This window comes from Spermophilus citellus, assembly GCF_964194105.1.
Source record: "Spermophilus citellus genome assembly, chromosome: 12".
NCBI lineage: Eukaryota > Metazoa > Chordata > Mammalia > Rodentia > Sciuridae > Spermophilus > Spermophilus citellus.
The window spans coordinates 6,678,438-6,739,385 of NC_138198.1; the positions used below are offsets into that span (position 1 = coordinate 6,678,438).

Here is a 60,948-nt window from a genome sequence, read left to right on the forward strand (position 1 = left end):
CAAAAAAGTCCCCCAATGAGCAGCTCCGTGGTCTGAAAGGGCGGGGAAACAGCCCAATGAGCATCACTGCAGAGGAGCCAATCAGTTGGCAGCTGGAAGTTTGCTGGGGCCCCTGTGAGCCAATCATCAGCTGGCAGCTGGAAGTTTGCTGGCAGCTGGAAGGTTGCTGGGGCCCCTTTGGCTGTGACTCTCTACAGTTATGGGATAATGGTAGAAAAAAACATAAATTTGGATTAGGCTGAATTTATTGATAGCAATTCACTAGAGATTCTACATTTAATGATGTAGCTTGGGAGTCAAAAAGGCTTCTAACAGCTTATTCATTTTGTTGACTGAAACATGGCCCAAAAGGTAGCCCACAACGAACAAGATGGAAATGTCAGATCTGCTTTCTTTTAATGTAGAAGAAAGAATTCAGTGTTTTGGAGATTGGAGCATAAGAACGAGTTTGTCATATAAGACCTAATCACCCATACAGGGAGGGTACAGAAAACATGCCTTTTACCACTACTTTGGGAAAAATATTTGTGGTGGGGGGTTCTGTGATTATTCTCCTTTGTAAGCCAGGCCTTACATTGGAGATTGCAGGGACTATATCGGGAAACCTAAGCAAGGGAAGTAACTGGATCCCAGGATGTCAGATGCCAAGTGGCAGCCCCAAGGTCAAAGTGCACATGTGCCGCAGTCTGGCTGGGCACAAATCACGAGCCACTGAAGCAGGAACAAACTTTATTTTTGAACTGCAAGAAAAAACCTCACACACGCTCCTGGGGGATTCTCCCAAATGCCACACGGCTAGTCCAGGAACCCCCAGCCAGAAATATCTCTCCCGGAAATCCCTCCTCCTGCATTTCCCCAACCAATGGGAACTCTCGGGGAATCCCCGGAAATCCCCACGAGAACTCCAAAATAGTTTGAGAACTCAAAAGTAGCGGCAGAGGCGGATAGTAATGCCTCGCCTGTCAATCAATACTGTTGGCAAAATGCCAGGGGCCATACAGACTTGGCCATGACTTCAGCATCTCCCCCCTTCTGTTTAATTAAACAACAAGCAATGTGGCTTAGGGACCGTGCCTGTTAGGTAGTCCAATTCAACATATGGTCCTTACCCATCATCAGATGAACTGATCTCTAGGCGTCAGCCTCCTGTCTTAGGTTGGTACCACTGCAATTGGATCATACCCGTCACTGACTACCGGTCCAGCATACAGCCATACTTGTGGATAGGCCTTTGCACCAGTGAGGGGTGAGGTTCTTTGCCTCACCTCTGTTGGCCCCCAAATTTGGCCTTGGTGGCAGTGGGGGGTGAGATTCTTTGCCTCACATCTGTTGGCCCCCAAATTTTAGACCATCACTAGTAGAAGGGAGGAGGATGCAAAATGCCACGACACTAAGCCAATTGAGGGCTCCTTTGAAAAATTGTACCACCAATGACACCATCAGCAAAGATACTCCAGCACTACCACAATTCGCTGCACCAACAGATAGTTCACAATGCATACAAGTGATACATAGTCCAGGCAAGTTCTGCAAGCAGTTCAAAGCAGAGGAATCTGTCAATATGTCCATTTCCTCCCAAAGTAAATCGACTCCTTGATTGAGCATTACTTGTTGAGTTATTATTCATTGATGCATCAGTTTATACAGTTTGTTGGGATAACTATCGAAGAAGCTGTAGTTTGGTTTTATCTTTGTCTTCACCGGCACTGGGATGAAGATAGGAATTCTGGCAATGATGCTAAGAAAAAAACTATGTAACATTCCAACAGTATTAAGAAAACAATTTTTGAACAATTTACATTATCCTGAACAGAATTATTAAATAAAATGAGAAGGAAAGGTGAAAGTAAACAAACAGATCTGTTAACCTCCTTATTTGTTCACATATTAAAACAATTTTCAACAGCTGTTTACCCAATCTAAATTGAACCATTAAAATCACGTGAATAAAAAAATTTGGATCCATTTATTCATGAGCGCTCCTCATATATGATATATGGACATACGCACATACAGACATACAACACAAAACAGAAGTGTGCACACATAACATACAACACATAAGACAATAGTAAAGGCCTTGTAGCTTTACCTAGGTGAAATCTCCATTGCAATGTTTAAAAACTCCACTGTCAAAAAATAAAACTGATCAGAAAAACATTAACCTAGGTCTGTATGAGCTCAAAAATAAAATAGAACTTTATGATGTGGGAAAAGGCAATAATAAAATAAATATTGAAAAAAGCATCCTGGTTAATCACTGTCGCAGATGTAAGAATAGCCAAACTGGAGCTCTGGATATCAGCTGTTATGGATTTGAGTCAAATCACCTTTTTTTTTTTTTTTAGTCCGTAGAATTCGCTTTGGTTAGTTTCTCTGGAATCCAAATCGGCTGTTGTTCTCCCTGTGGAAACACACAAACAGAACCCCGACTCCAGACAATCACTGGGTCAGAACCTTAGTTAATCTCTCTGGAATCCAAATCAGCTGCTGTTCTCCCTGTGGAAATACACAAACAGAACCCCGACTCCAGACAATCACTGGGTCAGAACCTTAGTTAATCTCTCTGGAATCCAAATCGGCTGCTGTTCTCCCTGTGGAAATACACAAACAGACCACCGATTCCAGGCAATCACTGGGTCAGGACCTTTCCATTGTCCTGTTAGAATATCCTTCCAACGTACCTTAGGCTTATGTACATTTTTTGGACACATGTGCCTTTCCGCAGCACTAAGCCCTGATGAATCCAAATTTAAAAAGTTTAGAGTAAACAGGGTTATTTTAAGTTTATCTTTGGGGGATATATACCCGTTTCCAATTCCCTCTTTTTGCTTTAATAAGTACATCTTAATAGTTTGATGAGCTCTTTCAACTATGCCTTGTCCCTGAGGATCGTATGGGATTCCTGTTATATGAGTAATGCCAAATGATGAGCAAAAATGTTTAAAAGAGGTAGAAGTATAAACAGGACCATTATCTGTTTTTAACTGTTTTGGAATGCCCACAGTGGCAAAATTTTGTAAGCAATGAGCTATAACATCTTTAGTTTTTTCTCCGGCGTGAAGGGAGCCCATCAAAAATCTGGAAGAAGTATCAACTGTAACATGCAAATATTTTAATTTTCCAAATTCTGGCAAGTGTGTGACATCCATCTGCCAAATATGGTTAGGTATCAGTCCTCTAGGATTGACTCCAAGATAAACTTGTGGTAAAAAGGTCACACAATTTTGACATTGTTTTATCATTTGTCTAGCTTGTTCCTTAGTTATTTTTAAACGCTTTTGTAAAGTATTAGCATTGACATGGAACCTTTAATGAAAATGTGTAGCTTCTTCTAGTGTAGAGAAAATATGTATGTCATGTGTAGTTTTATCTGCTAAAACGTTGCCCAAACTAAGGGCTCCAGGCAATCCTGTATGTGCTCTGATATGTCCTATAAAGAATGGATCTTTTCTGTCCAAGATTAGACTTTGTATAGTGGAAAACAAAGAGAAAACAGTAGAGGAAGGGGAAATCCTACCGGCATCTTCAAGGGATACTATAGCATTAACTATATACTGATTATCAGAAAATAAATTAAATACAGAATCTTTAAACATCACAAAAGCTTGTAAAACTGCATTAAGCTCTACCTTTTGAGCTGACTGTTTGGGTACTAAAAATGTAAAAGTTTGATCAGGGGTAACTACTGCTGCTGTACCATTATTAGACCCATCAGTGAATATATTTGGAGCATTCATAATAGGTGTTTTTCTTGTCATTTTTGGAAAAATTACAGGATGCAATGACCAAAAAGACAACAAAGGATTAGATGGTAAGTGATTATCAAATGAAACATTAGATTTACACATAATTATTGCCCAAGTATTTAACTCATTAGCTAACTCATCAATTTGATCCATAGTATATGGAGTAATAATTTTATTGGGAGAAATTCCAAACACTCCCTTTGCTGCTTTTATTCCTTTGAGTATTAATTGTCCTACAGCCTCAGGATACCTAATAAGAATAGTGTTAGGAGAATAAGATAAATGTATCCACAATAATGGACCTTCTTGACAAAATACTCCTGTAGGAATATTTTTTGTTGGTACTACAATAAATAATAAAGGCAAAGTTATATCAATTCTATCCAAATGCATATGTTCCATATATGTTTCAATGATTTTTAATGCCTTTCTTGCTTCAGGCGTTAACATGCGGGGTGAATTTGGATCTGATGGACCTTTTAGGATATCAAATAAAGGTCCCAACTCTCCTGTTGGTATGCCTAGATAAGGCCTTATCCAATTTATGTCTCCTAATAACTTTTGAAAGTCGTTTGTGATTTGAGTTGATCTACTCGTATTTGAATTTTTGGTGGACGGACCATGGTTGAGGATAATAGAACTCCTAAATAATTAATTGGAAAATTTAATTGTACTTTATCTATTGCTATCTCTAGATTATAATTTTTAAATAAGTTTGTAAGTGTGACATAACATTCTAGCAATGTGTTTTTATCTTTGTGTGCTAATAATACATCGTCCATATAGTGAAATATTTGTAGTTCAGGATTTTGATTTCTAAGTGGCTGGATTGCTTTGTTAACATAAATTTGACACATAATTGGGCTGTTAGCCATCCCTTGAGGGAGTACTTTCCATTCATATCTCTGATCAGGACCTTCATGATTCAGTGCAGGAATAGTAAATGCAAAACATGGACTATCCTCAGGATGAATTGGAATTGAAAAAAAAAACAATCTTTAATATCTATAGCTAAAACATACCAGGTTTTTGGCAAAGCAGACAATTGAGGAATCCCTGATTGGGCAGGTCCCATAATAACCATCTCATTATTAATGGCTCTTAAATCTTGCAATAATCTCCATTTACCAGATTTCTTTTTAATGACAAAAATGGGAGTATTATAGGGAGATACGGAAGTTTGTATATGTCCCTCCGCTAATTGTTGTTTGACCAGGTCATGGGCTGCTTGTATCTTTTCTTTAGTCAGGGGCCACTGAGGAACCCATACTGGTCTATCTGATTTCCAAGTAATTTTTATTGCCTCAGTGACCCCTTCTGAAAACCCAGTCCATGTCTATTTATTCCTTGATTTATTCGAATTGGTGCTGCTATACCTTGTTCTCCTAATCTTTTTTCTTTCCTGAAACCTTGTCTAGCCCTAATAGTGGGTGCATTTGGATTGATGTTATTTGTTAACATCAAACCTAGTTGATCTAGGACATCTTGTCCTCATAAATTTACAGGAAGATGATCCAATACATAGGGCTGTATAGTTCCTTCACATCCTTCAGGATCCTTCCAATCTAATACCATTGCACTTCTATGGAGATTAGTTGCCACTCCTATGCCTCGAAGCATTTGAGTGGCTTGTTGTAACTGCCAATGTTTTGGCCATTCTTGATGAGATATGATGCTAAGGTCTGCACCTGTATCCAGTAGCCCATTAAATTCATGTCCTTGAATATTTAGTTTAAGCATTGGGCAAGAATTTAAATTCAAAGACAGCATAGCCCAATCTACACCTGTGGAGCCTAATCCCCTGGAACCTCTTTCTACAGTACGACTGGAAAATTTATCATGTAGGCTGGGTATTATTAATAACTGTGCTATTCTATCTCCTGGTGAAATTACTGATATACCCTTTGGAGAACTAGCTTTAATTTTTATTTCACCTTCATAATCGGGATCAATTATCCCGGGACTTATCATAAGTGCTTTTAGTGTAGAAGAACTGCGTCCTAACAATAAGCCTACTGTTCTTGGGGAAGAGGTCCTTTTACTCCTGTGGGAATGATTTGAACTCCCATCTCTGGAGCTAGTACTGCTCTGGCAGAGGCACAGATGTACAACCCTACGCTCCCTCTGGTTCATCTGAAGAGAGATCTGATGGATGATGTGTCCTGGGCACTACCCTGATGGTGTTGCTGGGTTCCTCCATGGTGTTTCTGGGTTCCTCCAGTGCCCCGTACATTTGTGGTCATGGGCCCCGGAGCATTGGGCCCCCCTGTCCGTTTTTTGGCAATGGAGCCCGATGCCTTTCTCCACAATATTGTGGGTAAACACCTGGTCCTTGTCCATTTTTTGATAATGGAGCACCCTCTATGGTGGTTTGAGAATGGCATTCATTAGCCCAATGTCTCCCTCTACGGCATCATGGGCAAATACCCGGTATTCTATTCCTTTGATACCTAGCTTTGTTAAACCCTCCTCTTTTGGGGCAACTCCTTTTAAAATGTCCTGTTTGTTCACAATTGTAGCATGTTTTTGGCCTGGCGTCTAAAGCCTGTTGTACTGCTGCCAAGACTTGCCCTTGTTCATTAATGTCTCTACATAATTTAATATATGTGTTTAAATCTTCATGTCTCCATGGTCTAATGACCTCTCTGCAGCAACGATTTGCTTGGTCATAAGCCAGTTGTTTTATAAATGGCATTGCTTGATCTGTATCCCCAAAAATTCTGGAAGCTGCTTGAATAAGCCTATCTACAAATTCAGCGTAAGGTTCATTAGTTCCTTGTATTACCTTAGATAATTGACCTTGTAAATCTCCAAGCCACTGTAAAGTTTTCCATGCCCTAACCACATCTACAGCAATTTGTGCATATACACCAGGATCATATTCAATTTGTTGCCGTTGACCCTCATAAGGTCCTTTTCCTAACAACATATCTAGATTTCTTTGAGGGTAACTGGCTGCTGCATTTCGCCTAGCTGTCTCCGTGCAAAATTCCTCATTGGCAACCTTCCATAACAAATATTGTCCTCCATTTAGCACAGATTTACACATACTAGCCCAATCTTCTGGCATCATGTCCAAGTTGGTAATGGATTCGACCATGCTTACAGTGAAGGGTGCTTGAGGACCATAGGTTGTTACAGCCTCCTTTAACTGCTTCACTGTTTTGAAATCTAAAGAACGGTGAATTCGCTGCCCTCCTGCCTGCTCAAATACAGGGCATGCTAATCTTTGAGGTCCTGTCTCAGGATCCCATCTATCAACTACGGGGGTTGAGGGCCACTCAGCTATCTCCATAGGTGGAGCTGTTGGTTGAATTATGCCCTCTGCTGTTAGAACGGTGTTAGTAGCAGCCTCCTGTTGTATCTTTTTCCCTAATAGCTGTTTCTCCTCTAAGCTTTCTTCCTTTAAATTTTCTTCCTCTGACTAGCTTGAGAGACCTTCTCTTTTGCTTGATCTAAAATGTCTTTCTCCATGGTCTGAACCTCTAACAATTTACTTAACACTCTTTCAGTTTGTTTTTTACTAATTTCTAATCTATTATAAAGATAACGCAACCCAATAAGATAACACAAAACAAAACCGAAACAGAATGAAACAAAAACGGAACAAAAAAATCGTTGTATCAATTTTCCTATTTTCTTGACATGTGCATTTGTGGTCTATTTCTATCTCTTCCTCAGGGGCGAACAACTTCAAACCTTGAGCCAACCATTTTTTCCAGTCAGCCTGAGAAAATTCTAGGGATAGGCAGCTTGAAACAAACACAAAACAAATCAAAACAAGAACACATTGTTTTTTAAAATGGTCACCCATTCTCTCACCTTCCATTAGGGGCAAGCAATTTCACTTACCCCAAAGCTTCAGACGTTCCCCATACGGGCCACCAATCGCCGCAGTCTGGCTGGGCACAAATCACGAGCCACTGAAGCAGGAACAAACTTTATTTTTGAACTGCAAGAAAAAACCTCACACACGCTCCTGGGGAATTCTCCCAAATGCACGCGGCTGGTCCAGGAACCCCCAGCCAGAAATATCTCTCCCGGAAATCCCTCCTCCTGCATTTCCCCAACCAATTGGAACTCTCGGGGAATCCCTGGAAATCCCCATGAGAACTCCAAAATAGTTTGAGAACTCAAAAGTAGCGGCAGAGGCGGATAGTAATGCCTCGCCTGTCAATCAATACTGTTGGCAAAATGCCAGGGGCCATACAGACTCAGCCGTGGCTCTCAGCACACGTGGTTTCTGTAGTGGAGACAAAATCAACAAAGCAATCAGAACAGTCTGACCCATGGAGGCCTATGATGCTGGCTAGTTGATTATGATGTTCCCAGAAGTGAAACACACAGGAAGCTTCCTAAACTCTTCCTTTATCTGCATAAGCAAAACTCAAGTGAATAAAAGTTTCAAATGAATAGTCACAGCCCCTCAATCAATGTTCATATTTGAGCCGGTTTATAGACCCAGAACCCCTCAAATAAAGGGAAGACTAGGTCTTCTTAAGGTAGGACCACAGAATAGTAAAAAAAAAAATGTACTGTTAAACTTTCTCACAGCTTCTCCAAAGGTAGGTACCTTTAATCAGGGTAATTATGCACTAGGGAAAAAGAACTAATCAGAACTCTTAGGGACTACTAAAGACTAGCTCTGAACTGGCACTAATTCCAGGGGAACCAAAACTGTGACACACCAGTCAGAGTAAAGGCTTATGGAGGTCCAATGATCCATGGGGTTTGAGCTCATGGGGGCTCCATTGATTCCCCAAATTCACCCTATGGTGATTTCCCAGTTTCAGAATGTGTAATTGGGACCAATATGCAGAATCCCTGCATCAGTTCCCTGACTTGTTCAGGGTTTTTATGGTGAGACAGCCTAAGCTGAAATCACTAAAAGTGCTTCTAACTGGGAAAATAGTAAACCAAAATTAATTCTGCATTCCTGTAGGGATTTCAGAGACTTAGTGCCATCATCAAGGATTTGAAAGAAGCCAGGGATTCTCATCATACCCCTATTAGCTCACCTATTTGACCTGTGCAGAAAAATGATGGATTTTGGAGAATGACTGTTGATTATTGTAAGCTTAATTATATGGTGCCTCTAACCGAAGCTGCTGTATCAAATGTGGTTTCACTAAGGAAATTAATACATCATGTGTTTTCTGGTATACAGATATTTTTTCCTCCATATTTGTCCATAGGTCCAGAAGAAGTAATTTACTTTGAGCTAAGGCTAACAATTCACTCACAGATCTACTTCACAGATAACCAACCTTCCAGTTCTATGTTATAATTTATTTTTCAGAGATCTTGATCACCTGTCCCTTCTATATGATACCACTGGTCTATTAGAGTGATGCATTATGTTGACTGGACCCATGAACAAGTAGAAACTAGTCTAGATTTATGGGTAAAACATTAACATGTCAGAGGTGGGAAATAAATTCCACCAAATTTCAGGCACCTTCTACCTCAGTATAATTTCTAGGGGTTCAGCAATATCAGATATGTCTAAATAACCATTATGAGGTGATGTTGCTTCAACCTCTCCTACAACTAAAAAAATGACTCAACACTCTGGACTTCTTAGGATTTTGGAGGCATCATATACCTTTTTTTTTTTTTTTGGTGTTTTACTCTGGTCCATTTTCTGAGTGATCTGGAAGTCTTCTGATTTTAAGTGGGACCCCAGCTAAAAGAAGACTCTGCAGCAGATTTAGACTGTTGTGTAAGTTTCTCTGTTCTCTGGGCCAGTGGAGTAGACCCTGGCAGGCTCTGAAAGTACATGTTACATGAGGAAGCAGTCCAATATCCATGGTCCCCTACTCCAGCTATACCACCTTATCTCCGACAGCATGCACCCATGTCCCTATGAGGAGTTGTGTATTATCAATTGACAGAGAAACCAAAGGCTCAAACTTTTTACAGAGGTTCTGTTTTACAGAGGTTTCTGCACAATATGCAAGCACCACCTGAAAGTGGATCTGCAGCAGGACAGCCTCTTTCTGTGACACCCCTGGACAGTGGTGAAGGGAAATCTTCCCAATGGGCAGAACTTTGGTACATCATGTGTTCACTTTGCTTAGAAGCATAAATGGCCCACCGTGTGAATATATACTGACACATGGGCTAAGTCCAATGTCTTGGCTCGATGGTCAGGGGCTCAGGAAAAACATTATTGGAAGAATAATAACAAGGAGATCTGTGAAAGTTGTATGTGGAAACACCTCTTTGAGTGAACAAAAGGAGACATCTATGTGCCAAATGAATACTCAGAAGAGGGCAGAGTAGGATTTTAACATTCAAGTGGATAAGACAACCTGTTCTATGGAAACTGATCAGCCTCTTTCCTTTGACACTTCTGTTGTCACCCAATGGGCTCATGAAAGCATGGCTATGTGGCTGAGGTTATGAATGGGGTCAGCAACATGGACTTCCAAAGATAAAACCTGGCTGTATCCCTGCTGTCCAATCTGCAGCAGAGACCAACTCTGAGTTCTCAGCATGCATCATTTCCTAGGGTGATCAGTCAGCTACCTGACGACAGAACGATAACACTGGGCCACTATCACTATGGAAGAGGCAGCATTTTGCTCTTCCTGGAATAGACATTTATTCTGGGTGTGGGTTTGCCTTCTCTGTGTGAAATGCTTCTGCACAAGCTCCCACCTGTGGACTACAGAACACCATATCCACAGTCACATTTCACCCAGCAGTGCTTCTGATCAAGGAATGTGCTTCACAGCAAAAGAAGTATGGCAATAGATCCACACTGATGGAATCTGCTGATTTCACTAGGTTCCCATACCCATCCTGAAGAAGCTGATTTGATAGAGTGGTGGAAAGGCCTTTTGTAGGCTTGGTAACAGTGTCAGTTAGGTGGCAGTCCCTTGCGGAACTGAGCCAAGAGTCTCCAGAAGTCTGTGTATTGTCTGATTCCCTATCCAATATACAGTGCTGTTCCTCCCACAGCCAAGATTCATGGGTCTAGAAATCAAGAGGTGGAAATGAGAGCGGTACCACCCACTATTACCCCCAAGTAACAAGTACTAAACTCTTGCTTCCTGATCCCACAGTCTTATGGTTTGCTGGCCTAGAAGTCTTGTTCCTAAGAGAAGATTGCTTCCTCCAATAATTCCATAGGACTGAAAATGAAGATGGTTGTCAGTTACTTTGGATTCCCCATGACTCTGAATCAACAGGCAGGGAAAGGAGTTACCGTGTTGGTCGTGGTGATTGATCTTGATTATCAAGGGGAAACTGGACTGGTACTGCACAGTGGAGTCTGGAACACACACACCTTAGGACATCTCCTAGTCACACAGTGCCCAGTGATTAAGGTCAATGGATAACAGTGACCATCTAATCCAGGTAGGATGTGAATGGCACAACCCCCTCAGAAATGATGTTTTGGATTAGTCCCATAAGTAAAGAACCACAGCCAGCTAAGATGGTCAGTGGACAAGGGTAGTTATTAATACTAGCTATGCGGCCAGTTACAGAAATGAAGACTATAATCATCCTGAGTATTTCCTGCCTGTTTGTTATGAATACAGAGGCAAATATTGAGTGAATATGTTTTCCCTCTTTTTTATTTTATTGTTTGTTTATTTATGGAGGTACTGGCAACTGAACCCAGGGCTACTCTACCACAGAACTGTATCCCCAGCATTGTTTTTTTTCTTTTGGAGACAGGGTCTTCCTTAATAGCTGAGGTTAGTCCCTAATTTGCAATCCTTCTGCCTCAGCCTCCCTAATTTACTATTAGTCTAATAGGAATACTTTTATATGTAATTTGTTGCTTTTCTCTTGCAACGATTAGAAGTGTGCACTATTGAGCCTGACTCTCTTCATTTTTTATTAATATGTACTAATTGTATATATTATTAGGGTTTAGGGTGATATTTCCATACACATATACAGCATGCATTGATCAAATCCAACCCTCTTGTACACACACATGCCTTTCCAATATCTAATAATCACTATTCTATTTTCAGATCAACTATTTTTTTAGTTTCTACCTATAAGACAGAACATGTGGTTCTTGTCTGTTTCTGACTTATTTCACTCAACATAACATCCTCCAGCTCTTTCTATTTTGCTACAAATGACAAAATTTTGTTCTTCTTTATGACTGAATGGTTCTCTCTTATGTATATCTGCCATGTTTTTCCTTATCTACTCATCTGTTGATGGGCACCTAGGATAATCATTAGTAATAGTGACACATAAACATGGATATGCTGATTTGAATTTCTTTGAATATATACCCAGAAGTGGGATAGCTAGATAATATTGTAGTTTTATTTTTTAGGTTTTTGAGGAACCTCCAGACTGTTCTCCATAATGGCTCTACTAATTGACATCCCCATGAACACTAACTGAGAGTTTATTTTCCTCCACATCCTTGTCAGTATTTATTTATTTTTATAATAGCCATTCTAACTGGGGTGAAATTGTACCTCACTGCAGTTTTGATTTATACTGAGCATTCTTACATATTTTTCGCATATTTATTGGCCATTAGTATTTCTTCTTTTGAGAAGGGTCTATTCAGATCATTTCTCACTTTTTAATTGAACTGGTTATCTTTGGGTGTTTTAGTTCTTATATATTCTAGGTATTAGCCCTCTGACAGATGAATAATTGGCAGATATGTCTCCCAGTCTGTAGGTTTTTTCTACCACTGAGCCACAATCCCTCCACTTACTCTTTTTTTAATGTATTTTTTTAGAGAGAGAGAGAGAAAGAATTTTTTAAATATTTATTTTCTAGTTCTCGGCAGACACAATATCTTTGTTTGTATGTGGTGCTGAGGATCGAACCCGGGCCGCATGCATGCCAGGCAAGTGCACTACCGCTTGAGCCACATCCCCAGCCCCCTCCACTTACTCTTATGGCAACTTTCTAAATTATTCTTTTATTTGATAAAAGAAGCTTTTTTTGTCTAGTTGATGTGATACCATTTGTCACTTTTTGCTTTGGTTTTCTGTATTTTTGGAGTTCTATCCAGAAAATAGTTGCCTGCTCCAATGTCTTGAAGTGTTTCCCCAATATATTCTTCTAGTAAGTAGTTTCAGAGTTTGGGGTCTTACATTTAGAGATCTGATCCATTCTAGGCTAGTTTTTGTACAAGGATCAAGAGTTTAGGGGTCAAGTTGCAATCTTCTGAATGTGAATTCCAATTTTCCCAGCACAACTTATGGAAAAGACTATTTTTCCTCTAGTATATTTTTTGGTGCCTTTGTCAAGACTCAGTTGGCTCAGATGTGGGTTTGCTGTGGAGCTCTTTGTTATGTTGGATTGGTCTGTGTTTCTGGTTTTATGCCAGTACCATGCTATTTTGGTTAGTATAGCTCTAAATATATCTTAAATAAATAAATCTGAATATATCTGCTCAAGACTGCTTTAGCTACTGGGGTCATTTGTGCTGCCATATAAATTTTAGAATTTTTCCTAGTTCTGTTAATATTACTATTGGCATTTTGATATGAATTACATTGAAATCTGTAGATCACTTTGAATTGTAGGACATTTTAACAATATTAAAATTAACAAAGGAGGTTTTCCAATTTGTGTATCTTCAATTTCTTTCATGGATGTTTCATAATTTTCATTGTAAAGATCTTTCACTTCTTTAATTTATTCTTAGGGCTTTTTGGAGGGAGGTAGCTGTTGTGACTAAAATTGCTTTCATGATATCTTTCTCAAGAATTCATTATTAATGTATATAAAAAGTTGCCAATTTCTTTATGTTGATTATGTGCTACTTTACTGAATTCATTTATCAGTTCTAACAGTCTTTTAGTGTGTTCTTCAGGTTTTTCTATATTATAGCATTATATAATTTGCAAACAAGGAGAATTTGAATTTCTCCCCACTGGTATGACTTTTATTTCTTCCTCTTACCTAATTGCTCTGGTTAAAATTCCTAGTTCTGAACTTGGGATGGAAACACCATTTGACCCAGTTATCCCACTTCTCATCATATACCCAGAGAACTTAAAATCAGCCTACTATAGTGACAAAGCCACATCAATGTTTATAGAAGCTCAATTCACAATAGCTAAGCTATGGAATCAACATAGGTGCCCTTCAACAGATGACCGGATAAAGCAAGCCTGATATAGATAAATATACATATACGTGTGTGTGTGTGTGTGTGTGTGTGTGTGTGTGTGTAATGTTACTCAGCCATAAAGAAATTGTGGCATTTGTCATAATTTTTTCGAACTAGAGACTATATGCTAAGTGAAATAAGCCAATCCCCAAAAATTGAAAGGCCGAATGTTCTCTGATATGTGAATACTAACCAGCAATAGATAGGTGTTGGGGAGGGAGGAAGTTCACTGGATTGGACAGGGAGGAGTCAGGGAAAGGGGAGATGGGAAAGACAGTATAATGAATCAGACATTACTTTCCTATGTTCATATATGAATACATATATTACTCCACATCATGTACAACCACAAAAATGGAAAGTTATACTCCATGAATGTATGTCAAAATACATTCTACTGTCATGTATAACTAAAAAGAACAAATTCAAAAAAATTTTAATTCCCAGTTCTACACTGAACAAGAGTCGTGAGAATAAACACCCTTATCATGTTCCTGACCTTAAAGGAATTTTTTTTCAGTTCTCCCTTATTCAGTAAGGGTTTGTCATATGTAGCCTTTATAATGTTTATGTTCCTTCTATATATAATTTGTTCAGAACTTTGATCAGGAAGGATGTAGAATTTTATCAAAAGCTTTTTCTCTGTTAAGATGATCGTGTGATTTTTATTCTTCATTCTGTTATGATGTGCTACATTTATTGATTTGTGTGTGTTGAATCATTCCTGCATTTCTGGGAAGAAACCAACTTGATAATGGTGAATCTGTTTCTATTCTCTATTCATTTTTTTCTCTGATCTTTGCTATTTCCTTCTACTAATTTCAGGTTTGATCTATTCTTGCTTTTGTAAGTCCTTGAGATGCCTTGCTAGATAGTTTATTTGAAATTTTTACCTTTTTAATCTAGGCATACATGTTATTAACTTTGCTCTTAGGACTGCTTTTGCTATATCCCATGAGTGTTGGTATGTTGGGTTTACATTTTAATTGGGTTTGATAATATTTTAAATTACACTTCTGATTTCCTCAATGACCCATGGTTCATACAAATGTGTTGGTCAATCTCTATGCATTTGTATAATTTCTAAAATTTCTTTGTGTTTAGCTTCTAGTTTCATTCATTTGCAACCAGAAGACACAGGGGTGGTATGATTTCAATTTTTAAAAATTTGTAGCCATGTGTGGTGGCTCATGCCTATAATCCCAGCAGCTCAAGAGGCTAAGGAGGGAGGATCACGAGTTCAAAGACAGCCTCAGCAAACTTAGGAAGACCCTGTCTCTAAATAAACTATAAAAAAGGGCTAGAGATGTGACTGTAGTTCATAGCCCCTGGCTTGAACCCTTGTACCCAAAAAAATGATAATAATTTAAGACTTGGGTTTTTTGGCCTAAGATATCATCTATTTTAGAGGAAATTCTATGTATTGATAAAAACAATGTGTATTCTGTGACTGGGAACTGGAATGTTCTAGGAATATCTGTTCAGTCCATTTAGTCTACAATAGAGATTAACTCTGATGTGTGTCTTTGTTGATTTTTTGAATGGACAATCAGTCCATTGCTAATAATAGGGTGTTGAAACCTTAACTATTATTGTATTGGAGGCTCTTTCTAACTTTACATCTGTATTTGTTTTATGCTTCAACATTAGGTACATTTAAATTTATAATCGTTATTCCTTCTCATTGAACTGATTCACCTTGATCATTATTATACAGTTACTGCCCTGTCTCTTCTTACAGTTTTTGTCTTATAGTCTACTTTTGTCAAATATAACCTGCTCACTTTGGTCTCCATTAGTTTGAGATACCATTTTACATCCTCTCAGCCTGTGTGTGTTTTACTGGTGAACTGAGTTTCATGTAGACAGTGTATTTTTGGGTCCTTTTTTTTAATCCAGTCAATCTGTATCTTGGAGAATTTAATTGGAGAATTTAATCCATTTGCATTCAAGATCAGTAGGTGAGGATTTATTTCTGTCATTTCATTGATTTTCTTCTAGTTGTTTTATATAGCCTTTGCTCTTTTCTTCCTCTATTATTCATCTTTATGGTTTACTATATTGACATTTGCTTTTTTTCTGTTTCTCTTTTGTATATCTACACTTCCAGTGGGATTTGTACTTGGGGAGGAGTTGGTTGTGCTAGGGATTAAACTCAGGGACACTTGACCACTAAGCCACACCCCAGCCCTATTTCGTATTTTATTTAGAGACAGGGTCTCACTGAGCTGCTTAACACCTCATTTTTGCTGAGGCAGGCTTTAAACTCTTAATTCCCCTGCCTCAGCCTCCTGAGCTGCTGGGATTACACCATGCCCAGCTTGGGATTTGTACTTTCACATGCTTTCATGATAGTAGTTATCTTTCTTTCATTTCTGTATGTAGGATTTCCTTAAGCATCTTTTGCAAGGCCTGTCTGGTCATCATGAATCCCCTCAGTTTTTGCTTCTCAGAAGAGCTTTCTTTTCCTTCATTGCTGAAGGATAGCCTTACTGAGTATAGCAATCTTGGTTGACAGTTATTTTCTTCCAAGTAATGGAATACACAATTTCATTCCCTCTTGGCCTGAAGGGATTTCTATTGAGAAATTTACTGTTAGTCTAATGGGAATACCCCTATGTGTAATTTGCTGCTTTTATCTTGCATATTTAAAAATTATTTGTCTTGTACTTTTGACAGTTCAACTATTATATAGGGGTGTGGGTCTTAATGTGGCCAGGTACATGGTAAATACTTAGTCAATTGTACCCCTGGTTCAAACAGCATTCCAGGAAGGCATGGTAGCATACATATGATCCCAGTGACTCAGGAAGCTGAGGAAGAAGGATTGCAAGTTTGAGGCCAGCCTCAGCAACTTAGCAAGCCCCTAAGCAACTTAGTGAGACCCTGTCTCAAAAATAAAATAATAAAATGAGGCTTCCCTGGATTCAATCCCTAGGTCAAATAAAAGGGGTGGGGTGAGTGTTCTGGGGGTACAGTTCAGTAAACAAAACAAACAAGTGCCGCAGTCTGGCTGGGCACAATTCATGAGCCACTTATCAAGCAGCAATGAACTTTATTTTTAGAACACACACTCCGCACCACACGAGCTCTTCAGGAATTCCCTCAGAGCCCAACTGCCACCTCAGGCACTCCCTGCCAGCACCTCCCCCAATCTCTTCCCACTCTTGAGGCCGATTGGCTGGGTCACGTGGGCGGAGCCAAAAGAGTCCCCCAAAGAGCAGCTCCGTTTTCTGAAAGGGCGGGGAAACAGCCCAATGAGCATCACCGCAGAGGAGCCAATCAGCTGGTTGCTAGGGCCGTGGTGAGCCAATCAGCTGGAAGTTTGCTGGCGCCACTTAAGCTGTGGCTCTCAACATCTCCCCCTCTCTGTTTAATTAAACAAAAAGCATGTGGCTTAGGGACCGTGCCACTCTTAGGTTGTCTAATACTACAAATGGTCCTTATCCATCATCGGATGAGCTGACCTCAAGGTGTCAGCCTCCTGTCTTAGGTTGGTACCAATGCAATTGGATCTTACCTGTCATTGACTACTGGTCCAGTATACAGCCACACCTGTGGAGAGGTCTTTGTACCAATGGGGTGTGAGGTTCTTTGCCTCACCTCTGTTGGCCCCCAAATTTTAGCTGAACGACCATCACAAGCAGAAGGGAGAATACACCAAGCCAATTGACGGCTCCTTTTGGAAAAATTGTACCACCGATGACACCCTCAGCAAAAATACCCCGGCACTAGCACAAGTCGCTGCACCAACAGATAGTTCATAATGCATACAAGTGATACATAGTTGATGCAAATTCTGCAAACAGTTCAGTGATAGCTATTGCAGAAGCTGTAGTTTTGTTTTATCTTTGTCTTCACCAGCACTAGGATGAAGATAGGAATTCTGGCAATAATGGCTAAAGAAAAAATTATGTAACATTCCAGCAGGCATTAAAAGAAAGCAATTTTCTGAACAATTTACATTATCCTGAATAGAATTATTAAATATAATGAAAAGGAAAGGTGAACTTAAACAAACAGATCTGTTAACCTCCTTTTTTGTTCCATATTAACACAATCCTCAACAGATGTTTACCCAATTTAAATTAAACCATTTAAACCATGTGAATAAGAAAAAAAAATATTTGGATCCATTTTTTCATGAGCGCTCGTCATATAAGATATATGAACATACGCACATACAAACATACAACACAAAACACAAGTGTGCACACATAATATAATACATACAACACATAACATAATAGTAAAGGCCTTGTAACTTTTTACAGGTGAAATCTCCATTGCAATGTTTAAAAACTCCATAGTCAAAAAATAGAACTGATCAGCAAAACATTAACCTAGGTCTGTATGAGCTCAAAAAACAAAATAGAACTTCATGATGTGGGAAAGGGCAATAATAAAATAGATATTGAAAAAAAAATCCTGGTTTCATTAGCCTCCAGGTGTGGGAGAACCACTGTCGCAGAATTAGGGATAGCCAAACTGGAGTTCTGGATATCAGCTGTTATGGATGTGAGCCAAATCATCTTCTTTTTGGTCTGTAGAAATCGCTTTAGTTAATCTCTCTGGAATCCAAATCGGCTGCTGTTCTCCCTGTGGAAACACACAAACAGACCACCAATTCCAGACAATCACTGGGTCAGGACCTTTCCATTGTCCTGTTAGAATATCCTTCCAAAGTACCGTGGGCTTATGTACATTTTTTGGACACATATGCCTTGCCGCAACACTAATCCCTGATGAATCCAAATTTTAAAAGTTTAGAGTAAAAAGGGTCATTTTAAGTTTATCTTTGGGGGATATATACCCCTTTCCAATACCCTCTTTTTGCTTTAATAAGCACATCTTAATAGTTTGATGAGCTCTTTCAACTATGCCTTGTCCCTGTGGATTGTATGGGATTCCTGTTATATGAGTAAGGCCAAATGATGAGCAAAATTCTTTAAAAGAGGTAGAAGTGTAACCTGGGCCATTATCTGTTTTTAACTGTTTTTGAACACCCACAGTGGCAAAATTTTGTAAGCAATGAGCTATAATATCTTTAATTTTGTCTGCGGCATGAAGGGAGCCCATCAAAAATCCGGAAGAAGTATCAACTGTAACATGCAAATATTTTAATTTTCCAAATTCTGGCAAGTGTGTGACGACCATCTGCCAAATATGGTTAGGTATCAGTCCCCTAGGATTGACTCCAAGATTAACTTGTGGTAAAAAGATCACACAATTTTGACATTGTTTTATCATTTGTCTAGCTTGTTCCTTAGTTATTTTTAAATGCTTTTGTAAAGTATTAGCATTGACATGGAACCTTTAATGAAAATGTGTAGCTTCTTCTAGTGTAGAGAAAATATGTATGTCATGTGTAGTTTTATCTGCTAAATTATTGCCCAAACTAAGGTCTCCAGGTAATCCTGTATGTGCCCTGATATGTCTATAAAGAATGGATCTTTTCTGTCCCAGATTAGACTTTGTATAGTGGAAAACAAAAAGAAAACAGTAGAGGAAGGGGAAATCCTACCGGCATCTTCAAGGGATACTATAGCATTAACTATATACTGACTATTGGAAAATAAATTAAATACAGAATCTTTAAACATCACAAAAGCTTGTAATACTGCATTCAGCTCCACCTTTTGAGCTGAAAGTTTGGGTACTAAAAATGTAAAAGTTTGATCAGGGGTAACTACTGCTGCTGTACCATTATTTGATCCATCAGTAAATATATTTGGAGCATCCATGATAGGTGTTTTACTTGTATTTTTGGAAAAATTCCAGGATGCGATGACCAAAAAGACAATAAAGGATTAGATGGTTAGTGGTTATCAAATGAAACATTAGATTTGCACATGATTATTGCCCAAGTATTTAACTCATTAGGTAACTCATCAATTTGATCCATAGTATATGGAGTAATAATTTTATTGGGAGAAATTCCAAATACTCCCTTTGCTGCTTTTATTCCTTTGAGTATTAATTGTCCTACAGCCTCAGGATACCTAGTAAGAATAGTGTTAAGAGAATAAGATAAATGTATCCATAATAATGGACCTTCTTACCAAAATACTACTGTAGGAATATTTTCTGTTGGTACTACAATAAATAATAAAGGCAAAGTTATATCAATTCTATCCAAATGCATATGTTCCATATATGTTTCAATAATTTTTAATGTCTTTCTTGCTTCAGGCATTAACTTTCGGGTGAATTTGGATCTGATGGACCTTTTAGGATATCAAATAAAGGTCCCAACTCTCCTGTTGGTATGCCTAGATAAGGCCTTATCCAATTTATGTCTCCTAATAACTTTTGAAAGTCGTTAAGTGATTTGAGTTGATCTATTCGTATTTGAATTTTTGGTGGACGGACAATGGTTGAGGATAATAGAACTCCTAAATAATTAATTGGAAAATTTAATTGTACTTTGTCTATTGCTATCTCTAGATTATAATTTTTTAATAAGTTTGTAAGTGTGACATAACATTCTAGCAATGTGTTTTTATCTTTTTGTGCTAATAATATATCATCCATATAGTAAAATATTTGTATTTCTGGATTTTGATTTCTAAGTGGCTAGATTGCTTTGTTAACATAAATTTGACACATAATTGGGCTGTTAGCCATCCCTTCAGGGAGTACTTTCCATTCATACCTCTGATCAGGACCTTCATGATTCAGAGCAGGAATAGTAAATGCAAAATGTGGACTATCCTCAGAATGAATTGGAATTGAAAAAAAGAACAATCTTTAATATCTATAACTAAAACATACCAGGTTTTTGGCAAAGCAGACAATTGAGGAATCCCCGCTTGAGCAGGTCCCATAATAACCATCTCATTATTAACGGCTCTTAAATCCTGGAATAATCTCCATTTACCAGATTTCTTTTTAATGACAAAAATGGGAATATTATGGAGAGATACAGAAGGTTGTATATGTCCTTCTGCTAATTGTTGTTTGACCAGGTCATGGGCTGCCTGTATCTTTTCTTTAGTCAGGGGCCACTGAGGAACCCATACTTGTCTTTCTGATTTCCAAGTAATTTTTATTGTCTCAGTGACCCCTCCTGAAAATCCAATCCATGTCTTCCTGTTCCTTGATCTATTTGTATTGGTGCTGCTATACCTTGTTCTTGTTCTCCTAATCTTTATCCTTTCCTAAAACCTTGTCTAGCCATAATAGTGGACACATTTGAATTGATGTTATTTGTTAATGTTAGTCCTAATTGATCTAGGACATCTCGTCCCCATAAATTTACAGGAAGATGATCCAATACATATGGTTGTATAGTTCCCTTACATCCTTCAGAATCTTTCCAATCTAATACCATTGCACTTCAATGGGGATTAGTTGCCACTCCTAGGCCTCGAAGCGTTTGAGTGGCTTGTTGTAATGGCCAACGTTTTGGCCATTCTTGATGACAGATGATGCTAAGGTCTGCACCTGTATCCAGTAGCCCATTAAACTCATGTCCTTGAATATTTAGTTTTAGCATGGGGCGAGAATCTAAATTTAAAGAAAGCATAGCCCAATCTACACCTGTGGAGCCTAATCCCCTGGAACCTCTTTCTACAGTACGACTGGAAAATTTATCATATAGGCTGGGTATTATTAATAACTGTGCTATTCTCTCTCCTGGTGAAATTACTGATATACCCTTTGGAGAACTAGCTTTAATTTTTATTTCACCTTCATAATCGGGGTCAATTACCGAAGGACTTATCATAAGTCCTTTTAGAGTAGAAAAACTGCATCCCAATAATAAGCCTACTGTTCCTTGGGGAAGAGGCCCTTTTACAAAACGCTGTGGGAATGATTTGAACTCCCATCTCTGGAGTTAGTACTGTTCTGGCAGAGGCGGAGATGTTCAACCCTGCGCTCCCTCTGGTTTGTAGATGAGAGATCTGATGGATAATGTGTCCTGGGCACTACCCTGATGGTGTTGCTGGGTTCCTCCAGTGCCCCGTATATTCGTGGTTGTGGGCCCCGGAGCATTGGGCCCCCCCGTCCGTTTTTTGGCAATGGAGCCTGATGCCTTTCTCCATGATACTGTGGGTAAACACCTGGTCCTTGCCTGTTTTTTGATAATGGAGTACCCTCTATGGTGGTTTGAGAATGGCATTCATTAGCCCAATGTCTCCCTCTACGGCATCATGGGCAAATACCCGGTATTCTACCCCTTTGATACCTAGTATTGTTAAATCCTCCTTCTATGGGGTAATTCCTTTTAAAATGTCCTGTTTGTTCACAATTGCAGCATGTTTTTGGCCTGGCATCTAAAGTCTATTGTACTGCAGCTGCCAAGACTTGCCCTTGTTTATTAATGTCTCTACATAATTTAATATGTGTTTAAATCTTCATGTTTCCATGGTCTAATGACCTCTCTGCACCAACGATTTGCTTGGTCATAAGCCAGTTGTTTTATTAATGACATTGCTTGTTCTGTATCCCCAAAAACTCTGGTAGCTGTTTGAATAAGCCCATCTACAAATTCAGCATAAGGTTCATTAGCTCCTTGTATTACCTTAGATAATTGACCTTGTAAACCTCCATGTCCTTGTAAAGTCTTCCATGCCCTAACCACATCTACAGCAATTTGTGAGTATATGGCAGGATCATATGCAATTTGTTGCCGTTGACCCTCATAAGGTCCTTTTCCTAACAACATATCTAGATTTCTCTGAGGATAACCAGCTGCTGCATTTTGCCTAGCCGTCTCCGTGCAAAATTCCTCATTGGCAACCTTCCATAACAGGTATTGTCCTCCATTTAGCACAGCTTTACACATACTAGTCCAATCTGCTGGCGTCATGCTCAAATTGGTAATGGATTCGACCATGTTTACAGTGAAGGGTGCTTGAGGACCATAGGTTGTTACAGCCTCTTTTAGCTGCTTCACTGTTTTAAAATCTAAAACATGGTGAATTCGCTGCCCTCCTGCCTGCTCAAATACAGGGCATGCTAATCTTTGAAGTCCTGTCTCAGGATCCCATCTATCAACTACGGGGGTTGGGGGCCTCCCAGCATATGGAGGCAGAGCTGTTGGTTGGACACTTACGCCCTCTGGTGATAGTACGGTGTTAGTAGCAGCTTCCTGTTGTAACTTTTTTCCTGATAGTCCTTCCTACTTCAAATTTTCTTCCTCTGACTAGCTCGAGAGACCTTCTCTTTTGCTTGATCTAACATGTTTTCTACCATAGTCTGAACCTCTAACAATTTACTTAACACTTTTGGTTTGTTTTTGACTAATTTCTAATCTACTATAAAGATAACGCAACCCAACAAAATAACACAAAACAAAACCGAAACAGAATGAAACAAAAAATCGTTGTATCAATTTTCCTATTTTCTTGAAATGTATTTTCGTGATCTATCTTTCTCTGTTCCTTAGGGTCGAACAACTTCAAACCCTGATCCAACCACTTTCCCCAGTTTGCCTGAAAAAGTTGTAGGGACAGGCAACTTGAAATAAAAACAAAATGAATCAAAACAAGAACACATTGTTTTTTAAAATGGTCACCCATTCTCTTGCTCTTCCTTAGGGGCAAGCAATTTCACTTACCACCAAGCTTCAGGCATTTCCTGTCCGGACCACCAAATGCCGCAGTCTGGCTGGGCACAATTCAGAGCCACTTATCAAGCAGGAATGAACTTTATTTTTAGAACACACACTCCGCACCACACGAGCTCTTCAGGAATTCCCTCATAGCCCAACTGCCACCTCAGGCACTCCCTGCCAGCACCTCCCCCAATCTCTTCCCGCTCTTGAGGCCGATTGGCTGGGTCACATGGGCGGAGCTGAAAGGGCGGGGAAACAGCCCAATGAGCATCACCCAGAGGAGCCAATCAGCTGGTTGCTAGGGCTGCGGTGAGCCAGTCAGCTGGAAGTTTGCTGGGGCGCTTGGGCTGTGGCTCTCAACAAACAAGACGTATACATTCTACATAGAAGAAACACTTTAAATTCAAAGACTAAAACTTAAATGGAAAAAAAATGATGTATAATGAAAACAGAACCATAAGAGCTGGATATACTGGTTGGCCATACCAATAATGGACAAAATAGACCAAAGCCAAAAAAAAAAAAAAAGGTATTAGAGGAGGAACATTTTAATTTTAAGATAAAAGGATTAATCAACCTAGACAATATAATAATTATATACATATAACTCTTACAAAAAAGCCCAACATTAAATGGGGAAGAAAAGAATAGGAATTAAGGAATACTGTGTTGGATCTTGAATATCTCTCAAGGACCCATGTGATCAAAGGTTTCGTCTGTGGTGCTGCCAGGAGGTGGTGGAACTTTAGGAGGTGGGGCCTACTAGAAGGAAGTTAGGTCACTGGGAATGTGCCATTGAAGGGATAATGGGACCTCCATCCCTTCTTCATTCTCCCTTTGTTTCCTGGTCACCATGACATCGAGAGGCCTCCTCCGCCACATGTTCCCACCATGATGTAGCAGGCCCAAGACAGCAGGGACAAGTGACCATGAAAACCATGAGCCAAAATGAAACTTTCCTCTTTATAATCTTATTATCTTGGGTATTTTGTCATAGTGATGAAAAGCTAATATAAGGAACAAGTAGTCTGACTCTTCAACAACAGTACTGGGAGTCAGTATCCCACCTTCTATAATTGTTCTGTAATGGACAGAAAAACTAAGCAAACAACTGACAAGAACATAGAATATTTGAACATTATTAAGTAGATTGACATAACAGTATGAAACATCCAACAACAGAACACACATTCTTCTCAGGTGCACATACACATGCTATAGAAAAGATCACTTGCTGAGTCTTAAATAACCTCAATAAATACAAAAGGGTTGAAGTCATACAAAGAACATCTCTGGCCATGTGGATTTTAAAATGATAGTTGTAACTGATAGTAAGTAATATGGTCCATTATTAGTATGGCCAACCAGTACATCCAGTTCATATGATTCTGTTTTCATTATACATCTTTTTTAACTCATTTAATTTCTGAAATTAAAAACACTGACTCCCAAGCAGTCTGGGGTCAAGAAATTACAAGGGAAATTAGAAAATATTTCAAGAGGAATGAAAATGCAAACACAACAAATCAAAACTAATGGGATGCAGTTGTAAAGGGGCTTAAAGAGAAGTTTAAAGCTTTGAATATTTTAAAAAGAAAAATCTAAAATCAATAAGCTTCTTTCCACCTTAAGAAACTAGATAGAAGGCTTGGAGCAATGGTGTACACCTGTAATCCCAACTCGGGAGGCTGAGGCAGGAGGATCTCATTCAAAGCCAGCCTCAGAAACTTAGTGAGGCCCTAAGTAACTTAGTGAGACCCTGTCTCAAAGTTTAGAAAAATAATAAAGGCTGGGGATGTGGCTCAGTGGTTAAGCACCCCTGGGTTCAATCCCGAGTACCAAAAGAGAATAGAAAAGAAACTAGAGAAGGGAAAACTAAACCCAAAATAAATGAAAAAAGGGAAATGAAAAGAATTAAGAACTGATGGTACAGAACTCCCCCCCTTGCTGGTATGAGACTGGAAGGCAGGAGACTGTAAGGTGTGAAAGGACCTTCCTGCCGAGCCACAATTTCCCAACCTCTGTGCCCTTCTTGCCTCTCAGCTTCCCTCCCAGACCTCACTCACCCTACTCATTCCTGCCCCCTCTGTGGACTCCTCTGTGCCTCAGGGACAGCCATGTTGCACCTGCTGGGCAGGCAAACTGCACCAACCCAAGGGCCTGGCCAGCGTTTGTCCACCTGGCTATCATGTCCGCTTGCCACCCACCAGGCCTGCTTGATCTGGGTCAGGAACTGTGCAAGGTCTATAACCAACTTGGAATCCGTAAGCCTGTTTGAAAATCATGGGTGCTGGCAGGAGATTCAAGACCCAGACACAGGCAAAGGACTATGCTGCTCACTGCCCACCATTAAACTTCAGAATAAGCAAATTCAGCCTGACCTTTTTCTAAACCCCAGGGTAACACAAGGGGTCCAAATGGAAGCTACACTTACAGTGGGCAAAGAGGTAGCAGAAGAACTAAGGAACCTGGTCCAGCACCATAAGCAGCAATACATATTACAGCAAGCAGCAAACCAGTGAATCCCCCACCTACACAAAGAAGTGGTGCCTGGGACTCCTGGGCTGCCCAGGTAACCAGGCACCAAAACTGCTCTGCATCAGGACACAGAGCAGGTTAATGTGGAAACTCAGCAAGGACATGCAGGACCTGGGTAATGACCCTCCCCACAATCTTAAGCCTGCTCAAGGGTCACATCACCCATAGCCACTTGCTTTGTTCCTCTTTAATCTTCATTTCTTGGATTTGCAGACCAATCAACAGGGGACCAGGAAGGAGGTTATACAGGTTGAGATCCCTCCCTGTGATTAGGCTCCAACTGTGCCCCCATAACTAGGGTATTTCTAAGTCCATTTATGGACTTTTATCTGCATTCATTTGTTTTTACCTCTATTTTCTATAACTCACTCCCTTTGTAAACACAATGGAGAGAGGCGATTGCTTCTCCCACTATGGCCATGCATTTACCTTAAGTTGAATATTTCCCTTTACATGCTAAGGCTGAGTTTTGAGGTGTACAGGTTTTATCACCATGACAGATCAAATCTTTCATCAGTATAGGTTTAGTGCTATCTCCAAAATAATGCCTTTTGCCTTAAAAGTCAACACTATCAGGAATAAGTGTAGTTGCCTGGGCTGTTCTGCTTCATTTTCCACAGAAAACATGTGGCCATTTATTTCCCCTAATCTGCTTTACCCTGGTATTTGAGGTCTGATTAGCTTTTGATAGACAACCAGGAGACAAAATCGGGACCAGTGAGGCTGTCCCTGGTGGTTATGGTATGGGTGGTTGGAGTGGCTCCTCACCCACAGACAATAACATACTAAATATATTGTCCTGATGTGCAAGGTGCTGGCAATTTCTCACGGAACAATAGAAATGTACTGCTTTATATAAATGTCCCCAAACGGAGCAGCTCTGGGTTGTGTATTTATTCAGTGGCCCTTCAACTCATCCTTCCCACTGGACCTTGTGTAAGGTCCTCCCACTCCTAGGCCCCACCACTCAGAGCCTCAGCATGCAAGCAGAGGCCATTTCCACAAACGTTAATTAGTAACCATCAACAGGACTCTCTTTTCCATGTCCCTCACCCCTTTGTGAAAACTTCCCTAGACATGCCACACAGTCCCAGCATGCCACTGGGCAGAACTGGTTAACCTAAAAGATCACTCAAGATCAGTCTCAAATAATCTTAAAATGCTCAATCAAGATGATCCCTGAATAACTCTGTGTATAAGTACCATGACCAAATCATGACTTTCTCAAAGTTAAAGATGGCTTATGTAGACAAAGAAACGTTATTGCCTACTACCAACTATAATAATATATCAAAATTAATAATTTTATGAATTATGATAATCCCCATTACCGCTACACTGATTACAACACTAACAGATTACATGCTGTTTATAAAGGGAGACAGGTAATATTCAAAGCACAATGCTTATCTACAGTGACCTTCAAGGCAGGTTCCATTTTTACTGTCTCTGAATATGTACAAACAGCAACTCACAGAGATCAGTGTGTTGAATCATATATAGAGATAGAACCAGGGATTACCATGTTGCCCTTTGTGTAGCAAGAAACGCAGCACTCCATCACTGGAAGTACACATGAAGAGATTCCCCAGATACACAGCACTAGACACGCATGCATACCTATGCTGCTGCTCCATCTAAAACTAGGAAAATAAAGAAATTTTCCTTCCATAGACTACTTTCCACTGAGTTGATGAAATTACTACTATTACTCACTCACAGCTGTTCAAATTAATCAGTCAGAAGCTGTTAAAAATTATGTTCCTGATTATGCAGAAATGCATAAGTCAGGTTTCTATTGAACCCAGTGGCTAGCTTTGTATTAACAGCAAACTAGGGAAAAACAATTATTTTCTTAAGGGGCAGTTTGGTAATAACAGTCATACAAATTTACATATACTAGGAGAATAGGAAAAAAAGTTATGCAGTACAACACCTATGTTTAATATAAAAAGTGATAATATAATGCTAAGTGTATATATTCTCTATCCACAGTTATGCTGGGTTCCATAAAGGAAATTTTTTGTTAATAGAGAATGTTCCTAAGTATAACCCCATATTTGAAGGGGCAATTCTGTGCACTATGGGATGTTCAATAACACTCCTGGCCTCCACTCACTAGATGCCAGCAGGAATCCCAACATGTGGTTATAACAATCAAAAATGTTCCCAGACACATACTCAAATGTCACCTGGAAGATATTACTAGTCATGTTTAAAAAAAAAAAAAAGCATCATTATAATACACTTGACACTCCTCAGGAAACATTACTGAATAGCTTCTATTCTTTATGATCAGTTTCAAAATATGAAATAGTACAGAAGTTCTGAGCAAAACGCTAAAGGAACTACATAGATTCTTTTAACCGCATATAGCAAAGTGCAACAATGAAATGACTTACAGGCAGAATTTCATATTAACAGGAAATCAGAACATATAAATTTGGAAAGTTTACAGCCTAGTCATGTAAAGAACAGAAAAACATGCAGCCAAGTACAGCCAAGAACTAACTCTTATATTTAGATATATTTTATGAATATGCAATTGAATATATATGAAAATATATGGATAGGATTTTGTTTAGAATTAGGGTACATACATGTTTATAAACATATAAAGGAACATATATGTAAATATATATATAAGTATTCAAAGTAATGATTATAATTTTTGTATAGAAGATTGATGGTTATCTGTAAGGATAAATTTAGTTCCGAGTTAGGGACTAGGTTGACAGTGTTACCACTGGAATGCATATATCAATATAGAATTAAAATTATATGAAAGTTTATAAATATATATACTTTTATCTATGGCTATTTTAAAGTTATGTGATATTTTGGTTATATGTTAAATTTGGGGCTTGCCAATGGAAATGAAAATATATATATATAAAATATCTGGATTTTTATGTGAATTTAAAAATTTATATCCCCAACTATATAGGTACATTCATGTAAAGTGATCTGGTCTATATGTGTAGAGGTTTCTGTTGAGCCATAGTTGTAGTGACAGACCATGTAGTTGAAAAAGGGTTAAGGTTGGAGCTAAGGTTTAAACATTTATATCCATATGTATAAATTCAATATGGATATACATTAAAATATTTATATGTATCTGGATTTGTGTTGAGATGGATGCTTACAATTTGACTTAGATGTATGTTATAAATATATAAATGAATATGTATTAAAATTTATGTGTAGTATTTTGTTTACCGATAGGATATATGTATATGTATGAATGTATATAAACATACAGGAATGTATGTATTAAAAATACATGAATATTCAATATAATGATTATAATTTCTGTATAAAAGGCTCATGGATATGGGTAGTGTTAGGTTGAATTCTGAGTTATGGACTAGGCTTATGGAGAGGGTTACCTTTAAAATGTGTGTGTGTGTGTGTGTGTGTGTGTGTGTGTGTGTGTGTATCAATATATGCATATAAATCTGAATGTTGAAGTAGAATTATATATGTAAATTTATTTTAAAAATAAATAAAACCATAAAAAAAGAACCAAAACTCTTACATAGAAGCATTAGTTTCTATGATTGGCAGGTCAAGCGTTCTGAACACAGTTATAATTCCCATAATTATAAATTCTCTTCTGTACAAAAATATTGGAAGCTTTTGAAGGGCTGATGTATTAAAGATATTTATTTTTAGCTACAATGAGATGTTTCTATTGTAATGCAAACAGATCACACATGAGATAGCCCAAAAGAGTATTTACTTTTCACTCACATAAAGTATAAATCAAGGGTTCTAGGACAGAAGTGGGATAATCCCTGATCTTGTGAATCATTTCTTTTTGTCTTAAATCATAGTTACCTTCTCCCATTTAAAGTTCTGAAGGACATCTTAGTGGCCATCTTCACACGAGATCCACAGAGCATGAGGCATCTGGAAGGACTGACAGCACAGCTTTTATATTGCACCATGCTTGGAAATAAGATTCAACGCTTGTGTCCCTATTTACCTGAAGAGCTATTTACATGGTACCCCAACAATAACGGGGCACTGAGAAATGCAGGCTGTTTCCAGAAGGAAAGAAAATGGATTTTGGAGAACACTTGGCCAGTCTCTACCATAGAAAATTAAGGGTGCTGTGACCTGGCAAGAGATTTTCCCACACTCATATGTTCTTGGGGTGTTTCCTTTCATGACTTAACTGGTGCTTGCTGTAGTTTGACCTGTGGGAAAACACTTTTCCACATTCTTTACACTCATAGGGCTTCTCCCCTGTGTGAATTCTCTGATGTTCACCAAGATTTCCCTTCTGGCTAAAGGTTTTCCCACATACATTACATTCATAGGGTCTTTCTCCTGTGTGAGTTCTCTGATGGACAATGAAGGCTGATCTATTGTTGAAAGTTTTTCTACACTCTTCACATTTATAGAGATTTTCACCTGTGTGATTTCTCTGGTGTTCAGTGAGTTTTGACTTGACCCTGAAAGATTTCCTACATTCTTTACATTCATAGGGTCTCTCTCCAGTGTGAATTCTCTGATGCTTGCAGAGGTGTGGCTTCTGGCAAAAGGTTTTCCCACATTCTTTACACTCATAGGGTTTTTCACCTGTGTGAGTTCTCTGGTGTACAGTGAGGCCTACCTTGTGATTGAAAGTCTTCCCACACTCATTACATTTGTAGGGTTTATCTCCTGTGTGAGTTTTATGATGCTCCCTCAGGTGACAGTTCCGGGAAAAGGTTCTCCCACATTCATTACACTGATAGGGCCTTTCCCCTGTGTGAATTCGTTGATGGATGACAAGGTTGGACTTACGGTTGAAAGATTTCTCACAGTGATTACATGCATAAAGGTTTTTCCCTCTACATGGCCTTTGATGTATTATAGGGTCTGAACAGCTAGTGAAGGTTTCCTTATTTTTAATACATTCAGAGGGTCTCTCTCCTATGTGTATTTGCTGACTTTTAGGCTTTTTGTAGAAAGTTTTCTTCCTCACCTGAGTTGTCTCTCCATCAATAAAAAATGAATCATCACAGCCTTTCCCACAGTCCTTCTCTCCACAGGTATTTCTCATAGGAACCCTCTCATATTTCAATACATTCACCTGTGTGTTCAAGGCTTTAACTTGTCCACAACGTTCAAATTCCTCCTGCTGATTCTGACCAAGATGCTGAGGACATCTGAGAGACTTCCAGATTACATTACTTGAATCAGGTTCCCTAGAGAGAAGCCTGTTTTGATGTACATTAAACCCCTCAGGCCTTGTTTCTAAATAGTTCCCATTATTTAAAATTAGTCTTGGGCTCAATTTAAATTGTTTTCCTACTTCAACTCTCTCCTTAGTTGATGAATTGCTGTTGGTGATTACAACTTGCCACAAACATCTGTCTTGACTTTCTTGGCTCCTGTCTATTTGGTCATCCACTTTCTGGACATCTAAAATGAAAAACAAAAACAAATTCATAAATATAAGCATTTCTTATAGAATGCTCATGTAAAAGTAAAGTTCTTTCTTCCTGCCTTAGCAGCCTACCATTTGTAATTAATCAATAATGAATAGTGACTATATGAGTAGTCATGCATCACTTAATGTCAAGAACACTTGAGGAAAAATGTGTCATTACACAATTTTGTTATTGTGTAAACATCACAGAGTGCGCTTACAGAAATCTAAATGATACACGACCTGTGTGGAGACACAGTAAACACAAGCTGAGGCTGCTCCCAGGGTAACACAGCATACTGTCTAAAAACAAACATTTTTATAAGTAGAAGAGTATGCCTTAAAATAATAAAAACTATAGTATAGTAAATATATAAAACGGTACCATAGTAATTCATTATAATTACTGCTACAGTTTGAATGTTAAACATCCTCCACAGGCCCATGTGTTAATGACTTTGTCTCCAAGTTGGCACTACTGAAAGTTGCTTTGGACCTTCAGGAAGCCTGACCCAGAGGCAGGTCCTAAGGTCACTGAAGGTGTGTCCTCGAAGTAGATTGTGAGAACATGGCCCATCCTCTCCCACCCTTGTTTCCTGACTCATAATGTAAGTAATTTGCCATCATGCTCCCAATATTTCCACCCTTTCCAATGGCCAAAAGTGATGGGGTCTCACTATTTTGGACTAGAATCTCCAGAACCATTAGGCCCAACTGAACTTTACCCATTATCAGTTAGCTGCCTTAGGTATTTCATTGTAGTAAGAGACTAAAAATTATCAAGAATTATGTCCTATACACAACTTAGAGGACTAAGTTTTATAATACCAGCTTCACCACAAACATGTGGGTTATGCACTGGGCTATGACATTATAATGCTTACCATGTCATTAAATAATAGGAATTTTTGAGCTGTAACATAATCTTTTGGAACCAAGATTATTTAGATGGATTCATGGTCCATAATAGCCCGAAATGTTAGGCAGTCCATGACTACATGATTTTCCTTCTGATTTAATGTAATAAAAAATATACTATCTGGGGTAGTAAGTTTGACTCTTTTCCCTGTGCTAGATGATGACAAATTTCTCCAAATTCCTAATTAAACCTGGCTTACTTTGCTTCTCAGGCTATAACAGATATGAGATACTTTAACCTATAACCCTGGGCTTCCATAACATGCTGGTCTAAAGCAACTTGCTCCCTAACCCATGCTGTGCCCACCAGAAACTGCCTTTCTGGTTTCTTCTGAGATCCACAGCCTGACTTGTCCCTCCGATTCCTAATGCAAGTACCCCTGTCACACAATTCACTGCTTCTGAAAGCTTTTATTTTATGTACTAAAGTTTCAGCTGCTTCCTATTTTCTTAGAAAATGGAGCTTCACATACATTTCTCATCTTCTTGCTTGGAAGGATGTTCATAAAGACAAGGGAAAATAGGGACTTCAAACTCAACTCTCAGAAATTTGAGCCCTCCAAAATGAAACCTTCGTTTTCTTGGCCTGGAGACCCAACATCTCCTGTTTCTATTCTGAAGTCCAGGCCCACCTTTTGCTATGCTCCTATTCTGGGTTCTTCTCAGATTAATGATTCTTTATTTCTGGATGATAGGCTCACTCCTAGACGTCTTTTCTATCTTATCAACTCTCTGATGACTTCCTGTACAAGAATGACTTTAAATTTTTGTTTAAAGATGCTAATGTCCAAATTTGCACCTCCAATAGGAATGGTCCACCCTCAAATATAGATTTTATATTCACCAAGGTATTATATGTGAGTAGTGGCAAAAAAGTTAACTTGAACTGAAGCCATACCAAAGTAAATACATAATAATTCCCTAAAACTGCCTTCTCTGACCATCCTTTCTGAATTATCACATTCCATTTTCTTTTCTCACTCTGGTTAAATATTCTATATATTTCCCATCCAATTAATTCACATTTTTCTTATTTCTCTCTCATTAGAATGTAAACTTCATAAAAGAGGGACAATATATTGATCACGTTTGTTATAAGTACATTATAAAATTTCCACTGCTCAAAATCTGCTTAAGAATAAATGGATGTATATTTTTAAAATGCCTGGGGGAAAAAACCCACTTCACTGGAATGGTGGAAGACAGCAACTGAAAATGTGAAAAAGTGAGAAACAAAGAAAAAGATTTAAGAAAAGGAAGGCAGAGAATAGACCAGAGGTAAATGTTTAAAATAATCAGCAAAATAAAAGGCAAGGATTTATGTATAAGAGCCCTCCCTGTAGACTATATAATAAAAAATCTTTGATCCAGCTCTCCTCAGGTCTGGGACCTATAAAGAAATCAAAAGCTATAAAGAAATCAAAAGAAGGGCTGGGGTTGTAGCTCAGTGGAAGAGAACTTGCCTAGCATGTGTGAGGCACTGGGTTCAATTCTCAGCACCACATAAAATAAATTAAATAAAAGTCCACTGACATCTTAAAATTAAAAAAAAAAATCCAAAAGAGGACAGAAACAAAGTATAGGGGCAGAATGGCCCTTTGTCCAAGCTCCCAGCTTTATTTATGTCAGTAGATTACATTAGGTCACTGGCATCAGTAGTACATTATTGTTCATTGTGTCATTAGGCAGGTTACAGAGTTAGCAACATTATGCAGGTTATTACTTAGTTACAAACTACAGTTTCAATGTGCAATGTTAGAAGCTTTGTGTAGATCTCAAGATTAAGTCCATTGTTTAAAGCTACTGCTGAGTGGACAGGCACAGGCACAGCAGTGAAACACACTCCCAGGAGGTGTGTGCCTGAGATCAAGGTCAAGGCTGATAAGACTCTAGCACAGAGCCTCCTCATGCAGGGCATTGCTACAGCAGCTAGGCATCTTGTGTCTTTGCACAAAAACTTTCCCAGCAGTTAGGCATTCCATACCTTTGCACAGAAACTTTCCCAGCAACTAAGCATCCTGTTCTTTTGTACAGAAACTCTCAGCCACCAAGCACACCACAGCCATAAAATCATCAGACAACCCAATCCCAAATACAGAACTCTTACAGGGACGCAGCAAAAAAGAGGTAGAATAAGCTCAACACTCCCAACATCTGATGAATTTTACTGTTCCCAATCTCCCTGTGCTCAATATGCACTGACTGACCTGAGAGGGTCTGGTTTGGGTGTTCCCCTACCATCCATGGCTCTGCTCCTTGCTCCAACTTAAAGATCACCTCAGGTTTTATAATGCAGTGCCCTGTTAATGAGAAATAATGTAAGATTTTGCCAAACTGCCACATTAGCTCCTTCCCAAAAAAAAGAGCTCGGCTTCAGGAACTATTCAATGAAAGGTCTTGCCCACATCCCGCATAGGCGATGGAAGTAAAGGTTCCTCTTGGTAGAGTGGGATGGCTGCAAAACAAAAGCTAAGAAAGAGAAGGAAGTGAAAAAAACACAGGACACAGAAAGTAATTTTTAAAAAGCAGGGGCGGGATAGTCGATCTTAGGGATCAAGCTTCCACACTAGAAAGAGAGCAATGGAGCCTTTGCTTGCTTTATTTATTTGGGGGCAACATCAAAGGTTTTCCATGGACTATTCTTTGCCAAATAAGGCAGGAGGTGGGCTGTCCAGTTTCCAGCGGGTTATGCCCAACACAAAAGTTACAAGAGCTGTCTACTCAGTAGAGCAAAGACAGAGATTTCATGCCTTGGGTGATCTGATTCACATCAGAGAGCCGGGATATTCCCAAGGAATAAAACCTAAGTCTCCATGGCTCAGTACCAAGTAAAGACCCCTCAAGTAGTTCACTATGGCTCCCCGCAAAAAAGGCCTCTCATTAATAAGGCATGACACACTACCAGGTGTGAGAGTACCAATCTGTAATCCCAACAGCTCAGAAGGTAAGCAGGAGGATCACAAGTTGGAAGCCAACCGAGGCAAGTTAGTGAGATTCTATCGCAAAATAAAAAATAACAAGCACTCAGAGGTAGCATCCCTGGATCCAACCCCCAATACCAAAAAAACGAAGGCACCTTCTACATGAATTAGAATCCCATACCTAAATAGCATTAAACCTTATAAATGGTTCTTATATTTGCCAAATGGGCGCAGGGAAGGACACTGCTCCCAGAAGTTATCAGGGAGTTTTGCTCACCCAGTGACACTAGGCTGTAGTAGGTCTCCAACATCACATCCCTATACAGGGTCCTCTGAGCATCATCCAGGTTCTGCCACTCCTCCCAGGTGAAGTCCACAGACACATCCTCAAATGACACCAACCCCTGCAACAGCACATTTCTCCTCAAGTCATCAGTCCTCCACAGATTGTGTCTGTCTCCTTCTATATAGGTGTGTATGTCTTACATGTATCTTCCACACAACAGAGAATGCTTTATACTATGTATGATGGATGAAGGAAAGATCACAGTGAAAGTATCCACAGCAAAAATTTATTATCAAAAATACTACTATAAAATTTATTTTAAATATCTAGACCCATACTTGTTGTGAGGGAGATAAGCATGAATAAAACTCTGTTCCTCTAAAAGTCTTATGATCTGATATGAAGACAAAAAATATATGCAGACCTGGAATGATGTGCAAGATGAATTAATACAAACAGAAGTGCAATATAGACTGGGGGGAAAAAAAGGAGAAAACACCATTCTATTTTGTATTATGAGGTTGGTGTCACTGAAACACTAAAGATGTTCAGCTTTTCCATGTGAACTGTGTTTTCATGAATGTGAGTACCACAAACAATGCACAACACATTAATAAAATTAAACACAGTGCCCTGCCAAGGTGAATGATCTTGGGCCATGATAAGAGATTCATGCAATACTGAAGGAACTTACTATTGAGTTGGTCTGAATTTATGATCCAATTCCAACAACAAAAAGACTGTATGTACCTACCATCTTTTAATTGTTTATACATTAAAAACATATACATGTCCCAAAATGTCCTTCCTATATGCTAAAGGATTGCTTGTGGGCACGACAGGGTGGACTGCCACTTCCCTAACCACACAATGTAAATAAGGAAGCCCTATAAGAAAAAGTAAGTTTCATGAACAGATATGCATTTAATAGTCAACCCTGGAAGGAGAGTGGCAAAGAGCTTAAGAAAGAGTGATAAAGGAAGAAAAAGGGTGACAGCTTATCACCTATATTAGAACAGAGAGCAGTAAATATACATAATGAGAAAATGAAACAATGAAAAGTATAAGCAGAAACAGAATGTGGTATTAACTTGCTGAACAGAGGGTCAAAGAGAACTATTACTTCCAGGCTACATGTATGATGGTAGTTAGATACTGCTGCTCCAAAGTGAAATGTGAAAAATGGAAGAATGTGAGGGGGCAGAAATAACCTAGACTTGTAGATATCGCAAATGAAATAACTGAAATTTCTTATGTGGGATGTCCACCAGGCAACTGGATATGAATCTGGAGTATAGGAAAGAGACATCAGCTGAACATTAAAATTTGAAGTACCAAGATTTCAATGGTACCTGTAGCCATGACAGTGAATAATCTTAAGAGATTAACAAGGAATAAAGGGACTTCCACCCAAACAAGAAGGGAGAAATAATACTGAGAGTATCAGGCTATCTCAAACAAAAAATGAAGATGTGCACCCACACAGGTGGCAAGGCCCTGCTTTCTGATTGTCATCACATGCTGAAGTGAACTGTAGCTGTGCCTCATTACCATCTTAAATCTCTGCAAAGATATGGGTTACTTTAGTGACTATTCTATACCTGTGTTTGCCCCTCACCACCTGGAATGTGCTCCTCCTTTTCAACTGTGAAAGTCCCTAATATTATTTTCAGAATAGGCCAAACCACTTCCTCCAAAGATATAATTTACTAAAACTCACACAAGTAATACACAATAATAAAAATATATTTATTAAAGAACAGAATAATTATTAATCTTCAAATATAGTACCTGTTGTGTATACATTCACTGGTGAATTCAATAAAATATTAAGGAAGAAATTATATCAATTCCATACAATCTATTTCAGAGGAAAGGAGCAGATAGAATATTATGGTTCATTTTATGAAACCAGCACAACCCAAATACAGAAAACTGCAGACCATTACCTCTCATGAACACAGATCCAAAAAAAAACAAAGAAATTCTCAGTAGAATATCAGCAAATTGAATCCAACAATCTACAAAAAGAATTATACATCAAAACAAGTGGAATTTATCCCAGGCACACAAGGATGGCTCAGCATTTGAATATCAACTGATACAACTCATCACATCAATAGTCTGAAGAAGAAAAAAATCACATGATTACACAACAGATGCAGAAAAATCACTTGAAAAAACTTGCCATCCATTTGTGATAAAAACTCTCCTCAACTTGATAACAAATACCCACAAAAACCTACATCTAACAGGTGAGAAATTCAAACCTTTCTTGCAAGACTAAAGAAGGCAAGGATGTACCCTCTTATCACATCTTTCATAACTATAGAAGTACTAGCTAATACAGTAATACAAGAAAACGAAATAAAGGTTATGCAGAAAAAGAATAAATAAAACTGACTATAGATAATACAACTGTCATCTATGTAGAAAAAAACTGTTAAAGAAAAAAACTGGAATAAGTGATTATAACAAGATTACAGCCTATAAGGTTAATGTATAAACATTTTTCAATTTCCTAAATATCAGCAATAAACAAGTGGAATTTTCAAATGAAAACACAGTACTACTTATATTGGCACCCCAAAATAAAATCCATATGAATCTAACAAAATAACACAATATCTCTATACATACAAAATCTTTCTGAACAAAATCAAAGCACAACTAAGTGAATACTCTATGTCCATGAACAGAAAATCTTAATATTATCAATGTCAGTTTTTACAAACTTTGACCAAAAGATTCAATTTAATGGAACAGAACAGAGAGCCTAGAATTAGTTCCATATAATTATAATCAACTGGTCTTTGACAAAGGAATAAATCAAAGTTATTCTTTAAAATATATGGAGTTGGGACAACTAGGAATCTATACACAAGAAAAGTGAATCTAGACATTCCCATTATAAAAATTAAATCAAAATGGATCACAAACTAAAATGTAAGATGAAAAATTATAAAACTCTAGAACATATAAAAACAACCTAGATGACTGAGGGGAAAGTAATGACTTTGTACATACAAAGCCAAAATCAAAATTCAGGGAAGAAATGATAGATAAATTGGACTTCATTAACATTTCTTCTTTACTGCAAAAGACACTGTCAAAAGAATGAGAAAATAAGTCATAGACTGGAAGAAAATATTTGCAGAAGACAAATCTGATAAAAGGGCTGTTATGTAAAACATTAAAAGAACTCAAAACTCTATAGCTATCATAAGAAAACAAAGAGCTTAACAGATACCCAAACAGAGAAGACACAGTCAATCAATAAACACAGGAAGAGATGCTCTATATCATAAGACATCAGGGAAATGCAAATTAAAATAACAATAAGATATCACTACATAACTAGTAGAAAGAACAAAATATGGAACACTGATACCAAATGCTAATGAAGACATGGAACAAGAGAAACTCATGCACTGCTTGTGGGAATGCAAAACAGGACAGTCACCAAGGGAGACATTTTGGTGATTTACTATGACATTAAACATGCTCTTACCATATGATCCAGCAATCATGCTCATTGGTATTTACACAAAAGAGGTGAAAACCACTCCCAGAATAAAAACCTGTAAACAAATGTTTATAGTAGTTTTATTCAAAGTCACAATCTGGAAGTAATTAAGCTATCCTTCAAGAGGTGAATAGATAAAACTGTAGCATATGTGGTCAATGAAATATTACTCAGCACTAGAAAGAAATGAGCTACGAAGTCCTGAAAGGCATACAAAAATCTCAAAAGGCACATTATGAAATGTAAAAAAACAGTCTGAAAGGGCTTTTTACTTTATATTTCCAGCTGTGTAACATTCTAGAAAAGGTAAAGTTGTGGAGAAGGTAAAAAGATCAGTAGTTTCCAGGGCTGGGGATGAGGAGGGATGAACAGAGGGAGCACAGTAGATTTTTTTTTTAATATTTATTTTATTTTATTTTTTTTTATTCTCGGCAGACACAACATCTTTGTATGTGGTGCTGAGGATCGAACCCGGGCCACACGCATGCCAGACAAGCGTGCTACCACTTGAGCTACATCCCCAGCCCCACAGTAGATTTTTAATGCAGTGAAAATACCCTCTATGGCACTATAATGCTAGAAACATACCATTAACATTTTTCCAAACCCACAGAGTGCACAACACCAAGAATGAACCATAATGTAAACCATGGCCTTTGGACAACTATTAAGTGTCAACGTAGGGTCATCAACTGTAACTGATTTCCCACTCTGTTGAGGAATGTTGACAAAGGGGGATGCTGTGCATGTGTAAGGATACAACTATGGAAGAAATCTATGCACCTTCCTCAAATTCTACTGTGAAATTCAATTGCTCTAACAAAATAAAAGAGGTTTTCTCTTTTAAAAAAGAAAATCCAGGAGTGGGGTTGTGTCTCAATGGTACAGCACTTGCCTGGCATGTGTGAGGCCCTGGGTTCGATCCTCAGCACCACATATAAATAAAGTTTAAAAAAAAAATCCATTGGCAGCTAAAAAATATTTTAAAAAGAAAGAAAATCCAGTCACTTAAAAGCTTGAGTTTGATAATTATTACTTAATAATAAAACAAATATTAAAAATACCTTCCTACTTATAATATAAAAGCACTTAATAATAATGAATGGATAAAGAAAATGTGGCCCATACAGGCAACAGAGTATCATTCAGCCTTAAATAGGAAATCCCTCCACTTGTGACAACACAAATGTACCTGGGGAACATTATGCTAAGTAAAATAGGTCTAGACACAAAAAAGTACTGCATAATGCCACTAGCAATGACCCAAATGTATGTGTTCCCCAAATTTCACATCACCATGTGGACAGTATTAGAAGGTGGAGCCTCTGTGGGGTGATCAGATGAGAGTTCCTTCCTCTGGAATGGATTAGGGCCCTTTGATAGAAAGGGCTTCAATCACTCCCTTCTGCTTTCCATGTCCTTCACTATGTGGGGAGGCAGCAAGACCCTAACCAGATACCAGATGCCAGCACCTTGATCTTGGACTTTCCAGCCTCTAAAACTGTGCAATTTCTGTTCTTTATTAAGCACCAAGTCTCAGGTTTTTGTTACAGCAACATGAATAGACTAGGATACTATATATATCAAGAATTTAAAATACTGAAGCTTACAGAAGCATACAGTAGAATGGCAGTTACCATATGCTGAGGGTCAAAGGAATTGGGGAGGTGTTGGTCAAAGGGTATTAAGTTTCAGTCATAAAATATGAATCAGTCTTAAATCTACAGAACAGTATATGCAATTCAGAATATTATGTTATATACTTAAATATCTGCTAAGAAGGTTACCTTCTGGGATACTACATATAAAATCTACCTATAGGTTTATTATATATAAAATGTAATAAACATTATTACATTTAAAAAGGTGTTTTACATATAAAAAGAGGGGATACAGTAGAAACTTGGAGATGATATATTAATGTATCATTTTTTATTTTTTTTTATTTTTAATAAGAGAGAGAGAGAGAATTTTTTTAATATTTATTTTTTAGTTTTCGGCAGACACAACGTCTTTATTTGTATGTGGTGCTGAGGATCGAACCCAGAGCGGCACACAATCCAGGCGAGTGCGCTACAGCTTGAGCCACATCCCTAGCCCCTTAATGTATCATTTTGGGGAAGTTGCCATAAGTGAGTAATGCTTATTCATAAACTCATCAAAATGTACACTTTAAATATAGACAATTTCGTACATTAGTCATACCTGCATTTTTAAAATTATATAATTAAAAATTGACGGCAAATAGATATTTGCAAGTTTCCCAGTATATGTTTATTTTATTATTAACTTCTGAATCTAGTTGTCTATCTCAATACACTGAGGTGACAATATTTTTAAACCAAAATACATGATGTAGTCTAGAAAATATACTTTTTTTTTTTTTAAAGAGAGAGTGAGAGGGGAGAGAGAGAGAGAGAGAGAGAGAGAATTTTTTTTTAATATTTATTTTTTAGTTGGTGGACACAACATCTTTGTTGGTATGTGGTGCTGAGGATTGAACCTGGGCCGCACACATGCCAGGCAAGCGCGCTACCACTTGAGCCACATCCCCAGCCCTAGAAAATATATTTTCCAATGATCTTCCACAAGGGTGCCAAGCCCACTCAGTGCAGAAAAGTCCAGCAACCAGTGTTGGGAAAACTGAATATCCACATACAAAAGACAAGCTGGAACCTTACCTTACACCACATACAAAAATTAACTCAAAATGGTCCAAAAACCTATATTTAACACTAAAACTATAAAACTCTTAGGTGAAAATGTAGCAGAAAGGCTTTATAAAATTGGATTTGTCAATGACTTCATAGATATAATGTTAAAAAGCACAGGTAGCAAAAGTAAAAATACACAAATGAATGTAGATCAAAAAATAATTCTTGTGCATTATCATAATTGGAGTAAAAAGACAACTACAGAATGAAAGAAAATAGTTTCAAATCATATATCTCATAACAAGTTAATATGCAAAATACCTAAAGAACTGCTTCCATTCCACAATTTAAAAAAAAAAAAACGAAATAACTTATTTAAAGCACAGATAAAGGACTTCCACAGCCATTTCTCCAATGATGACACACTAATGGCCAACAAGCATATGAAATATCATTCATCATTAGAGGAATGCAAATGAAAGACACAATGAGTTATCACTTTACACCCAACAGAAAATATCAAGTATTGGCTAAATTAGAATCCTTATAAACTGATGGTAGGAATGCAAAATGTTGCAACAGCTATGAAAAATAGGATAGTGGCTCCTCAAAAAATTAAAAATAGATTTTCACTATGGTCCAACAGTCCAATTTCCATGTATATATATCCAAAATTGACTGCAAGACCTCAAAGAGATATTTGCACACACTGCATTGCTCACATAGACAAGATATAGAAGCAATCCAACATTCCCAGGGACCAGCATAACCTAATCAAAGAACTGGAGCAGGTGCCCAACATGAACAACTGCTCAGACTAGTGCCTACAGGGTGCCTCCTGCATCCCACCACGAAGCTGCAGAGAAGTGTCCACCATGTTCATGCTACTCTCTATAGGTGGCAAGTATGTGAAAGGGCAGATGGCAGGCAACCAGGATCTGATTTGTTGGGCTTTCAGCCAGCACTGAAAAGGTGGTCATTTTTTGTTCTTAATCAACTTAAAATTCTAGTCCATAAACATGTAAATATCTATCTTTTCCTGCTCATTTTTAACTAGTTACCTGAAATAGAAGAATTAGTTATAATCTTTCAAAGAGTTTAAAAACATGACATATATTTTTAAACGACAAACATACAAGTAAAAGACATTAAAAATGTCAGTGCTTCTTGGTTTCATTCTTCACAAATATTTTTATTGACTTGTTCAAACATTCCAACTAATTCCTGAATGCTTTTTCTCTGTGTACTGCTAAGGATGTCACATAGCTAGCCAGAATCAGAGTCTACTTGCGATTGAACCTCATCACCTAGCAAACACACCCTTCAGGGGACTGTGAGTCCCAGAAGTTCTTCTCTCTATGCTGCCACCATGTGCAGACTCAAAAATAAATGAAAAGAACAATCATACAAGAGTATCATGGGATACTTGCTTTACGTAAGATGAGATTAGATGAGATGAGACCTAAGAAAGGAAAAAGCTCAGGAAAAAAAAATCCCTTTTCAGTAATTTGGGTCACTGACTAAATGGCAATAATGCCATATGAAAGAAATAGAGGAAGATGAGACTTTCAATTTGGATTTGTTGGTTTGGAGTTGCCTTTTGGACAGCTACGAAAAAATAAGTACAGGAAGTTAAATCTATAGTCAAAAGACCAAGCCAAAAACAGGTTGGAGCACCCAACCACAAAGAGCTGAATCATCAAGGAGAACTGCAGAGAGGGACAAACCGTGAACAGGATGAGACACATGGATGAAGAAAAGAAATACAGGTAAAAGAGAAGAACCATCACTGAGGCCATGACAGAAACTAATACAGAAGAATTTCCAGAAGATCATCTGCAAACAGCCAAAGATTCAAGTAAGGTAAAGACCAGAGAATAGTACTAGATATGACTATAATTTAGGTTACTGGTGAGCTTTAGAAGAACTAGAGCACTTACCTAGCACTTGCGCAATCCTCAACATAAAAATAAATAAATAAAACAAAGGTATGTGTCAACTGCCTAATCAAAGAACTGGAGCAGGTGCCCAACAGGAACAACTGCTCAGACTAGTGCCTCCAAAAAAAAAAAAGAAAAGAAAAAGAAATGAACTACAACTACATTCCATGGGTTCAAGTCCAAAAAATGTAACTGATGTATAACCTGTACACATGAACTGAGGAAAAATTATGGAGAGTTATTTAAGGGCCTGTGGTTGACTCAGTCCTCCACACATTCCAAGTTTAATCCCCGAATCCAGGATGGTTGTGCAAAAGCTGTCTGGAACCACATTACTTTAGCAATTAGGTAAATCTGTCTAATGCTGAACACAAAAAGTGTTTATTTCCAAATTGTCAGTGAAAAGTTTTCCACTACAACATCTATATAACCAATAAAAACAGTGTTTCAGACTTTGGTGGTAGCAAGTTTTCATGCCCCAAGAGGATTTAGCATGCCCTCCTCTTATGTTCCATTCCAATCATGTAACAAGTGTGACCGTCTTTTTGCCATGGTGTCAGAAAGATCAGAGACAGATGCATTAAACTTAGGTGACTCTGAGGTCTTATAACCTACCTATAATCTACATGCCAACTTTATGTCCAGTTTCCTGAAGCTGAGTTTTACTTATTTCTCTTTTTCCATTTTAATTTGTGGGTCTCACAAAGCTCTCCAAATACAATGACAACAAAGTGAAAAATAAATAAACAACTTACTAAAGATTTATTCAGTTTTCGTTGCTTTTGGACACAGAGAGAGAACTCTGGAAGCATGGCTGGAACAGCAGGCAAGTAGAGTGAACTAAGAAAAGAACTGGTGGAGCTCAGTACATTATTATTCTGCTCAAAACACTCTACATATTTGCTGAAAAAGACAAAAATAAATAAATAAATTAAAAAGCCTCTATGTGGGAGAATAGTTTACTCAATAAGGGGCAACTAAGACCCTATTGAAGATGCATCTACATTAAGGTAGAGAATAGACTTAGAACTTATTTGGGGGTTAATTAAAACATGCATTACCTACTAATTTTATATTAATGTTGCCTAAAAATATAACTTAATTTAAATCAAATTAATGCTATAGAAGTACAATTGGGCTGTAGTAACTATTTCCCTATTAATGTGTGGATTCCACACAAGACTCCATATAACTGTTTCCACTATAACACATTTTACTTATATATACCTAAACATCATGGAACAACCCAACATTTCACCCACAATCATATAGGTAAAAATGTGCACAACGTGTATGTCTTGTGGTACACTGCTCCAGTAATGCTTCCCAGTGACAGAACTGTACCCAAGCCCTGAACACACTTGCTTTGGCCAATGGGTATTAGAAATGCAATACAAATATCAGTTTGAAAAGTACTTGCCCACCAGCATTTGCCCTCTTACAGAATTAACATTAAAAAGCCTGTGGTTACGCTGTTAGAAACCCAGAAAAGAGCCAATGGCCAGTACAAACCACCAGAAATGGCAATGAAGCCATCCTGCACCAACCTCAGCAAAAATTAGACTACAGTTTCATTTGTGAACCAAGAAACATAAGCATAGAAACTGCCCACCAGAGCACACCTCAAAATGCAGATCAGTACCAGGCGTGGTGACGAGTGTCTGTAATCCCAGCAACTCAGGAGGCTGAGTCAGGAGGATTTCAAGTTTGAGGCCAGTCACAGTAACTTACCAAAGCCCTATACAACTTGGTGAGACCCTGTCTAAAAATTAAAACTAAAGAAAGGATGGGAATGTTGCTCAGTGGTTTAAATGTTCCTGGGTTCAATCCCTGATACCAAAAAAAAAAAAAAAAAAAAAAAAAAAAAGAGGCAGATCAACAGAACTTTAAGCTAATAATTTTTTTCCCCTTAAGCTAATAAGTTTTGGATTGGTTCCTCACACAGTGATGCTAACTGACATATCAAAGTCACTATAGTTCAATGCTTTTAACAAAACTACCTGGGAGAGATTACATGTCAAATATAATCAAAAAATTTTTCAAAACCATATGTAGAGGACCGGGGATGTGGCTCAAGCGGTAGCGCGCTCTCCTGGCATGCGTGTAGCCAGGGTTCGATCCTCAGTACCACATACAAACAAAGATGTTGTGTCCACCGAGAACTGAAAAATAAATATTAAAATTTAAAAAAAAAAAAAACCATATGTAGAAGTTTTAAAAATCAGAATGAATGTAAGTTCAATGAACTTAGCTGAGGTTGCTGGCTCAAACAGATATTGCTGGTAGCAGGCCTTCCCTGGCCCCCGGGGCCCAGCCCCCAATTTCTTGTTCTGCATGTCAATGTGACCAGCTCACAAGGCCGTGACGCAGGTGGCCAGCTCACAAGGCCGTGATACAGGCTTGCGGTTTCCAGTTTATCTGCCTCGAGCATATGTGTCTCTTGGAACAGCTTGACCTGTTCGAGCCTCCTGATAGGGGACGATGACGGTAACCCAAGGACACAGTTATTACTCTTCCCTCCTCACTTTTGAGTCATTTCCCCAGCTGTTACAAAAGATATTTAAGGAGAACAAATTTGGCAATAAAGCGCACACATGCCTCCTCCTGGATGAAGAACCTTGGTGTCCTGTGTATTTTTTTTTTATTTTTCAACCTCGACGTCCCTCGCCGGACTCGGTTCCTGAGGCTGGACGCGGCATCTGGAGGTCCTCACCGAGATCCGGAAAGCAGGGGTAAGCAGACGAGGCTCACCTTCTAAGGGAGAAGGGGGAGGATTGGTTTAAAGATAATTTAAAGAGACAGGGTACGTACCATGGGTAACTCAACAGTGAAACTTCGTCTGGCCAACGAAGTTAAAGAACTGTTAAGCAAACAAGGAACAGGAATAAAAACCAAGACAGCAACCGAATTCGTTGAAGCTATAGCCCAGGCTTGTCCTTGGTTTCTGACAGGAGGCTTTCTTAATAACAGTGATTGGGATTTGGTAAAGCAGGATCCCCAAAAGTTGTTGAGGGACCAGGGTCCGGATAGAGTCCCGATTGCTACTTTCTCTCTATGGAGATTGGTAAAGGATGCTCTTTTAACTGATAAAGTGAAGATTAAGGAGCAGCTTGCTGAATGCGAACAGGCCCTTAATCAGGTCCAGGAAGAGCAAATGGCAGAGTCCTTACCCCTTTCCCATTATTCTTTCACATCTCCTTCTTCATTCTTAGATCCACCCTAGCTGCTCTCAACCCCGCCTTCTCATCTTCCCCCTCCCTACCAGGCCCACAGAAAAGTCTTAACTGACCTTCTCCAGAATATTCACCATGGCTGATTTTAGGACTTTCAGCAAAAGAATCTCTACAAAAAAGTTCAATGTAGATAAACTTCCTATTTTCATGTTGCCCTGTTTTACTTGGCCACTGTCTGAAAAAATCAGCACTCCAGGCACTGGACACTCCCTTACTAGTTTTTCACAAAAATATGTAAACAAGGCCTCTGGCCTTGAGCTGGGCTTCACAGTGCTGACTACATTTCTAAGATAAGGGAGTTACTAACTGGGCTCCATGGTAACAGCTGGCAGGAGGAGGAACTGGAAAGGGAGATAGAGGAACTGGAGGGTCGATTGAGGAAGTCAAGATTTAAAGCACCTATGGCCCCGATCCCTGTTGCGCTCCCTCCTTATAACCCCGATTGGGATGAGGACAACCCCAGAAGGCTGGGGGGGGGGGGGTTTCAGTGGCAGCCTAAGATAGCCCAAACTTTTCCAGTAATTGAAAACCTGGATGCCGATGGACAGCCGGCCAGAGTGTATGTTCCTTTAGCCTTTAAGGATATTAAACAACTAAAGGAGGCAGTTACTAATTACGGACCCCATGCCCCCTTTACATTGACTCTCTTCGAGTCTTTCTCTGCCAATCAGCTGACACCTAGTGACTGGCAACAGCTTTGCAGAGCAGGGCTTTTGTACAGAGCAGGGCTGTGTTGTCCGGAGGGGATTTTTTGTTGTGGAAAAGTGAAAATCAAGAGAGGTGTCGCGAGCTAGCCCGAGTCAATCAGGACATACAGATGTTAACAGGCTCGGGACAATATGCTATCATAAATCAGCAAATTAATTATGATCCTGGGGTCTATGCTCAGATAGCTACAGCAGCCGTTCAGGCTTGGAAGGCTCTACCTGTTTCAAATGCTGAAACAAAAATTTCAAAAATTGCTCAAGGACCCTCTGAGCCTTATTCTGACTTCATAGCCCGATTGATGCAGATAGCAGGAAAAATATTCCCCAATTTGGAACAAGCCATGCCGGTCATTAAGCAATTGGCTCTTGAAAATGCAAATTCCTATTGCCAAAATGCCATTAAATCTACCAGAGCAAAGAGTGTTGATGACATGATTCGAGCTTGTAAGGATATTGATGGAGCTCATATTACCGGACAGGTTTTGGCCGCTGCCCTCAAAACGGGATTGTCAGGGTTTAATGGTAAAGGAGCCCAACCCAAAGGCTGCTTCCGATGTGGGAAAGAGGGACATATTAAACGAAATCGTCCCATAGGGGTTAGACAGGGTTGGGAAGGCATGCCTGGCCCCTGTCCCCGATGTGGCAAGGGGAATCATTGGAGAAGCGAGTGTCGTCCCAAGTTTGATGCTCAGGGACGCCCACTGCAGCCAGGAAACGGGGAACAAGGGACCGCCCTGGGCCCCGGAAGCCAGAGTGTACGGGGCGGTACAGAGACAGAACAAGCTGCTACCGCAGTAAGATCTTGGCCAGGCGGGGGAAAATGCAGACAAAATCAAACAAAATACAATCGGCTAGGAAAACTTGGGGAACTTTTGCCCCGAAAATGGGCAGCGGACTCCATGTTGTTTGCATCACCATGGTAACCATGGGGTGCCTGGCCGGAAGAGCGGCTTCCTGGTCCCACCTCCCACACTTTTGCGGGCTTCCAATTGGTTCTTCCACAGTCACTCAGACAGGACTTCTAGTCCCGCCTTCCAGCCACTAACCTGTACTGCTGTGTTTCAGATTTCTACCGGAGCTGCTCAGAGCCTGTATTTTTTTAAAAAAATGCCTACCTGTAAATGCTAACGAAAGATTCTTTTTCAGACAAAATTTAATTCCACAGGTTTCTATGTTACAGTCCTAAATTTAAGCTAGTTCTAAGTTAAATAACCTGACTTTTCTCTATAGTTGTGTGACTAAATAATGTTCTATTGATGAGAGATATCAAATATGCTTCTTTATATTTTACTTTCAATTTTGGAGGTTATGAGGATGCATTTGCTCGCCACAGGAATAAGCCGGCAAAGTTCCTATGATGACTAAAAAATCCTTATTCTCATTGCTAACTATAAAAATAAAAATGTATACTCAAGGATCTTATTTCAGTTACATCAAGTGACGTCACATAGAAGAGTGCACTCCTAGTTAAAAATAAATTAAAATGGATCCAAATATTTTAAGACCACGTGGTTACATAAAGTTAATACAATAAGTTAAGTTCTTATTCTTAATATATATTTTTTTAGATATTTAGATAACCTATACTTGTTAATCTATAAATTAATTAGCACATGCCTAATTGATTAGTTAATATATATATTTGCCTAATTGTTTTTTCTTCAACAGGAAACCCATAATTTATGTTTTATATTTACATTTATCAGATACTCTGCCTTTTCAGTTACAGATATTTGAGATAAATGTGTTTACTATAAATTTGCTTTTAAGTGAAAATACAATCAAGTAGTTTCTAATTCTCAAAGTTACTGTTTAAACTCATAAGATGATAAATTATTATAATTATTTCTACAAAATATCTAAGGGTTTTAACTATATTTTCATTGATATTTCTTATCAAAGTATAATAATTTGTTTATAGATTCTAAGGTTTTCAGAAATTGTTCCAAAGTAAAAAAAAAAAAAAAAAAAAAAAAATTGTCTCCCTATGCCCTGCTTGTGCACCTTTTATCCATTCCCCTTCTCTGGGAGTCAACCCAAGGGGCCTTCAGCCAAATGACATCTGGCAAACTGATGTAACTCATATTCCTAGTTTTGGAAAACTGTCCTTTGTGCATGTCAGTATAGACACGCTCTCTGGTTTTATCTCCGCTACTTTACATTCAGGAGAGAAGGCTAAGGATGTGATACAGCACTATGTAAAAACCTTTTCCTTCATGGGAACCCCTCGATGCATAAAAACAGATAATGGCCCAGCTTATACTAGTCAAACCTTCCAAAAATTTTGCTCACAGTGGGATATTATACACAAGACAGGAATCCCATATAACCCCCAAGAACAGGCCATTGTAGAACGGGCCCATCAACATCTTAAAACCTATTTGCAAAAAACTAAAGAGGGGGAGATATACCAGAATTGTCAGGGACCACATGCACTATTAAATATAACTCTGTTCACTTTAAATTTTTTGCTCACAGACGCTGAAGGCCGTACAACGGTGCAGCGTCACTTCTCTCCCACCATGCAAAAGGCACAGATAAAGTGGAAGGATTTATCTACAGGAAAGTGGCAATCCCCTGCTCCACTCTTGGCTAGAGTGAGAGGAGCTGTATGTGTCTTCCCTCCAGGGACGGAAAAACCCATTTGGGTCCCGGAACGCTGCATGAGACCGGTGGAAGTAGACTCGGGAAGGAGCGACGACCCTGGGACTTCAGGTTCGGCCATTTTCATTTCTCCAAAGGAGTGACAGAATGAGTTTTGCGGGATGGATCTTCCTTATAATGGTCCTGTCATACAGGCCTGCAGACGGAGGGCTAGATCCCCCACCAGGTAATATCTATCAACATCTTTTTGGGACCCCCTGCGAGTGCAGGGGAGGGACTTGGAATCAGGCCCCCAGTAGCTAGATTAGACTGCCGATTGTGTAACCAAGGTAGCCTACCTCCGGGCTGAAGTTCATCAACAAATTGGGGGATTTCACCACCCTGAGTGGGTATGCGTGAACAAACCAAAGATTAACCCCCCTGGTCCCGAAAAAACCCTCAGTAACTGCTCCACAACTTGCACTTATACTTCAGCAGTTCATGTCTCTTGCTATGAGACGGCCTCGATTTGTGTACACAAGGGACAACAGTATTTTGAGGCCAGATTGACCGAGACCCGGTCGGGGGAGGGGGTGGGAGTGACTTTTCACTTCACTCCGTTTCTTTTTGGCCAAGGGGGAGTTGAATCTAAACTCCGGTTGGCTGGGTGCCAGGGTCAAGTTGGCAAGTCCTCCTGTTGGCCCACTGCAGCCCCTACAGGGATCTCTGATGGGGGGTGGGGGGGGAACCTACTGATTCTGTTAAACATCTTCAATTCATCAGGCTTTTGAAACCACAGGTCCCTGACCTCATATACCACCCCTTGGTGCTGCCTAAGTCTCAGCTCCCAGATCTGGATGCCAATACGTGGGATATCTTAAAAACCACCTTTTTCTTACTTAACAACTCTGATCCCACGCTTGCTAGTGACTGCTGGCTCTGCATGACAACAGGGGTGGTCATGCCTGTGGCGGTTCCTATCAATGCCACCATATCTGATGATGAGACCTGCCAGCCCAGGCTGCCTTTCAAGGTCCAACCGATGGGCGCTTTTACAGAATGTCTCCTGGGTATGATGCAAAACAACATCTATGATGTTGATGTTGGAGTGACTTCCTTTGGAAACTGGTCAATCTCATTAACCAAGAACTATTCCTCACCCACTCCAGCCATCTGTCCCCCTAATGGCACTGTTTTTATGTGTGGGGAAAATTCTGCCTTCCCTCGACTCCCTGCAAATTGGACAGGTGGCTGTGTCCTCGCCTTGCTCCTCCCTGACATAACCATTGTCCCTGGGGATGAGCCCCTGCCCATCCCCAGCCTAGAGACTCTAGTAAAAAGGCACAGGCGAGCTACACAGGCTTTACCACTACTCGCCACACTGGGGATAATGGCTGCTGTGGGCACAGGCACAGCTGGACTGGGTACAGCCATACATTCTTATCGCCGTCTATCTCAGCAGCTTATAGATGATGTGCAGACCCTATCTGGCACTATTGGGGACCTACAAGACCAAATTGACTCTTTGGTAGAAGTAGTCCTTCAGAATAGGCGAGGCCTAGATCTGCTGACTGCCAATCAGGGAGGGATTTGCTTAGCTTTAGGAGAAAGGTGCTGCTTCTATGCCAATAAATCGGGCATAGTCCGCACTAAAATCAAGGAGCTTCAAGAAGACCTAGAGAAAAGGAGAAAAGAATTATTCAAGAGCCCTCTTTGGACTGGGATGAATGGGTTCCTGCCCTACCTTCTTCCCCTCCTGGGGCCCTTACTGAGTCTTCTTTTGATTGCAACCTTGGGACCTTGCAAATAGGATAACTCAATTCATTAAGATTAACATCTTAACCAGATTAACATCTTAACCTCCAAGCCAATACAGGTTCACTACCAACGCCTGAAGATGGATGACTCCGCCCAGGAGGTGTACTTACGACCCATCCGGAGATGAGATGTAACTGGACAGGAGCCAATACCCGAGCCCTCCTATGTGCCTGCTTTTGCCCAGGTCCCTAATTACCCTGCTGACTTGGTGCCGTCATCCCAGACCCTTACATTCAGAAAGCTCCCTGGTCATAGCTATCCCACTGGCAAAGATGATGACTGGGATCCGCAGTTGTGTCCTGCTGGCCATGACACCCTAACTGAACAGTGTCCATTTACGTAGGACAAGAGCTGATCTTGTAGTACCCAGTGATGGGCAACTTCCACGCTTGCACCGCAACCTAAGCCAGGGGAATGGGGCCTCCCCAGAGATGGGTAAGCAGTGCAGGGGCGGTGGACGACCTAAGACAGGGGCTACTTGATTCCCTTTGACATGCAAAAAACAAAAAAGGGGGACTTGCTGGTAGCAGGCCTTCCCTGGCCCCCGGGGCCCAGCCCCCAATTCCTTGTTCTGCATGTCAATGTGGCCAGCTCACAAGGCCGTGATACAGGCTTGCGGTTTCCAGTTTATCTGCCTCGAGCATATGTGTCTCTTGGAACAGCTTGACCTGTTCGAGCCTCCTGATAGGGGACGATGACGGTAACCCAAGGACGCAGTTATTACTCTTCCCTCCTCACTTTTGAGTCATTTCCCCAGCTGTTACAAAAGATATTTAAGGAGAACAAATTTGGCAATAAAGCGCACACATGCCTCCTCCTGGATGAAGAACCTTGGTGTCCTGTGTATTTTTTTTTTATTTTTTAACCTCGACGTCCCTCGCCGGACTCGGTTCCTGAGGCCGGACGCGGCAAGATATCATATGAATCATAAAACTGTTTACACATCAGTAAACTTTTTTTATGTCATAGTCTGTTTACCTTAAAGTCTATTACTTTTAGTGTACAATATATTTTATTTACATTTTAAGAAACTGAAGTGTCATAGGTCTAACTTTAACATTTTAAACAATGTATGTGGAAAATGTATGATTTCTAAAAACAGATTATCGACATTAAGTAGGAGATATGAGACATTTGTGTTATTATCCCTTTGAGGTCACATAATCTTCAGAAAATGTTGGAGATAAAGAAAAGGATAAGAATGCTTAAGCCACAGTATTATAAAGCAATGTTTGTTCTATATTGACTTCAGTGTCACAAAAATAATCTCAAAATAAATAAACACTTATTTTGACTTAATTGTGGCAAAATGGGTAATGTAAGAGAAAAAGTCAATCTGGCTAACATTTGAAATCATATAACCCCAGGCAACTGAATTCAACTTTTTTTTTATCTTTCTTATAAAGAAGAAATACTTTGGAAAACCATCCCTGAATTATCAGGAAGAACTATCAGAATAGAAGTGGCATCAGCATATCCCTACATGCCAAATCTGGTGATATGTAAGGGTTCTGGCTATGGAAATGTACAAGACAGCGAATTTCCTCTCCTGAACAAATTCCCAGGGGAAAACAGATGTTTTGTTTTCCACAGTTGGAATATTCTGCAGTTTCTCCCAGGAACTAGTAAGATAACTAATACTTGTGCAATCCCTAGCTGCTGTGGTACTGTCCTCCATAAGGAGGCTCTATACTAGAGTCTTATCAGCCTCGACTTTGATCTCAAGCACATAGTCCCTGGGAATAAAGGAACTTGCTTGCTAGATAACAATGTTTCACCAAGCTCCTGGATCTGCCTGCCTAATAGTAACTTCAAACAGACTTTCTTGAGAGCTACATAAAGATCTAACGTTGCATATTGGAACTATAGAATATAATTGCAAAACAAGCAACCTTAGTGATATACTAAAAATAATGTAGTTATTGCACTAATGACCTAATGTAACCTATTGGTATAAATAAACGTGGCCACTTGGACCAGCAGCCATTTTCTGCCTCTGCATCTCTCTCTGTGTCTCCTTTTCTTTACAGTGATAGACTAAGTTTGAGATAACTCAATATATAGCAAACAATAAGGAAAATACACTGAAGGAATTGCAGTGTGTACAAAGCACTGTAGACAGATGCTTTCAGGTATGCCTCCAGCCCAGGCCACATCTTTAATCATTTTCCAGTAAGTACCATTTCCTAGGCCCTTGCCTATCCTCCCTTAGCCCAGCTTACCTTTCTGCTCTGAAAGATGGTTCAAACTTTCAATCCCAAGTCCTTGATAGCTACTGGATGAGGTACAATCAACCAAGTCCTGGGCATTCTACACAGTAGGGCCAATAATTGCTTAGGCTATGCAAAGTCACCTTTCTGGCTCTTCTGCCTTTGCTCAGAAGCACTAGTGGGAGGATTCTGGCCATGGCTGTAGTTTCTCAATTGGAATTCCTATTCATGGAGCCACTTCCTCAAGGTGCATTAAGAAGTGCTTGGTTCCAAGGAAAATGAGACCATCATTGTAAGGTCCTTGCTTAGCATCTGCACAGCCATCTTAAGTGACAGCCATCATTTTAAAAAAAATTTCACTTTACCACCCAAGGGCCTTTCTGAGATAGGCTCACTACTCCCTCATACCAACCCCACCCTTAACGGCCTGCATTAGGACACCATCTCTAATCCCTGAGCCTGCCCTATAAAAGTCCAAGCCAGTTTTGCCTCTAAGTCTAAGGAGAGATGTACTTTATGTGTCAGCTCTCTAACAAATAAACTTTCATGTGTATCTCTACCTGGTCTCCATCTTTCATTTCTCGCTGGCCAGTCTCACTTATCTCCCTGGTAGACTAATTCACTGTCCCTGGAAACTAGGTCTTCTATAAATTTCTATAAACTCCTGTAACTAGAGGTGGTAGGCAAGCAGTGAAGCTGGAATTAGGCAGGCAGGCAGGAAAGATAGATAAATTGAGTCAGGTGGGATCAAGGAGTCCAATTTGAGTAAGTCTGGGAAGTTGGAGACTGCCCACTGAGGGACAGAAATGTTAATTCCTTCAGAGCCTTTCCTCCACCCTTATCAAGAACCTGTCCCAGCCCAATCTGTTGCTAAGATAACCTGTCCCAAGAATTGCCTCTCCCTACAGGGAGCTATAAGGTTAATTAAAGTGTCCTTGCTCCATTCTGCGGTTTTCCACCTTGACACCCCACCACCACCAGCATTCCTGGGCCTCGTCACTTGTCAGGAAGGAGAGATAAGGGGAAGGGGGCAGAACAAAGGAAGCCTAGGACATATAAAAAGGGCATAACACCTCGTTTCTGGGGAATCCCAGGATACCAGCCATGGCCCCTTCTCCCTCCCAGGAGAATTCTGTTGCCCCCTTTTAAATAAACCCTGCTGTACAGGCTTGCCTCGGTGCTTCTCTAATGTTAAACTTCCAACACGTGGGGGGAGCAGGACTGTCACCGGCGGTATCAGAAGGACCAGAAACCCCACTTTCTGAAGAGTCACCAAGGAACCCCACGGACACGAGGACCGCAGGGCAAGCCTCCGAGCGCGCTCGCGTTACACTGATAAATTTCTCTTGGGAATTTGGGGGTCACTTTCCTAGTACGGTTAGGAAGCTTCTCGCACACGTGGGTAAACTGACGCCACCCGGGTTGGTACGGGATCCGAAGGGCGCGCGGCGTGTGACTTCACGGCAGCATACCTCCGGCTCTAGAACCTCTGCTCCACCGCCTCCCTCAGAACCTCCGGCCTTCTGGAGGCACATCCCCAGCCTTCTGGCGGCGACGAGTCTTCCGAGGAGGTAAGTCCTGAAAGCACAACCCAGTCGTCCCTTCCGCAGCCCCGGCTGGCACCGTCACGCCCGGACCCTGAGAGCCGCGGACGTTTCTGATCTCCCCTAGTAAGAACACACCCCTCCTGCTCCTCAGGGACTTCGAAGCTCGGGGATCTCCACCCACTCACACTAACTTTCAAAAACAAAGAACGCAGGTCTGGGCCTGCTCTGGAGCGTGAGGAGAAATTCTGCCCGAGAACTTCAGCGGAAACACGGCGGAGTGGGCGTGGCCGCGCATGCTCAGAATGAATCGGACAACCAGGTGGGCCATGCTAGTGAGGAGACTACATTTCCCACAAGGCACTGCGCCTGCCCTTAGAGAACCCGCGGAGGGGTACCCGGAGACCCGGATGTACCTGCACTGGCCTCAGGAACTTCCTTATTGAATCCTAGTTTGAGAAGCTGGTTCGTTGTGGAACGAATGGAGAAATTCGAATGTAGGCAAAGAAGTCCGTGATGTTAAAAATTGGCTTTAACTTTTTTTATTTTGTTTAAGCGTATTGCGATTATTAAATCGACGTCTACTTTTACATGTGCATTCGAAAGCTTTAAAAGTCATGTCTACATTTTACTTTAAATTCGTTAACAAAGGGGACTGGGATTGAGGCTCAGTGATAGAGCCCTTGCCTTGCACGTGTTAAGCACCCACTGAGTTCAGTTCTCAGCACCACATAAAAATAAATAAAGGTATTGTGCCCATCTATAACTAAAAAAAAAAAAAAAAAAAAAATTAAATGGTTAACAAATAAGAAATTAACGTTAGCTCTGTCTGAGCTCATTAAAGAAGTGTTCTCACTCTCTAAACTAATGAGGGTTTTCAATGAATTATATTATTGAATTGGAAATTCTTTGGTAGAAGAAGTTAAATATCAGGGTCATAGAGTGTGTGCAGTCCATAATCCTTGTGCCAATCAGTTTACACACTGGTATCTGATAATTATCTGCTCAGAATCTGTAGTCATTTGTTCTTTTTGGAGAATTTTGCCTTTTCTTCTTTGGTTTCTGCCACAAATTAGGCAAGAAGTTCTGTACAGAGATTTCTCAAAGCTTCCAATACCACCAACTGCTCTTCAGACAGGGATGTGTCTGGCTGGAGTCACCAGGGTCACCAGGTTGATATGTGCTTGAAGGTGGAATCAGGGTGATGTGAAAGTGGAGAAGCTTGGCAGTTGGAGGGACAGCGATGTGAGAGGCTTAACTCTTGCTCAAGACCTACGCCTGGTTTTCTCTTTTCTTAACATATGCTTTGCCCTGTTCAAATTCCTCCAGCTCTCTTCTGCAGATTCAGGGTAGTCAGCTTGATGTTATAAAAGCTGACGATACAAAAATGAAATAATTCTTCTCAGACCCACACAAAATAAGGGTTTAGAAGTTATGAAGAGGGTGAGTCATGCCTGCCTGCCTGCAATGAGTACTTTCTCAAGATCTTTCTAAAGGCACAAAAGAGATTTCTTCTTGTCCTATACACATCTCAGTGCTTTGCACATCTAGCACATTTACACAGATTTCTGTAACAAAAGTTTATCTTTAGCATTGTTTAAGATGGCAACAACTCAGACAAGATGTTCTTGACACACTTGCCAAGCAGAGACACCTACACCAACAGCTGACACCAACTCCTGCATCAGGTCCCCAAACCAGCAAATTTTGACCCAAGTAATTTAGGTAAATGTCTCCCTTTTTGCCTTTATCACTTTCCTCTTGCCTCAAACTCCTGAATATACCCATAGTTCAGTGTTGCACAGGTATTCCCATTGCAATACTCTATTATACACCAGGGGGAAAAAAAATCACTATTCTTTGGAGAATCTCACACTGATTGTTATTTCAGTTGACAAACTTTGCAGATCCTACTTGCTTCAGACTTTGAAATTTTTAGGTTCCCTCTTAGACATTGAATCCCATATTTATCTCTTAAAAATCTGTTGGTGTCTGGGAGTCCTTTAAATACAAGATGATTGGCAGGGTTTGGGTAGGAAGAACCAATGCCTATATGAACAGTCACTCCTCTTAGTAGGCCTCAGTTTTCTACCCAAAAAATATATGTTTGGAGGAATATACACCCCAGCCCACTTGTAATGCTCAGAGGGGAAAGAATGGAGTTCCCTTCTTCCTTCAAAGAAAATGATGTCCTCATTGCCAAGGAGAGGGGACTCGGGGATGACACACAGGTTTTCCCCAAACTAGCCGTGGGTTACAGTTTTTAGTATTCATTTTTTCACTTCTTTTGGTAAAATTATTCCTAAGTATTTTGCTTTTGATTCTGTTGTAACTAGGATTGTTTCTTTAGTCTCGTTTTTTGATTGTTTACCTCTTCTGTACAGAAATACAATTGATTTTTGTACAGTGAGTGACCTCTCTATCACTCCATCTATTTCTGCAATCCTTCCTCATTTCTAGGACTCTACCATACACCTTCCTGTGACTCATCCCTCTGAGCACCCACTTCTGTTCTACTTAGTACATTTCCATGCTCCCTCCCATGTGGTATGGAAAACTGTGGAAAATAAGACCCATCTAATTTGACTTTCTTGGGCTCTGTTAAATATTAACAACCTTATTTCAGTGGCTTCAGAGAAGAGAATTTATTTCAACCATGTTCCAGGCTAGACACTGTTCCTCTATACTGTTCTTGGAAGTGATTGATTGACTGACCCTGCCTTTCCTTGGGAACGTTGACATTTTGTGGATCCAATGGAATGCTTAGCACCATGGTTTCAACACACTTAGCATGAATCTTTCCACAACAGGAGAAATCCATATTCTCATGAAATCAAGCTCAGTTTGTCCAGAAGTAAATGGACTTTTTTTTTTTTTTTTTTTGGTATCAGGGATTGAACCAAGGGGCGTTTAACCACTGAGTCACATCCTGGCCCTTTTTATATTTTATTTAGAGTCAGGGTCTCACTGAGTTGCTAAGGGACTCACTAATGTGCTGAGACTGGCCTCAAACTTGCAATCCTCCTGCCTCAGCCTCCTGAGCCACTGAGATGACCATGCCCGACTCAGAATGTTTTTATCTTGATGAACTAGTATCTCTGAGGGAAGACATTTCTATGCAGCAAAGCTATCAGGCTGTGGTATGGCTACTGTTAATTGCTTACATCGAAATGAGAGAGCAAGGAGATGACTTAAAGATAGAATGTGTTACTAAAATGGAGGCCACCTAGAGAAATGTGGAAATTCTGGAAAATCCTCAGTCTGGCTGTGTAAAGAGTCTAAGAGCATGCTCAGGAGAAGAAACCAAGGATCTGGCCTATTTGACTTCTCAGCCTCCAGAACCATAAACTAAATAAACCTTTGTTCTTTATAAATTAGTCTAGGGATTCAATTACAGCAACAGAAAATCAACTAAGACCACTAAGATTGAGTCCTAGTCCAGAAGAGGGCTTGGAGGAGCCAGAATAAGAGTTTGGTACGGGAGAGAACATTTTGTCACTCACCGGATAGTTAATACCTACACAATTTGTATATACAAAGTAAAAGTCAAAGCACCTTAGACTTGAGGACACACTTTTCTAGTAAAGTGCCTACTCCAAACTTGTCGATGTAGACAAGGAAATTCTATATTCTGCTTTATTGCCATTCCTTCTACACTATTTGTAATACCTCTGCTCTGTTTGCCTTTAATTAATCAGCTCTTCATCCACCAGCCTAAAAAGAAGATAAGTCAGGAGAAGAACTGAGTGTGGGAGTGAAGCAGATGGGAGAGAGTCCAAGAACCCAAAAGTGAAGAAGAGACAGTAATGGAGCAATAAAACCCTCTGGGGTTTCTGATCCCAGCCTCTAGTTCCTGAATCCCTAGTGGCCCCATCCTAACTCCATGTGAATGGACAAGTCAGGAGAGCAGAAGGGTTTTTTGTTTGCTTGTTTGTTTTCCAAGATGAAAATGACAGAGAGAGATGGGGTAAAGGAAATGGAAGAGTTCTGGAAAGAACTGGTAAGAATGGAAGCCAGCACCTTTTGTTGGACATAGTTGGCCCTGGTTTCCCCCTGTGCTCTCAGGCAGCCGACACTCCACTCTCATTCACCTCACTGTCAACATCTCGTCCTGGTGACATCACTGCCCAAATTCTGTTTGAATAGCATGTGCAGATGTGTTTGTGTTGGAAGCTTTAGTCAAGGCTGGGGCCACCGAGCAGTGTGCAGTTGCAGCACAAGATGCACAGAGAGCTTCAAACACACACACACACACACACACACACACACACACACACACACAGAAATGAGACTCACTGTGTCCAGCATCTTCCTCTCTAGTAGGCAGATATGTGTGGTGAGGTGACTTCATGAACACGTATCCAAGTAGAAGGAATAAAACTAACTGTGTTTTTCAGACTTTTTACCAACTCAGCACATGGAAAGAAATATATTTTAAATCACCATGCATAACACATCTATATACCTTGGATCAATTCAAACAGAAGTTTCACAAAACAAAAATTAAGTGTGATATCTCTGATAGATTCTTCTACCTTATATTTGTTTTCAATTAAAAATAAATTCATCCAGCTCCTCAGGATTGATGGTGCCTTCAATTTCCAAAGAATTGAGTTTTAGAGAAATTCCATACTTAATGGGTGGACACTGCTTCCTTCCCCTCCACCTACCACAGTACTAGATAGTGCATTTGCTGAGCCAGGGCGTCCTCTGCCCCAGGATGGGTTGGGGTGGGTAATGTGATATTTTCCCTTGAAACACTTTCCCACTTGAGTATCTCAGGTTTTGTTTGCAAAACAGATCCCTGTGTCCTGTGCTTAATGTCTCTGGTCTCGCAGTGACTCTTGCACTTTATGACAAATTTGCATCTCATCCATTTGTGAATTTTATTCCGAGGCCATCTAATTTCTAAGATCCTAGAACATGGCTCTGTTATGCCTCATTTTTATTCTATTAATAGTATATTACCATCTTCTGCTGAGGTTATTTTTCTTCTTATTAACGAGATTTTTGTAATACACATCTTGTATAATATTTGCTCACAAAAAAAGGTGACCTTCACAGTTTAGGCAAAACCCTCATGGAAAAAGCTGACCTTGGTGTTTGTCACTGAGTCTGCAGGCTCTTTTGATAGTTATGGTTAATACCAAACTGCATACTGAGCTCTTGGAACCTTGCTTTCCTCATTTCTAAAGGAGAAATGAGACATGACACTGACTT

At 39.6% G+C, this 60,948-nt stretch overlaps 1 protein-coding gene across 13 annotated transcripts; it reads right to left on the bottom strand.

Annotated features, from left to right (window-relative positions):
* Positions 1 to 29,688: 29,688 nt before the first annotated feature.
* LOC308631975 (uncharacterized protein) lies at positions 29,689 to 56,033 on the bottom strand. Of its 13 annotated transcripts, none has more exons than XR_014018403.1 (5): positions 55,657 to 56,029; positions 44,389 to 44,536; positions 34,514 to 34,606; positions 31,050 to 31,381; positions 29,689 to 29,887 (listed from the first exon to the last, which is right to left on the bottom strand). XR_014018403.1 is itself a non-coding variant. In XM_081263558.1 (5 exons), exons 4-5 carry the CDS (start codon positions 34,545 to 34,547, stop codon positions 30,111 to 30,113), a joined length of 1,305 nt encoding a protein of 434 aa, XP_081119684.1. In that variant the 5' UTR covers positions 34,548 to 34,606; positions 44,389 to 44,536; positions 55,657 to 55,762; positions 55,867 to 56,033; the 3' UTR covers positions 29,689 to 30,110. The 13 variants fall into 13 exon arrangements, 10 of the variants coding, with proteins under 10 accessions (XP_081119684.1, XP_081119686.1, XP_081119681.1 ...); XR_014018404.1 differs by having other exon boundaries at positions 30,942 to 31,381; XR_014018405.1 differs by having other exon boundaries at positions 31,272 to 31,381; positions 55,657 to 56,028.
* Positions 56,034 to 60,948: the final 4,915 nt, after the last annotated feature.

Coding starts and splice junctions, on each gene's coding strand:
- LOC308631975 (XM_081263559.1), bottom strand. CDS start 34,547: ATGGTAGGGGAACACCCAAACCAGACCCTCTCAG. Junction 31,382..34,513: donor CCCAAACCAGACCCTCTCAG/GTCAGTCAGTGC, acceptor TTTTCATTTTAG/ATGTCCAGAAAGTGGATGAC.